This window comes from Triticum aestivum, chromosome 5D (assembly GCF_018294505.1).
Source record: "Triticum aestivum cultivar Chinese Spring chromosome 5D, IWGSC CS RefSeq v2.1, whole genome shotgun sequence".
NCBI classification, from domain to species: domain Eukaryota; kingdom Viridiplantae; phylum Streptophyta; class Magnoliopsida; order Poales; family Poaceae; genus Triticum; species Triticum aestivum.
Genome location: NC_057808.1, coordinates 138,449,856 through 138,521,944, shown reverse-complemented (window position 1 = coordinate 138,521,944; position 72,089 = coordinate 138,449,856). Strand labels below are relative to the sequence as shown.

Sequence of the window (72,089 nt, the reverse complement as noted above, 5' to 3'; positions counted from 1 at the left end):
AACCCAGGCCCACCTCTACCGGGATGGAGCCACCTGTCCTTTCAGCCCCCTCATCAGAATCACTTGCGGGTATTCCTCGAGCCGACCCGACTTTAGTCACCACATGTGTCATGTATATAATATATATAGTATATACCCGTGATCACCTCCCAAAGTGATCACGGCCCAGTAGTATAGCATGGCAGATGGACAAGAGTGTAGGGCCACTGATGGAACACTAGCATCCTATACTAAGCAGTAGGATAGCAGGTAAGGGTATCAACTGTAGCAACAATGACAGGCTATGCATCAGGATAGGATTAACGGAAAGCAGTAACATGCTACACTACTCTAATGCAAGCAGTATAGAGAAGAATAGGCGATATCTGGTGATCAAGGGGGGGCTTGCCTAGTTGCTCTGGCAAGTAGGAGGGGTCGTCAACACTGTAGTCGAACTGGGCCGGGGGTCGCCGGCAGTCTCAGGGTCTACCGGAAAGAAGTAACGGAGGGGGAACACAATAAATAACAGAGCAATCAAATGTAACACAAAGCAAGACGCAGCAATACGTTGTGCTAGGGGTGGCCTAACACATGGATAGGTGATACCGGCGAAGGGGGGGGACTTCCGGGAAAGTATCCCCGGCGTTTCGCGTTTTCGGACAGATGAACCAGAGGTGAAATGTTGCAGGTTCACTATGCTAAGGACGCGTGGCAGACGAACGGGCTACGTATCCGGATTCGTCTCGTCGTTCTGAGCAACTTTCATATATAAAGTTTTTGGATCCGAGCTACGTTTAATTTTATATGAATTTTCAGAAGTTTAAAATAAATTCTGAAATTATTTTAATTATTTAATTTCGAATTAAATTGAACAAATGATAATTGTACACGGGAATTCCTACCCAGTGTGTAAGACAAGTGGGGCAGTGTACAAAGTTGACCCGGTCAACATTGACTAGTCAAAGTTAATAGTATGGGGTCCCACATGTTAGTGTCTTAATAATTTCTAAAGGATTTATCTAATCTAATTAGGTGGGACCCATTTGCCATATGCTAATAGGCTTAATTAGCATTAAATTAATACTACTAAACTAAACCTACTACTAGTAGTAAACAAGGGCTGGCCGTTCGTGCGAGAGACACAGCCAGCGCTGTGCTCACACACGCACACAACCACGGCGGCTAGAGTCGGCCGGCGCTAGGAGGCAGGAGGCTGGGAGCAACGACCGGCGGCTAGCGCAGGGAGCGGCGGCCGACGGCGAGCGGCACGCGGACACCGGCGGCAATGGCGCAGCAGGCGGGAGCAGCATCAGTAAGTAGCAGAGCAAGCAGCAGTAGTAAGCAGTCAAACGCAGCAGAGCTTCAGCGGCAGCAGCGGCAAGAGTTCGACGAAGGCGAGGCTGCGGCTCGAGTACGAGCACCGCGGGAGGTTCGAGCTGCGGTTTGGTCCTACGGCGAGCTGACGCTCGCGCGGATGCGCTGGAGGTGTCGGGAGAGCGCGTGGTGCTATGTAGCGACGACGGCGATGGGCGAGGCGGTGGCCGGAGCACGGTTCGGAAGCAATCGCCGTTTTGAGAGGCAAGAGGCCAAAGCAACGGCATGGGCGGCCTCACGGGGATGTCCCAAGCACGTGGATGTGCTCTTCTGGCCCTGGATACGAACGACTGCGACGGGGCGAGCTCCACGACGGAGAAAAGCTACGGAGATGGCGGCGCTACTACTAGCGGGCGAGTCCAAGGGGGATGGGTGAGGGGGAAAGCAGAGCGGCGGCTCACCGAGTGGCACACGGCGGCCGGCGGGGGCTTAGGAGCTGCCGGGGCGACGAATTCGATGGAGCTTGCCGGCGGTGGTCCGAGGAAGAGGAAGAAGCGAGCGGCGTCGAGGCGGCTCGTCAGCTTCAATCCAGGGGCGCAGGTGACGGAGGAGAGGGCGGCGATCCTCCTGGACCGGTCGAGGGCGGCGAGAAGGCCACGGTGGCCACGCCGGCGTCGGGGCAATGGCGACGATGGCTCCCTGTTGCGGTGGAAGGAGAGAGGGAGAGGTGGATCTGGGCGAGGGAAAGTGGATAGAGTTGCCAGGGGTGTCGAGGGCGAGGCCCTTATCCATCCATGGGCTCCTGTAGCGGCGCGGACGGCAAGCTGGCTTGGCGGGGACGAGCGAGCGCGGGCACGGTCGGAGGAGCAGTAGGAAGGAGGGAGACAGGGGGTATTGCGGGCTGGGTCGGTGTGCTGGTCGGCTGGGCCGTTTGGCCCAGTTGGCTAGGGGGGTGTCCTCTTTTCTATTTATTTTTTTCTTTTAACTTTTCTGTTTTCTTTTTAGTCTCCGCTCGGTATTTATTTGGCCAACAAAAGAATTTAGTTGCATATGAAACCTATCGCACAAATACTTGGTAATATTTTGCTACTGTTACCCAAGTTTGAGATTATTTTGAAATGTTTAAAATTTGGTTTGAATGTAAATGGTCCACTTAAGTGTTGTTGGTCTAATTTAAAAATAGGTTAATGGCATTTTATTAACTCATTAATGTTGGTCCCTGCATGACAATTTAGTAGTGATTATTTGCAACCAAAATAACATTTTAGTTTTAATGTTTGAAGGCTTTTGATGTTTGCCTTTATTTTGAATCGGTTTCGAATTAATGCGAGATTATCAACAGTAACCGAGGTGACGTGGCATCATTAGCGGAGGTTCACTGTAGCTTAATTATCCGGGCGTCACAATTCTCCTCCACTACAAGAAATCTCGTCCCGAGATTTAAGAGGTAGAGTAAGGGGAAAAGTTCTGGTTACGGAATTCTAACGAATCTCCTCGGTCTTGGTTTCTCTTCTCGAAGAAGTTGATCCGTTACGTTGATGTCTTCATTTTTTCTGCTTAAGGTAATCATGATGAAGATGGCATCCTTTCTTCGGGAACTCCATTGTACTTACGAAGGACAAGGGGTAACTTCGGAATAACAGACCTCTGAACGGTTGACTATCTGGTTGATAACATCGGGGAAGGTGGCGGAAAGTAACTCTCGAATGGAAATTTAAGACAATATCGAGAGCAAAGTAAGGAGGTATCGTGGGGAAGTTTCGAGCGGGCAGGCAATCGTTCGATGCCTGAAGGGTTCAGAGCAACGGGAATAAGTATTGTGTCTGATACCAAAATTGATGATCTCACGAAAGGTGGCACGTGAATTACATACGAAGCCAATCGTGAGGAATAACCTTGGGAACAGGGGGTACAGAGAGTCAGGTTTCGATCCTGTGAACTGTGGGTTGGGCCCACCCTGTGGATTAAAAGTAGGAGGAATGGTAACATCTTGCACGGTCATGGTAGCAAGGCATGTCAGAGGGTAGCCTGTCAGTTTTGTTGGCAACAACGTTGGTACCAAGGGCGAGGGACGAAGAGAACCATTTTCCTGCTCGTTGGAACGAGGCGGACCAATAGGCAAGGTTCTCGTCCATCGGTGATTACCGGAATGTCATCAACAATAGTAACAGGGCCTTACTGACAGAGTGGTGCAACAAGGTGCTTCCCTAAGCAGGGAACTATCACTGCTCAGCTAAGTCAGATTACAAGAAACGTTAATCCAAACAATGGAAAGGAAAATGTGATTATCAGATTAAACAGAACAATGGAAAGGAAAATGTGTTAAAACACATATTTCAGGGGTATAACCTTCCCAAAGGCAAGCAGAGCATGATATCCATGAGAGGATATAATGTAGAAAACCCTTTAGGAAAGTGGAGAGAAATTTCATGACATTACCCGTACAACGGTGTTTGGATAATTGAGCAAGAAACATTTAACATTGGGCTTCAAATGTTCTTGTTGAAAATCGAAGTACCATAGACATGCTTCGAGATAGCATTGACATGGTCAACAGGTGAAGATCAGACTTTGGAAACAAAAAGGATCCATCAGGAACAACTTACAGAATAAGTCTTACAATTTCCTCATGGAAGAATGGGTAACCTTGCTGAAAGGAAAGCTTATAACAATAGGTCCTCCGGCCAGGTGTGTTTGGCATGTCATCACCTTACCGGGTCATAAATAGGCCAATGTTATAACTCTTGGAAATATGTTCCAACCATCATATCTGACCGAGATTCAGATCTGATTGGTGTCAGGATAACTCAGACTCAGGATGCCTGAGAAGAAAGGTGCAACACAAATTGTCGAAACGACATCGAAGATTCTCGGGAGATGAACTATGGAAGCGAGTTCCGAACAAGGGTTCATCATTACATCAAGGAGAGGTGAGGAGGTGACTGATTGACTCAGCGACAATCCATTGAGATTTCCAAAAGATGGATTTCCCCCACTATGTGAACAAGGAGATAACATTAGCTAGATCGAATGACTTAATGATGTATGCTCGAGGAAAACATACACAGTTAAACATTGGTTGAAATGTGCACCCGAAATATGGGCTAGGTAGCACAATCAATGTTCGAATGATGATTCATTAAGCCATAGACGTAGAATGAAACTATAGACCAATAACTTCAAAGCAATAGGGTTGCTAGAAGTTTAGAATTTACACATCACAGACCATTTGTCGGTATTCCTTTTAGAAACAACACGGGGACCAAGAAAGAATGGTGATGGGGAGAAGTATCACTGTACCAAGATGTCATACGAGGTGGTGAAATTCTTACGACATACTTGACATAAAAGATGGTAATACTCCAAGGTAGAACATATCATAAGCTAGATAGCAAGGAAATCAAGGTACAACACAAAACACGAACAAGTTTGTGTTGAATGGAAGGCAATAAAATGGTCGATGATAAAACAAATCATCGAGGGCAAGGATGGTATTTCTCATCCAGAATTCGATAGATATCTTGGAAGAGCTCAGAATGTTGATGATGTTCACGACACATTTGTAGCGAGAATTTATGAAGAGGTAATCGATCGGCGATGACATCAAGTCAAAGGAATGATGAAGCGAAAAGTTATTGGAACCAGGGGTACGACACAAACTCGAAATCAAGCTTGCTGTTCAAGGCGAAATGATATGACGAGGAAAATCGACGTAAGCTTAGCTCATCGTCGAAAGTGGTGCTCCGGGAATAAAGACCAGGTAGCACAGTTAAAATCGGCACGATAATGATGTAGCCAATCAGGCTAGGAATGACGTGATCGGGTACAAACTCATAAGTAAAGAAGATTACTAAGAGTTGTTTAATCGCAGTGCGGACTCGATTCAGTTATCGGTGGTTTTGAGTGTTTAAAAACTCGAAGCCCGTGAAAATTTGGAATCAATGAGAATGTAGCACTTGATGGAGAACTCATAATAAGTTATGCAGTTCCGTGATAATCTCGAGATACCAGGGGGGTAATACTCGACGACAAACCAAAGTAGAGGTTGGACTGGGGTATTGCTCTGCAGAAGACAAGTGCCTAACTTGTACGAGAAATGGTGTTTAAAGGAGAACATGGTCGGAACCACGATTGCAAAAGGCCAGATCCCAGATATAAGATGAAATTATACCAAGGGAATAATTAATTTAAGAAAAGCTTTAATGATAAGATCTACATCGTGTCCATGGGCATGAACGCAAAGTTCAAGGTCGACTCCCACTTCTTCAATGCATAACCTTTCATTCACTTCTCGCGTTTGATGAAGTTGCAGTGTTGAAAATTTTTATCTGGTAAAATACCAGAAGAGTATGACTCATGAAAACTTTTGAGTTCACACATATTAAGGAAGGCATAGGTTCAAGCCATCGGGGCTTCTTAGAACATATACCACGAACTTCGGAGTAAATAATACAAGCTCGAATGTAGAGTATGGTTCACAAAGCAGAGGATACAATTTACCAAAGGCATCATGTATCCGAGGAAAAGCTCACCAGCTTATTTAATATGGAGGACATTGTCGGATAAAATCCGACAAAAGGGTCTGGTGGTCCACAAGGGATCTGATGTGAGCATCAGTACTCAACCAGAGGAAGAAAGAATGCAAGGAGATCAGACTATAGAAACAACTGACTAAATCAAAAGCTCAAATGCAAAGGAATTATGAATTCCAAGACAAGGGATCAGAAGCAATGCTCTGATTAGGGATGGATAAGTTTAATAGCCTTAGGGGTACAATCGATGACGATTTGATTGGTCGAGATCCAGCTCATGTTAAAGATGTCTGAGCCGGAAGGATGAATTCTAGGATCTGATTGAGGATTGCGAGCATTCGCAACATATTGAATCAATGGACTCAAAAAGATAATGACAAAGGGTGCCAATAAGATTTCGAGGTTTATGGGATTAATCATAATGCTAGTAAGCAAGAATTTCAAGAGCAACAGGCTCCTGAAGATTTTCGGAAGATCGAATGATATTTTGAACACTTTTGTGAAATACTTGAATCAACTGGGGATGAGCGGATACTCGGTAAGTGCGAGGATTATCCGTAGGGGTATTCAGGTGACAAAGAACAGCAAGGTAGTAAGCTCAAGGGATTCTCGGAACAACAGAGAGAATTTCGGGGTATCTTGTAATAACAAGATCATCTGGGAAACATTGTATGAATGGCGAGTATACGTGGTTATCCATAGGAGTTTATCGATGAAAGGGAATTGTAAAAGCGATGAACACAAGTTCTCGGGTTATCAGCGGAGAGTATCTTCAGGGTCTTCACGTGCAACAGACGATCATCAGTAATAAGGGGCTCTCCGGGTGAAAGTGATAACGAGATCCTAATGTTAGATTTAGTAAAATCATTTAACCCGAATAGAAGAGAGATCAGAGTCCCAGAGTATAGGCAAGGAGTAAAAGATCCTAATACCACCCAATGGCGACGTGGGCCCGTAAGACACACAGCCATGTTAGTAAAAGTTTTTGAAATGTCTAGACTCGACTTCGGCCAAGGAGTGTGGAAGGGGGATTCCTACAGGCAGTTGGCTCTGATACCAACTTGTGACGCCCCCGATTTGACCGTACACTAATCATGCACGCAAATGTGTACGATCAAGATCAGGGATTCACGGGAAGATATCACAACACAACTCTACAACATAAATAAGTCATACAAGCATCATAATACAAGCCAGGGGCCTCGAGGGCTCGAATACAAGTGCTCGATCATAGACGAGTCAGCGGAAGCAACAATATCTGAGTACAGACATAAGTTAAACAAGTTTGCCTTAAGAAGGCTAGCACAAAAGTAGCAACGATCGAAAAGGCAAGGCCTCCTGCCTGGGACCTCCTAACTACTCCTCGAAGCCGAACTCCACGTAGAATCATCCTCGGGATCTCTAGCTCCTGGACTCCAGCATCTGGTTGCGACAATCAGGTATAGAAAGGGGAAAAGAGGGAGAAAAGCAACCGTGAGTACTCATCCAAAGTACTCGCAAGCAAGGAGCTACACTACATATGCATGGGTATATGTGTAAAGGGCCATATCAGTGGACTGAACTGCAGAATGCCAGAATAAGAGGGGGATAGCTAATCCTGTCGAAGACTACGCTTCTGGCCACCTCCATCTTGCAGCATGTAGAAGAGAGTAGATTGAAGTCCTCCAAGTAGCATCGCATAGCATAATCCTACCCGGCGATCCCCTCCTCGTCGCCCTGTTAGAGAGCGATCACCGGGTTGTATCTGGCACTTGGAAGGGTGTATTTTATTCAGTATCCGGTTCTAGTTGTCATAAGGTCAAGGTACAACTCCGGGTCGTCCTTTTACCGAGGGACACGGCTATTCGAATAGATAAACTTCCCTGCAGGGGTGCACCACATAACCCAACACGCTCGATCCCATTTGGCCGGACACACTTTCCTGGGTCATGCCCGGCCTCGGAAGATCAACACGTCGCAGCCCCACCTAAGCACAACAGAGAGGTCAGCACGCCGGTCTAACCCTATGCGCGCAGGGGTCTGGGCCCATCGCCCTATGCACACCTGCACGTTGCGTACGCGGCCGGAAGCAGACCTAGCCTAGTGGCGTTCCAGTCCAATCCGGCGCGCGCCACTCAGTCGCTGACGTCACGAAGGCTTCGGCTGATACCACGACGCCGGGATACCCATAACTACTCCCGCGTAGATGGTTAGTGCGTATAGACCAAATGGCCAGACTCAGATCAAATACCCAGAACTCGTTAAGCGTGTTAAGTATCCGCGAACGCCGACCAGGGCCAGGCCCACCTCTCTCCTAGGTGGTCTCAACCTGCCCTGTCGCTCCGCCACAAAGTAACAGTCGGGGGCCGTCAGGAACCCAGGCCCACCTCTACCGGGGTGGAGCCACCTGTCCTTTCAGCCCCCTCATCAGAATCACTTGCGGGTACTCAACGAGCCGACCCGACTTTAGTCACCACATGTGTCATGTATATAATGTATATAGTATATACCCGTGATCACCTCCCAAAGTGATCACGGCCCAGTAGTATAGCATGGCAGACGGACAAGAGTGTAGGGCCACTGATGGAACACTAGCATCCTATACTAAGCAGTAGGATAGCAGGTAAGGGTAACAACTGTAGCAACAATGACAGGCTATGCATCAGGATAGGATTAACGGAAAGCAGTAACATGCTACACTACTCTAATGCAAGCAGTATAGAGAAGAATAGGCGATATCTGGTGATCAAGGGGGGGGCTTGCCTGGTTGCTCTGGCAAGTAGGGGGGGTCGTCAACACTGTAGTCGAACTGGGGGTCGCCGGCAGTCTCAGGGTCTACCGGAAAGAAGTAACGGAGGGGGAACACAATAAATAACAGAGCAATCAAATGTAACACAAAGCAAGACGCAGCAATACGTTGTGCTAGGGGTGGCCTAACACATGGATAGGTGATACCGGCGAAGGGGGGGGGACTTCCGGGAAAGTATCCCCGGCGTTTTGCGTTTTCGGACAAATGAACCGGAGGTGAAATGTTGCAGGTTCACTATGCTAAGGACGCATGGCAGACGAACGGGCTGCGTATCTGGATTCGTCTCGTCGTTCTGAGCAACTTTCATATATAAAGTTTTTGGATCCGAGCTACGTTTAATTTTATATGAATTTTCAAAAGTTTAAAATAAATTCTAAAATTATTTTAATTATTTAATTTCGAATTAAATTGAACAAATGATAATTGTACACGGGAATTCCTACCCAGTGTGTAAGACAAGTGGGGCAGTGTACAAAGTTGACCCGGTCAACATTGACTAGTCAAAGTTAATAGTACGGGGTCCCACATGTTAGTGTCTTAATAATTTCTAAAGGATTTATCTAATCTAATTAGGTGGGACCCATTTGCCATATGCTAATAGGCTTAATTAGCATTAAATTAATACTACTAAACTAAACCTACTACTAGTAGTAAACAAGGGCTGGCCGTTCGTGCGAGAGACACAGCCAGCGCTGTGCTCACACACGCACACAACCACGGCGGCCAGAGTCGGCCGGCGCTAGGAGGCAGGAGGCTGGGAGCAACGACCGGCGGCTAGCGCAGGGAGCGGCGGCCGACGGCGAGCGGCACGCGGACACCGGCGGCAGTGGCGCAGCAGGCGGGAGCAGCATCAGTAAGTAGCAGAGCAAGCAGCAGTAGTAAGCAGTCAAACGCAGCAGAGCTTCAGCGGCAGCAGCGGCAAGAGTTCGACGAAGGCGAGGCTGCGGCTCGAGTACGAGCACCGCGGGAGGTTCGAGCTGCGGTTTGGTCCTACGGCGAGCTGACGCTCGCGCGGATGCGCTGGAGGTGTCGGGAGAGCGCGTGGTGCTATGTAGCGACGACGGCGATGGGCGAGGCGGCGGCCGGAGCACGGTTCGGAAGCAATCGCCGTTTTGCGAGGCAAGAGGCCAAAGCAACGGCACGGGCGGCCTCACGGGGATGTCCCAAGCACGTGGATGTGCTCTTCTGGCCCTGGATACGAACGACTGCGACGGGGCGAGCTCCACGACGGAGAAAAGCTACGGAGATGGCGGCGCTACTACTAGCGGGCGAGTCCAAGGGGGATGGGTGAGGGGGAAAGCAGAGCGGCGGCTCACCGAGTGGCACACGGCGGCCGGCGGGGGCTTAGGAGCTGCCGGGGCGACGAATTCGATGGAGCTCGCCGGCGGTGGTCCGAGGAAGAGGAAGAAGCGGGCGGCGTCGAGGCGGCTCGTCAGCTTCAATCCAGGGGCGCAGGTGACGGAGGAGAGGGCGGCGATCCTCCTGGACCGGTCGAGGGCGGCGAGAAGGCCACGGTGGCCACGCCGGCATCGAGGCAATGGCGACGATGGCTCCCTGTTGCGGTGGAAGGAGAGAGGGAGAGGTGGATCTGGGCGAGGGGAAGTGGATAGAGTTGCCAGGGGTGTCGAGGGCGAGGCCCTTATCCATCCATGGGCTCCTGTAGCGGCGCGGACGGCAAGCTGGCTTGGCGGGGACGAGCGAGCGCGGGCACGGTCGGAGGAGCAGTAGGAAGGAGGGAGACAGGGGGTATTGCGGGCTGGGCCGGTGTGCTGGTCGGCTGGGCCGTTTGGCCCAGTTGGCTATGGGGGTGTCCTCTTTTCTATTTATTTTTTTCTTTTGACTTTTCTGTTTTCTTTTTAGTCTCCGCTCGGTATTTATTTGGCCAACAAAAGAATTTAGTTGCATATGAAACCTGTCGCACAAATACTTGGTAATATTTTGCTGCTGTTCCCCAAGTTTGAGATTATTTTGAAATGTTTAAAATTTGGTTTGAATGTAAATGGTCCACTTAAGTGTTGTTGGTCTAATTTAAAAATAGGTTAATGGCATTTTATTAACTCATTAATGTTGGTCCCTGCATGACAATTTAGTAGTGATTATTTGCAACCAAAATAACATTTTAGTTTTAATATTTGAAGGCTTTTGATGTTTGCCTTTATTTTGAATTTGAATTTTGAATCGGTTTCGAATTAATGCGAGATTATCAACAGTAACCGAGGTGACGTGGCATCATTAGCGGAGGTTCACTGTAGCTTAATTATCCGGGCGTCACAATTCTCCTCCACTACAAGAAATCTCGTCCCGAGATTTAAGAGGTAGAGTAAGGGGAAAAGTTCTGGTTACAGAATTCTAACGAATCTCCTCGGTCTTGGTTTCTCTTCTCGAAGAAGTTGATCCGTTACGTTGATGTCTTCATTTTTTCTGCTTAAGGTAATCATGATGAAGATGGCATCCTTTCTTCGGGAACTCCATTGTACTTATGAAGGACAAGGGGTAACTTCGGAATAACAGACCTCTGAACGGTTGACTATCTGGTTGATAACATCGGGGAAGGTGGCGGAAAGTAACTCTCGAATGGAAATTTAAGACAATATCGAGAGCAAAGTAAGGAGGTATCGTGGGGAAGTTTCGAGCGGACAGGCAATCGTTCGATGCCTGAAGGGTTCAGAGCAACGGGAATAAGTATTGTGTCTGATACCAAAATTGATGATCTCACGAAAGGTGGCACGTGAATTACATACGAAGCCAATCGTGAGGAATAACCTTGGGAACAGGGATATGGGCCCACCCTGTGGATTAAAAGTAGGAGGAATGGTAACATCTTGCACGGTCATGGTAGCAAGGCATGTCAGAGGGTAGCCTGTCAGTTTTGTTGGCAACAACGTTGGTACCAAGGGCGAGGGACGAAGAGAACCATTTTCCTGCTCGTTGGAACGAGGCGGACCAATAGGCAAGGTTCTCGTCCATCGGTGATTACCGGAATGTCATCAACAATAGTAACAGGGCCTTACTGACAGAGTGGTGCAACAAGGTGCTTCCCTAAGCAGGGAACTATCACTGCTCAGCTAAGTCAGATTACAAGAAACGTTAATCCAAACAATGGAAAGGAAAATGTGATTATCAGATTAAACAGAACAATGGAAAGGAAAATGTGTTAAAACACATATTTCAGGGGTATAACCTTCCCAAAGGCAAGCAGAGCATGATATCCATGAGAGGATATAATGTAGAAAACCCTTTAGGAAAGGGGAGAGAAATTTCATGACATTACCCGTACAACGGTGTTTGGATAATTGAGCAAGAAACATTTAGCATTGGGCTTCAAATGTTCTTGTTGAAAATCGAAGTACCATAGACATGCTTCGAGATAGCATTGACATGGTCAACAGGTGAAGATCAGACTTTGGAAACAAAAAGGATCCATCAGGAACAACTTATAGAATAAGTCTTACAATTTCCTCATGGAAGAATGGGTAACCTTGCTGAAAGGAAAGCTTATAACAATAGGTCCTCCGGCCAGGTGTGTTTGGCATGTCATCACCTTACCGGGTCATAAATAGGCCAATGTTATAACTCTTGGAAATATGTTCCAACCATCATATCTGACCGAGATTCAGATCTGATTGGTGTCAGGATAACTCAGACTCAGGATGCCTGAGAAGAAAGGTGCAACACAAATTGTCGAAACGACATCGAAGATTCTCGGGAGATGAACTATGGAAGCGAGTTCCGAACAAGGGTTCATCATTACATCAAGGAGAGGTGAGGAGGTGACTGATTGACTCAGCGACAATCCATTGAGATTTCCAAAAGATGGATTTCCCCCACTATGTGAACAAGGAGATAACATTAGCTAGATCGAATGACTTAATGATGTATGCTCGAGGAAAACATACACAGTTAAACATTAGTTGAAATGTGCACCCGAAATATGGGCTAGGTAGCACAATCAATGTTCGAAAGATGATTCATTAAGCCATAGACGTAGAATGAAACTATAGACCAATAACTTCAAAGCAATAGGGTTGCTAGAAGTTTAGAATTTACACATCACAGACCATTTGTCGGTATTCCTTTTAGAAACAACACGGGGACCAAGAAAGAATGGTGATGGGGGGAAGTATCACTGTACCAAGATGTCATACGAGGTGGTGAAATTCTTACGACATTCTTGACATAAAAGATGGTAATACTCCAAGGTAGAACATATCATAAGCTAGATAGCAAGGAAATCAAGGTACAACACAAAACACGAACAAGTTTGTGTTGAATGGAAGGCAATAAAATGGTCGATGATAAAACAAATCATCGAGGGCAAGGATGGTATTTCTCATCCAGAATTCGATAGATATCTTGGAAGAGCTCAGAATGTTGATGATGTTCACGACACATTTGTAGCGAGAATTTATGAAGAGGTAATCGATCGGCGATGACATCAAGTCAAAGGAATGATGAAGCGAAAAGTTATTGGAACCAGGGGTACGACACAAACTCGAAATCAAGCTTGCTGTTCAAGGCGAAATGATATGACGAGGAAAATCGACGTAAGCTTAGCTCATCGTCGAAAGTGGTGCTCCGGGAATAAAGACCAGGTAGCACAGTTAAAATCGGCACGATAATGATGTAGCCAATCAGGCTAGGAATGACGTGATCGGGTACAAACTCATAAGTAAAGAAGATTACTAAGAGTTGTTTAATCGCAGTGCGGACTCGATTCAGTTATCGGTGGTTTTGAGTGTTTAAAAACTCGAAGCCCGTGAAAATTTGGAATCAATGAGAATGTAGCACTTGATGGAGAACTCATAATAAGTTATGCAGTTCCGTGATAATCTCGAGATACCAGGGGGGTAATACTCGACGACAAACCAAAGTAGAGGTTGGACTGGGGTATTGCTCTGCAGAAGACAAGTGCCTAACTTGTACGAGAAATGGTGTTTAAAGGAGAACATGGTCGGAACCACGATTGCAAAAGGCCAGATCCCAGATATAAGATGAAATTATACCAAGGGAATAATTAATTTAAGAAAAGCTTTAATGATAAGATCTACATCGTGTCCATGGGCATGAACGCAAAGTTCAAGGTCGACTCCCACTTCTTCAATGCATAACCTTTCATTCACTTCTCGCGTTTGATGAAGTTGCAGTGTTGAAATTTTTATCTGGTAAAATACCAGAAGAGTATGACTCATGAAAACTTTCGAGTTCACACATATTAAGGAAGGCATAGGTTCAAGCCATCGGGGCTTCTTAGAACATATACCACGAACTTCGGAGTAAATAATACAAGCTCAAAAGTAGAGTATGGTTCACAAAGCAGAGGATACAATTTACCAAAGGCATCATGTATCCAGGAAAAGCTCACCAGCTTATTTAATATGGAGGACATTGTCGGATAAAATCCGACAAAAGGGTCTGGTGGTCCACAAGGGATCTGATGTGAGCATCGGTACTCAACCAGAGGAAGAAAGAATGCAAGGAGATCAGACTATAGAAACAACTGACTAACCAAAAGCTCAAATGCAAAGGAATTATGAATTCCAAGACAAGCGATCAGAAGCAATGCTCTGATTAGGGATGGATAAGTTGAATAGCCTTAGGGGTACAATCGATGACGATTTGATTGGTCGAGATCCAGCTCATGTTAAAGATGTCTGAGCCGGAAGGATGAATTCTAGGATCTGATTGAGGATTGCGAGCATTCGCAACATATTGAATCAATGGACTCAAAAAGATAATGACAAAGGGTGCCAATAAGATTTCGAGGTTTATGGGATTAATCATAATGCTAGTAAGCAAGAATTTCAAGAGCAACAGGCTCCTGAAGATTTTCGGAAGATCGAATGATATTTTGAACACTTTTGTGAAATACTTGAATCAACTGGGGATGAGCGGATACTCGGTAAGTGCGAGGATTATCCGTAGGGGTATTCAGGTGACAAAGAACAGCAAGGTAGTAAGCTCAAGGATTCTCGGAACAACAGAGAGAATTTCGGGGTATCTTGTAATAACAAGATCATCTGGGAAACATTGTATGAATGGCGAGTATACGTGGTTATCCATAGGAGTTTATCGATGAAAGGGAATTGTAAAAGCGATGAACACAAGTTCTCGGGTTATCAGCGGAGAGTATCTTCAGGGTCTTCACGTGCAACAGACGATCATCAGTAATAAGGGGCTCTCCGGGTGAAAGTGATAACGAGATCCTAATGTTAGATTTAGTAAAATCATTTAACCCGAATAGAAGAGAGATCAGAGTCCCAGAGTATAGGCAAGGAGTAAAAGATCCTAATACCACCCAATGGCGACGTGGGCCCGTAAGACACACAGCCATGTTAGTAAAAGTTTTGAAATGTCTAGACTCGACTTCGGCCAAGGAGTGTGGAAGGGGGATTCCTACAGGCAGTTGGCTCTGATACCAACTTGTGACGCCCCCGATTTGACCGTACACTAATCATGCACGCAAATGTGTACGATCAAGATCAGGGACTCACGGGAAGATATCACAACACAACTCTACAACATAAATAAGTCATACAAGCATCATAATACAAGCCAGGGGCCTCGAGGGCTCGAATACAAGTGCTCGATCATAGACGAGTCAGCGGAAGCAACAATATCTGAGTACAGACATAAGTTAAACAAGTTTGCCTTAAGAAGGCTAGCACAAAAGTAGCAACGATCGAAAAGGCAAGGCCTCCTGCCTGGGACCTCCTAACTACTCCTCGAAGCCGAACTCCACGTAGAATCATCCTCGGGATCTCTAGCTCCTGGACTCCAGCATCTGGTTGCGACAATCAGGTATAGAAAGGGGAAAAGAGGGAGAAAAGCAACCGTGAGTACTCATCCAAAGTACTCGCAAGCAAGGAGCTACACTACATATGCATGGGTATATGTGTAAAGGGCCATATCAGTGGACTGAACTGCAGAATGCCAGAATAAGAGGGGGATAGCTAATCCTGTCGAAGACTACGCTTCTGGCCACCTCCATCTTGCAGCATGTAGAAGAGAGTAGATTGAAGTCCTCCAAGTAGCATCGCATAGCATAATCCTACCCGGCGATCCCCTCCTCGTCGCCCTGTTAGAGAGCGATCACCGGGTTGTATCTGGCACTTGGAAGGGTGTGTTTTATTCAGTATCCGGTTCTAGTTGTCATAAGGTCAAGGTACAACTCCGGGTCGTCCTTTTACCGAGGGACACGGCTATTCGAATAGATAAACTTCCCTGCAGGGGTGCACCACATAACCCAACACGCTCGATCCCATTTGGCCGGACACACTTTCCTGGGTCATGCCCGGCCTCGGAAGATCAACACGTCGCAGCCCCACCTAAGCACAACAGAGAGGTCAGCACGCCGGTCTAACCCTATGCGCGCAGGGGTCTGGGCCCATCGCCCTATGCACACCTGCACGTTGCGTACGCGGCCGGAAGCAGACCTAGCCTAGTGGCGTTCCAGTCCAATCCGGCGCGCGCCACTCAGTCGCTGACGTCACGAAGGCTTCGGCTGATACCACGACGCCGGGATACCCATAACTACTCCCGCGTAGATGGTTAGTGCGTATAGACCAAATGGCCAGACTCAGATCAAATACCCAGAACTCGTTAAGCGTGTTAAGTATCCGCGAACGCCGACCAGGGCCAGGCCCACCTCTCTCCTGGGTGGTCTCAACCTCCCCTGTCGCTCCGCCACAAAGCAACAGTCAGGGGCCGTCAGGAACCCAGGCCCACCTCTACCGGGGTGGAGCCACCTGTCCTTTCAGCCCCCTCATCAGAATCACTTGCGGGTACTCAACGAGCCGACCCGACTTTAGTCACCACATGTGTCATGTATATAATGCATATAGTATATACCCGTGATCACCTCCCAAAGTGATCACGGCCCAGTAGTATAGCATGGCAGACGGACAAGAGTGTAGGGCCACTGATGGAACACTAGCATCCTATACTAAGCAGTAGGATAGCAGGTAAGGGTAACAACTGTAGCAACAATGACAGGCTATGCATCAGGATAGGATTAACGGAAAGCAGTAACATGCTACACTACTCTAATGCAAGCAGTATAGAGAAGAATAGGCGATATCTGGTGATCAAGGAGGGGGCTTGCCTGGTTGCTCTGGCAAGTAGGGGGGGTCGTCAACACTGTAGTCGAACTGGGGGGTCGCCGGCAGTCTCAGGGTCTACCGGAAAGAAGTAACGGAGGGGGAACACAATAAATAACAGAGCAATCAAATGTAACACAAAGCAAGACGCAGCAATACGTTGTGCTAGGGGTGGCCTAACACATGGATAGGTGATACCGGCGAAGGGGGGGGGACTTCCGGGAAAGTATCCCCGGCGTTTCGCGTTTTCGGACAGATGAACCGGAGGTGAAATGTTGCAGGTTCACTATGCTAAGGACGCGTGGCAGACGAACGGGCTGCGTATCCGGATTCGTCTCGTCGTTCTGAGCAACTTTCATATATAAAGTTTTTGGATCCGAGCTACGTTTAATTTTATATGAATTTTCAAAAGTTTAAAATAAATTCTGAAATTATTTTAATTATTTAATTTCGAATTAAATTGAACAAATGATAATTGTACACGGGAATTCCTACCCAGTGTGTAAGACAAGTGGGGCAGTGTACAAAGTTGACCCGGTCAACATTGACTAGTCAAAGTTAATAGTACGGGGTCCCACATGTTAGTGTCTTAATAATTTCTAAAGGATTTATCTAATCTAATTAGGTGGGACCCATTTGCCATATGCTAATAGGCTTAATTAGCATTAAATTAATACTACTAAACTAAACCTACTACTAGTAGTAAACAAGGGCTGGCCGTTCGTGCGAGAGACACAGCCAGCGCTGTGCTCACACACGCACACAACCACGGCGGCCAGAGTCGGCCGGCGCTAGGAGGCAGGAGGCTGGGAGCAACGACCGGCGGCTAGCGCAGGGAGCGGCGGCCGACGGCGAGCGGCACGCGGACACCGGCGGCAGTGGCGCAGCAGGCGGGAGCAGCATCAGTAAGTAGCAGAGCAAGCAGCAGTAGTAAGCAGTCAAACGCAGCAGAGCTTCAGCGGCAGCAGCGGCAAGAGTTCGACGAAGGCGAGGCTGCGGCTCGAGTACGAGCACCGCGGGAGGTTCGAGCTGCGGTTTGGTCCTACGGCGAGCTGACGCTCGCGCGGATGCGCTGGAGGTGTCGGGAGAGCGCGTGGTGCTATGTAGCGACGACGGCGATGGGCGAGGCGGCGGCCGGAGCACGGTTCGGAAGCAATCGCCGTTTTGCGAGGCAAGAGGCCAAAGCAACGGCACGGGCGGCCTCACGGGGATGTCCCAAGCACGTGGATGTGCTCTTCTGGCCCTGGATACGAACGACTGCGACGGGGCGAGCTCCACGACGGAGAAAAGCTACGGAGATGGCGGCGCTACTACTAGCGGGCGAGTCCAAGGGGGATGGGTGAGGGGGAAAGCAGAGCGGCGGCTCACCGAGTGGCACACGGCGGCCGGCGGGGGCTTAGGAGCTGTCGGGGCGACGAATTCGATGGAGCTCGCCGGCGGTGGTCCGAGGAAGAGGAAGAAGCGAGCGGCGTCGAGGCGGCTCGTCAGCTTCAATCCAGGGGCGCAGGTGACGGAGGAGAGGGCGGCGATCCTCCTGGACCGGTCGAGGGCGGCGAGAAGGCCACGGTGGCCACGCCGGCGTCGAGGCAATGGCGACGATGGCTCCCTGTTGCGGTGGAAGGAGAGAGGGAGAGGTGGATCTGTGCGAGGGGAAGTGGATAGAGTTGCCAGGGGTGTCGAGGGCGAGGCCCTTATCCATCCATGGGCTCCTGTAGCGGCGCGGACGGCAAGCTGGCTTGGCGGGGACGAGCGAGCGCGGGCACGGTCGGAGGAGCAGTAGGAAGGAGGGAGACAGGGGGTATTGCGGGCTGGGTCGGTGTGCTGGTCGGCTGGGCCGTTTGGCCCAGTGGCTAGGGGGGTGTCCTCTTTTCTATTATTTTTTCTTTTAACTTTTCTGTTTTCTTTTTAGTCTCCGCTCGGTATTTATTTGGCCAACAAAAGAATTTAGTTGCATATGAAACCTGTCACACAAATACTTGGTAATATTTTGCTGCTGTTCCCCAAGTTTGAGATTATTTTGAAATGTTTAAAATTTGGTTTGAATGTAAATGGTCCACTTAAGTGTTGTTGGTCTAATTTAAAAATAGGTTAATGGCATTTTATTAACTCATTAATGTTGGTCCCTGCATGACAATTTAGTAGTGATTATTTGCAACCAAAATAACATTTTAGTTTTAATGTTTGAAGGCTTTTGATGTTTGCCTTTATTTTGAATTTGAATTTTGAATCGGTTTCGAATTAATGCGAGATTATCAACAGTAACCGAGGTGACGTGGCATCATTAGCGGAGGTTCACTGTAGCTTAATTATCCGGGCGTCACAAAGTTGATATGAACTCAAAAAAATGCAAATAAGATATCAGGATGTTTAGCAAACGTCACCTACGTTTGCCTGTAATTTTTATCCCTGAAAAAGGTATTGTTTATACCTTTTTATTTTTAATAATGTCAATAACATTAATAACCTTAGGTTGTTTTAACGGTACTTTTGTCCTAAATGCAAATGACATACACATAAAGGTAATGTTTATTTGAATATTTTGATATCTTATTTGCATTTTTCTGAGTTCATATCAATTTGTTACTAATTTTCAAAGTATTGGTCAAACGGTCAAAGGGCATTCGGGTGACCTAGGAGGAAAATTTAAGGGCAAAACTGAGCAGGGTCAGAAAGTAAGGGCAAAACCCATCGGTAGGTTCCAACTAGGGGCAAAAATGCATTTGTCCCGAAGAATAAATACTTGCACCCAACGCAATCAAGGGGGTTTTCAATCGCCTCAGTGTTTAGGGCGTGTTCGGTAGCCCTCTGGCTTCTCAACTCCTCGACTCCAGCCTTGGAGTCGCGCCGAACGGTTCCACTCCTGGTTATTTGACCGAGAAGCTGGCTCGACGCTACGTGCAAAATCGACGGAGTCGTGGAGCTGGAAATACCTGGCTCCGTGGAAACTGGGAAGCTGGATTCAGCAACAATTACGGGCGTATGCCACCGCCAAGTGATCGATGGACTGCACCAACCGTTCCCTCGAGGCCACTCCACCACACCTGCGGCTCCTTTTCCCCTTCCCCTAACCCTAGCCGCCGCTCTGCACCAGCAGCGCTGGCGCCTGCGCTCTCCGCCACCGCTCCGCACCTTCAGCGCCGGCGGCCGCGCTCTCCACCGCCGGTCTTCCGCCGTCGTCGCGGACAGTCTCCTTCGTCCCCGACCACCCATCCCCGCCCTGCTCGCCCTCATCCGCTGCTCTGCACCGACAGCGCCAACGGCCGCGCTCTCCACCGTCAGTCTGCACCTTCAGCGCCGGCAGCCGTGCTCTCCACCGCCGGTCGTTCGCCGTCGTCGCGGACTGTCCCCTCCGTCCCCGACCACCCATCCCGAGCAGGCACTTTCTGGCCTTTTTACCTAGTCAATCGCTCGCAACGAGAAGCTGCAGCACCGAACGGTTCGCTCACTCCTGGAGTTTAGGTGGGAAGCTGGCTGCTGGATCTGGGCGACGAAGTTCAGGATTTTGCAGATGTGGTGAACTACCGAACACGCCCTTAGTTGCAACGATCAAGTCTGATAATGGTAGATAGATAAAAAAACACAAAATAAAAGAACGGTAAATAAATTGCAGCAAGATATTTTTGGATTTTAATATATGATAAAGGTAGACCCGGGGGCCATAGTTTTCACTAGAGGCGTCTCTCTCAAACAAAAAGCATACGGTGGGCGAACAAATTATTGTTGGGCAATTGATAGAAAAACGCATAGTTGTAATGATATTCAAGGGAATGATCTTGTATATAAGCATCACATCCGAGACAAGTAGATCGACTTCTGCTTGCATCTACTACGTACTATTACTCCAGACATCGACCGCTATCTAGCATGCATCTAGAGTATTAAGTTCATAAAGAACGGAGTAACGCTTTAAATAAGATGACATGATGTAGACAAAGTAAATTCAATCAATATGAATAAACCCCGTCGGTTTCCCTTAATGGCAACAATACAAATACGTGTCTTGTACCTTTCTGTCACTGGGATATAGATCACCGCAAGATTGAACCCATTACAAAGCACTTGTCCCTTGCAAGATAAATCAATCTAGTTGGCCAAACTAAATGGATAGATCGGAGAGAAATACAAAGCTATAACAATCATGCATATAAGAATCCAGAAAAGACTCAAATAATATTCATGAATAGTCTGGTCATAAACCCACAATTCATCGGATCCCAATAAACACACCACAAAAAGAAGATTATTTTGAATAGACCTTCAAGAACGTCGAGGAGAATATTTTATTGAAGATCAAAGAGAGAGAAGAAACCATCTAGCTACTAGCTATAACCCCTAGGTATGTGGTAAACTACTCACTCATCATCGGAAGGGCAACAAGATTGATGTAGAAGGCCTCCGTGATCCATTACCCCTCCGACAGAGCACCGGATAAGGCCTCCAGATGGGATCGAGGAAAAACACAAACTTTTGACGGCGAAAAAAGCATTTTGGATGGCTTTCTGTTGGTTTCTCTATTTTAAGAATTTATAGAGTTAGAATTAGGTTAGACGAAGCCCCAAAGAACCCACAAGGTACTAGGGCGTGACCTGCCAGGGCGCGCCCTAATGACTTGCCGTCTAGTCTTCTGGTCTTCTCTTTCCCTGTGTTGGAGACTTGGAGTTTCATGATGCGTGGATTTCTCCGTTCCCCTACGGACCGGGACGTCTAGACAGCGAAGAGAAGAACAAAAAGAGAAGGGCCATAATAAAGAAGAAACAAAGGACTGAAAAGCAAAACCCTAGCTCTTCGGGCATCTATGGTGATGGCGACAGCGACGGCGATCTCCGGCCGCGTATCCGGCGAGGCCAGCGCAATCCTCGCTCCTTCCGCTTCGTCCCTCCCCGCGCCGGTCCGACGCGCCGCCAACTCCAAGGTCATCCTCCCCATCCCCATTTCCCTCAAAACCCTAATCTCTATGCTAAGTGCCTGTCGATTGCTACACACCACAAAATCAGAGCTAAGCGCTTCTCTCTGCTTCCGCATCGATTGCTTTCATTGCCCTTGGGAGTCTGTTTGAATTTATGACTGGCTCCATGGAAGATCAGTTGTAGGCGCGGCCGCGAAACCTAGTGGGCTTGACATCTGCAATGTTGTGTCGATTCGGTTGGTGATGCAAGTAAGCTGCTGGGCATGTTAGAAGTGGCTAGGAGCTTCAACCATGGTTACAAAATCTGTTCATCCAAAATTTTGTGCTTTCCATCTCTTGTCTGATTTGCATTTCTCGCCCTTTTCAACTTTGTACTTCTTGTCTGTAGTGTGTTGCTTATTTCATCTTGTATAAGCACTATTATAATGCCTTCTGGACATCACATTTAGTATACTGAAATATGTTCAGATCTACTCTCTCGGGTTGGAAATGTAGGGACTAGTTTGACTGCCCAAGTGTGAGCTTTGACCATAAATTTCGTGAACAATGTTTTGTTAACAGTTACAAAATTACAATCATAAGAAAGTGATATAGAGTACAAATGCAACAGTATCAATTTTGTATAACATCATGTGATGTACAGAACCCTCTGCAGCTCTGCTCACGATCTATTGAACGAATTCAAGGATACATAGTACTTTCGTAGAGATTGGAATGGGGATTGGGAGAAGAGAGGTACAGCTTGGGGAAGAAGGAAGAAGGGAGAGTCTGAGAGGGGATCGAGATCCAATTACAATTCGCTGCCTTCTCCGGTTCAGCTACTGGGTATTTAACGCACTCTATTACATGGGTCCTCTTGCCCTACGAGATGGGCCAACGGCCCATACATTTGAGTCAACTTCCGGCCTGCCACTTAGTATCTGTCCCCTTCTTCTCCTGTCTGCTCCCTGATGCGCCGTTCGTCAGCAACAGAGCTCTAGTGCTGACAGTGCCGCCCTCTTGAGATTCAGCCTGACCCCAGGCTGGAGCAGTAGGGTAGCGAAGCTTGATTGTATCGTAATCCTCCCAGGTGGCTGCCTCGGCTGGAAGTCCTGTCCAAGATCATACCTGGCTGCACGTCCATACTGGAAAAATCAACTGGGGCAGGCACAGTGGAGAAGACTGGTGTATGATCTGGCACAAATTCTTTGAGTTGAGAGACGTGAAACACGGGGTGGATCTGGGCTGCTGCAGGTAGCTGAAGTTTGTAAGCAGCCGGTCCGATCTGTTCCAAAACTTCAAAAGGCCCATAAAACTTGTATGCTAATTTTGCACATGGTCGGTTGACTACAGTGTGTTGAGCATATGGCTGGAGCTTCAAATACACCGAGTCTCCCACCGAAAACATCCTGGGTGATCTGTTCTGATCTGCATAGTGTTTCATCTTCGTCTGGGCTTTAAGTAAGTGCGCCTTCAGCAGAGATGTATGTGCCTGGTGTTCCTTAAGCCACTGTTCCACTTCAACATTATCAGAGGTAAGCAAAGAGGGAAACACCCCATAAGTAGGTTCATATCCATAGAGAGCTTTGAAAGGGGAGCACTCCAAAGCAGAATGAAAATTAGTATTGTACCAGAATTCTGCTAAGGGTAACCAGGAATGCCATTTTGTTGGAGTATCATGTACTGCACATCTGAGAAACATCTCCAAACACTGATTCACTCTTTCACTCTGCCCATCTGTTTGAGGATGATAGGCAGTACTCATGAGCAATTTAGTATCCCAAAGCTTGAACAAATCCTTCCAAAAGTGACTGGTAAAGATCTTGTCCCTATCTGAAACTATAGTATGGGGTGGTCCATGCAATTTGACCACAGTATGTAGGAATGCTTTCGCTACCACTGGAGCAGAGAAAGGATGTTTCAAGGGGATAAAGTGAGCATACTTGGTCAGTCTATCAACCACCACTAAGATCACTGTATAGCCCTCAGATTTTGGTAGAGCTTCGATGAAGTCCATGGTGATCTCCTGCCAAGGTCCGTCAGGTACAGGAAGTGGTTGAAGTAATCCGGGAGATTTCACATGTTCATGCTTTGCTTGTTGACACACAGCACATTGATGAACAAAATCAATGATATCTTGTTTCAGCCCAGTCCACACAAACAGTTTCCTAACTCTTTGATATGTAGCCTGGATGCCAGAGTGTCCCCCCACAGCACTTGCATGAAAGGCAGAAATGAGTTTTGTTCTCAATGCTTGATTTGCTCCAATCCATATTCTGCCTTGATGCTTGATCACACCTTTCTCCAGAGAGTACTCTGATGTATCAGCAGCAGAAATAGCTAGTTTCTGAAGCAGTGTTTGAGCATCTGGGTCCACCTCATATGAATTAAGTACTTCCTGTAGCCACACAGGTCTACTGGTGGAAGTAGTGGTCACTGCCAGTAAGTGCCCTACTCTGGATAAGGCATCAGCTGCTAAGTTCTCACTGCCTTTTTTGTATTGAAACTGAAATTGCAGCCCCACTAACTTGGTCATGGCTTTTTTCTGAACATCAGTTGTAAGGACTTGGTCTTCCAACTGACACAGACTTTGATGATCCGTTTTGATAATAAAAGGCCCTCGCTGTAGATATGCTCTCCATTTTTCTACAGCCATCATAATTGCCAAAAACTCCTTTTCATAGATGGACAGAGATTGATTTTTGATGCCCAAAGCTTTGCTATAAAAGGCAACAGGGTGTCCTCCTTGAGTGAGCACAGCACCAATTCCTGTAGCACATGCATCTGTTTCAATGCAGAACGGCTGGTCAAAGTCAGGCAACACTAATACAGGAGTAGTCATCATCGCTGCCTTGAGTTTCTCAAAGGCTTCCTGGGCCTCTGAGGACCAAGCAAATGCTTGTTTCTTCAGTAGTTGAGTGAGTGGTTTAGCAATTATACCATATCCTTGCACAAACTTCCTGTAATATCCCGTGAGCCCCAAAACCCTCTTAATTCAGTCACGTTCTGAGGAGTAGGCCACCTGGCCATAGCCAAAGTTTTCTCAGGATCTGTCTGAACCCCTTTGTCAGAAATGATGTGTCCTAGATATTCCAACTGTTGTTGTGCAAAAGTGCATTTGGTACTCTTAACAAAGAACTGATGCTCTCTTAAGGTTTGAAACACTATTCTGAGATGTTCCAAATGTTCTTACAGGGTCTCACTAAAGATTAAGATATCATCCATGAAGACAAGAACAAATTTTCTGTTGTAAGCAGCAAAAATCCAATTCATGATGCATTGAAAAGTGGAGGGGGAATTAGTAAGACCAAAAGGCATCACCCTAAATTGATACTGTCCACTGTGAGTTTTGAAAGTTGTTTTGTGTTCATCCTCCGGTAACATTCTGATTTGATGATATCCTGACCTGAGATCTAACTTGGAGAACCACTTAGTGCCACTAAGCTCATCCAAAAGCTCATCTACCACTGGCATTGGGAACTTGCTCTTCACAGTGATGGAATTTAGCTTCCTATAATCTACACAAAATCTCCAAGATCCATCTTTCTTTTTTACCAATAGGACAGGAGAAGCAAAAGAGCTGAGACTGGGAGTGATAGTACCAGCTTTAAGCATTTCTGCAACTTGCCTTTCAATCTCATCTTTTTGCAGTGGTGAGTATCTGTAAGGTTTGGAGTTGACAGGAGCGGCCCCTGGTAACAAGTGTATTGCATGGTTCAAAGTTCGAGAGGGTGGTAGCTCCGTAGGTTCTTTGAAGACATCTGCAAACTCCTGTAACAAGGGTTGTACTGGATCAGGAACAGGGTCAGGCTTTTTGTCCCATACTGGTTGTATCAGTGCCACTGCCCAAATATCATTGCCTTTGTGCCATTTCATAGTTTGTTCTAGAGTGACCTCCTTGATGTCCTCTGTAGACTGTGGAAGAATTCCTTGCAGCTTAACCAGACTATCCTTGTGATTGAACTGGATCCATTTGTTTCTCCAGTGACATGTCATTTCCCCTTGAGCTTCCAACCAGTCCATGCCCAAAATGAGATCATAACCTCCCAAATCAAGAACTTTAAAATCATACTCAAATGTGTGTCCCTGGATCCACCAGTTGAGCTGGGGCACTTCAGAATTACACAACAGTTTCTCTCCATTGGCCACTGTTACAGAGATTTCTTTGGACAGTTGTTGTGGTGTCACTTGAATTCTGGGCAGCAACGCTGAATCCATGAAACTGTGAGTACTACCTGAGTCTAGGAGAATAAGTACCACTTGATTGCCAATAAGAGCTCGCAAGCGAATGGTTCTAGGGTGATCAGCTCCAGACAAGGCATTGACAGACAAGTGCATTTCTTGCAAAGTAGTTTCTTGTTCTTCTACTGCATCAAGTATATCATCCGACAAAATGGCTTCAGCTGCACTAGTCATGGCCATGACTGCAGTAGGAGTGGGTGGTTTCACACAAGTATGACCAGGTGTGTATTTGTCACCGCAACTGAAACACAGGCCATTAGTGCGCCTATACTCCTTCAACTGCCTTGCTTTCCATAGCTCTCCAGCTGGTGGAGTGCTTGGGCGTGTGTCCGGCTTGAAGAAGGCAGTTCTGGTAGTAAAACTTCTGTTAGAGCGAGCACGCTGTACAATCTCTTCCTGGATCAATGCATATGAAGCTGCTTCACTAACAGTAGTGGGTAGCTGCATATCAACAGCAGCCCGGAGTTCTTCCTTGAGGCCCAGAGTGAACCTCGTCACCAAAAATGTCGGTTCATACAACAAAAGTTGATACACTAGTTGGGTGAACTCCCGTTTGTACTCAGCCACTGATCCGGTCTGTTTAAGTATCAACAGAGCTCTCATCTTTGTGCGATGAACATTCACATCAAACTCCTGCATAACTGCCATCCTAAACTCATTCCAGCACGGCCACTGATGCAGAGCCTTGTATGCATGGAACCAATTTGCTGCATCGCCAGACAGGTGCAGCGTAGCTGACGTGACCTTGAATTCTTCAGGGATAGCATACAGTGAGAAGTAGGCCTCACATCCATCTAGCCAGATACGAACATCCTCTCAAACGGGGAATGCCCAGCCTGAGTCACAAAATGGGGAACATCCTCTCAAACGTGACCTCAAAACGGGGAAAATCCATTTTGGGCATCCACGGTTTCTTCAACTGAACTTCTGTCCCAAAATGCTCTGTTGCAGAATGCCCAGCCTGAGTCACAAACACAGGTGGTGGAACAGCCGGTTGCCTATGCTGCGGTGGCGTACCCAAAATGCCATCGTTGGTGGACGCCCTCCGCCGCCGCAGACCCAGCCAACGGACGGGGATTTTACGAGAGAACCCAACCCGACCGCCGCCGAGCCCGACCCCGCCGCCGATCGACCCAAATCTGATACCAATTGTGATGTACAGAACCCTGTGCTCACGATCTATTGAACGAATTCAAGGATACATAGTACTTTCGTAGAGATTGGAATGGGGATTGGGAGAAGAGAGGTACAGCTTGGGGAAGAAGGAAGAAGGGAGAATCTGAGAGGGGATCGAGATCCAATTACAATTCGCTGCCTTCTCCGGCTCAGCTACTGGGTATTTAACGCACTCTATTACATGGGTCCTCTTGCCCTACGAGATGGGCGAACGGCCCATACATTTGAGTCAACTTCCGGCCTGCCACTTAGTATCTGTCCCCTTCTTCTCCTGTCTGCTCCTTGATGCGCCGTTCGTCAGCAACAGAGCTCTAGTGCTGACACATCACTCACATTTATTGGATTAATTATTTGAAAAACCTTGAACTTGGACAGTCAAATTACGCCCTATGATTTCCAAAATAGTTGGACTGTCAAATAATGTACTCCCTCCTATCCATATTAATTGCCGCTGCTTTGGTATAACTTTATACTAAAGTTGCTAAAGCAGCAACAATTAATTTTGATCGGAGGGAGTACTATATTTCCCAAGGAGGACTCCGTCAGTACTTGGTAGACAATCTAGAGAGCATGTGTCTAGCCACCCGGCACCTTCCTCCTAGCTGAGTATGGATGCTGAAGCGCTCGCAAGGAACATAAAATGAAGAACTTAATGATTTAGGGAATTTGGTTTATTAACTTTATGGCACTCATGAGAAACAGCACACAGTAGAATGTTCTTGTCTACAGAAGTAGAATGAACAATCCTGAGGTTTACGGATCTCCAGATATGATTTATTTACTCGGTTATGATTCTTCCTGTACCAGTATTGCCATTGCTTTGCTCAATTGGGCCTTTTCCTTTTAGAGATGCACATCCTTCATTTTTGTTGTTGCAGAAATGCAAATGTGTGTTTACATGCCTGTCTGTTATATCTACCCTTATGTGCTGCTTTATACCTGTTTACAGATATTGGCCATGTTATGCACCCTGGTAATCCTGTTGTTGCATAATTTTGTTGAAAAAAAAATCAATATGACATAAGGTATTGGCTGTGGATCCTACTAGGGGTGATTATGTGTGTGCTGCAGAGATGCAGTGATAGGATCTTGATGCTGAATATACTAGGATCCTTACAAAAGCACAGTTAACCAAACACTCGTTTGTGTTTGGTCTTGCTCACCCATGCATGGTGTTTCTTCCTACCATAGTTCTTTCTGTTCACTGAAATTTTAAAATTGATTATTTTGCGAAGTTCTGTTTTCTTCTGCCTTGCATTGCATGTATGACCGTGCGGTGCAACAGGATATAAATATTCTAGTACGTTAGCCCATGATTTACCTGCCCATATTAATGTCATCGTGTAAATGTTTATAAATCATGCCCGTGATTTACCTACCTAAATAAATATCACTTATTTGTTAAGAACTTATTAGCTTAGCAAAGAAAACGTAATTTTATCTGGTAAGTCAATAAAAGGTGGGACAGTTAAGACGGTTTTCAAGGAAAATCGGTGAAAAAACCAGAGATAGGAGGAAAAAAAAAATGCAGAGAGGGAAGGGAGGAACATATGTAAGGTTGGATGAAGCACTCTGCTTGGCAGGAAAAGGGACGCTATTCTTTTTTTAAGTAGTAGAGATAGAGACTGACCTATTTATATAATTCCGCAGGGATGCTTTCGTGCTTTTCCTCGTGTTGCATCTAGCAAGCTCATGCTTACACCAGGACGACTATGCATTGAGCGCCAAAGCTGTCCACGGATATCTAGTGCCTGCTCTGCTCTTTCAAGGCGGGACTTCTCTCCTGTTACTCAAGACATGGAAGGCTTCCTTCACAGTATTGTTAATATGGGATTTCTTGACCGTCTGAAACTGGCTTGGAAGATAATCTTCCCAGCACCAACCATACATGAGAACACAAATGCAAGTATTGCAAAGCAGAGGCTGAAGATGATTCTATTCTCCGACAGGTGTGAGGTCAGTGACGAAGCAAAGAAAAAGATAGTGGAAAACGTTGTTGAAGCACTATCTGAATTTGTCGAGATTGAATCACGTGATAATGTACAAGTGGATATCTCAACTGACGCTGGCCTTGGCACAGTGTATTCTGTGGCTGTTCCAGTGCGCCGTGTAAAGCCTGAGTACCAGGAATCTGAAGAGCAGCACAGAGGAAAAATCGTTGGTGTTGACTTCAAGGACACTGGAGAATCATCTGGTAATGTTGATGTCACCTTCGATTTCTATGTTCCGAATGTGAACCACTGATTCCTTGACCTAGCGCGCTCTGTTGTGTTCCTTTATCGCCTCTTGAGACTCCTCGGGTAGGATGCTAGAATTTCACTTCTGATGTAAATATCTAGGCTTTTCTTTCATTTGGTGTTTCATGTAATTCGATTTTAGAATTTTGTTCATGAGGTGGCAGACATGTGTTGCCAGATTCTTGAAATCATATTTTTCCACTTGTGTTGTGTTATTTGGTGAAGTTACATTGTGCCAAGGATTTTCTCAGTTATATCCAGCTGCCCCTTTCTAGTGTGTAATGTCTTTCGAGGGTAGCATGCGACCAGGATACAGAGCCTTTTTTTTTAAACGAAGGCAAAAGATTTGCCTCATCTAGTAAATAAGCAGGAGAGAGTTGCGGTGGAAAACCATGATAAACCGTTGAGAGGGACACACAAGATACCCACACATGTCACTCCAAAGAGAGAGACGTCGAGACACTACAACGACGTTCGTCATCACTTCTCCCTAGAGGTGTCATTGCCATCCCACACTGTGAGAAACGACTCCGATTTTACCAAAGACGATCGTTGAACCAACCCACATTGAAAATGACGTGTGGAGTGACATGAAGATCCATGCCAAACCTCAGCCACCACAACGAGACAGCGCAGCTCCGACACCAACAGAAAGCTACGAAGGAGAACCAGGCAAGGCTGGCGTCATGGAAGATCACCGAACAGACCATCTGCTACCCGTCATCGTAAACCACAGGGCCCCGCCACCGCAGCTTCGACGTCAAAGCAACAAACCAGCCGAGGCCATCCCACATCAGCCAAAGTTGCGTCTCCTACATCGTTCCTCGTAACACCATTGCCACAGAAGTCTCAGTGACAACTTCATCACCTCCCACTGGTCCCGCTTGCTGATGCCCAGTTACAAAGATGAAGCCCTCGAGAGGGGATACGATGCCACAACGCCACCATCATCCGATCGCTCAGGATCTAGGGTTTCCCTCGGAGCTGCAGCGACGGCCGGATCCAACACGAGGGTGCAAGAGCAATGCAACGATGCCTACAAGAAGGTCTACGACGCCCAAGGCCGACGTCATCACTGGTCAAAGGCCCACGGAGGAGACAGGGTTTTCACCCAAGCTACTAGCACCCGCAACCGTACGCCAATCCGGCGCCGGCAAGACCACCAGCCACAACCTCCCACGGACAAGCAAGTCGACGAAGGAGGACCGAGCAGCCACTGTAGCCAACCGCACCTCGTGGAGACCATCTCGGAGCCGCCAGCCAGATCAGTCCACGGCCGGCCAGAACCAGTGCCACCGGACGCAGCACGAGCCACCGCGCCCCGCATAGCACACCATGCCAGCAAGGAACGAGGAGCGCCGCCCGAGGCCGAGAACCACCGCGGTTCCCGGCCGCAGCCCTGGACCAGACACACCGACGCGTAGCACCACGTGCACGCCGGGAATCGGAGACGTCAGATCCTTTGCATCCGCAGCCCCTGCTTCGAAGACGACCGATTCGCCGGGCATACCACCCCGCACCTCTGCACCGACCAGGCCACTGAGAGCCCCTGCACGCGGGCGGCCCGGCCGAAGGGGCCTCGCCGCCACACCACGGACGCGAGCATCCTCGCCAGCGCAGCACATGAACCCCTGTCGATTCGGGCAGCCCGCGCCAGCCAAATCCGAGCGAGAGGAGGGAAGGGCCTCGGCGACGCCCTCCGGTGGCGGCAAGGGGAGGAGGAACGGGGGCTGTGGCGCTGGCGCTGGCGTTGGCGGCTTGGTTCACTCCCAGGCCACCCGCGGGAGCGACCAAAGGAGTTGTTTTTTTTAAACGCGGTCCCTTGGGGCCTGATTCACTAAAAAATAGTTATTGAAAAATCAGACAAAAACCGTCACATCACGCTCACAAAACAAGGCATACAGGGCGACCAGACAACCCACCACATGATGTCGAGGTTGCATCATGGCGTCATCGTCATCACGCCTTCGCGAGGTTGACTCTAACTCCACCATCGACAACCATCGAAGAAGCCTTCATCGCAAACAAGCATCGAGGCCTGCGCCAGCTGATGCCAAACGGTTGGCCACACATGTCGACGACCAGGCATCTCCTACCCTATCGACGAGCATTGTAGGAGAAAAGCTTTGGACTTGTGTCGAGCCAGCGCTGAAACCAACCACGTGCCTCGTGTCATCGTCACCACCAGATCCTCCTCGATAGCTCCGACTTCATAGAAACAAAGTGATGAATGGCAACCCCTCAAACACGCCGAAAGAGACCGACTAGCAGGGCACAACAACACCCCTGACTCCGCCCAAAGCCGCCATCGTTGCCACATACAGGAAGCCGCGCAAACATCCGCATTGCCGAACGGGCACCTGCCAGCCGCAATGCCGCGAGCGCCCAACCCATGGAGCGCGCAAACGGAATCTGAAGCACTTCAAGGCGACGCCCCAAAGAGGGAAGCAACGATGTCGACGCCCTCGCCCGACCCAGCCAGGCCTTATGCTTCCACCCGAACAAGAGGGTGTAGGAGGATGCGGGACTCCACGACGACACCTCCAAGGAGGTTAAACGACGCCCACAGACGCTGACGCCGCCGGCCGGCAAGACCGGGCAAGCTTTTGCCCGGAGCAATCCAACACCACCAGCACCCTCACGCACATCACCCTTGCTGGCACACCCACCTCTCGCAGAGCCACCGCGCCGGAAGCATCGGAGAACTACCAAGCAGCACAACTCCTCGTCAGCCAGACGCCGACGAGCCAGATCTGGCATCCCACCACTGCAAGCGCCCACAGAGCAGGAAGGGGGGCTGCACCCGCCCCTACTTGCCGGAGAAGAGCATTCACCCGAAGATCTATAGCCCACCGACGAAACTGCCAAGGCTGCCACCCGCGAGAGCCACTGCTCGCAAGCCGCCACACCGGAGAAGAGTTGCTGGGAAGAAGCCCAGGGACTCGCCGGCGATGCAGTCGATCCGCCCGGATCCGATGAACCACACAGAAGGGGGTAGGTTTCCGCTCGTGTCGCCTCGGATGAGACGACACGGGGGCAGGTTTTTTCAACCGTTACAATGGTTGGTTGACCAGGATACAATTGTTAGACACTCCCGTTCATAGATCTTACCAAAAATGCCGTGGAATTTACATTGGTCTTGTGTAGAAGAGAAATATGCTTATGACTGTCACTTACATTGGTCTTGTGTGGGAGAGAAATGCTTACGACTGGTACCTGTCGGTACTAAATGAGCCATCCCCAAACTTAACTCGTGCACCGACACTGAAAATTTTATTTCAGAATCTGGCCTCTCCCTTTTGTGCCTAATGACAGGCGTGTAGGGTAAACGTGAAGGCGCCTTGTCACTAGAAGGGTTTGAGCATGGTCGATGATCACCCTAACAGCATGGGACCCATGAATCATACCTGAGCTAAAGGCGAAATCTACTTTTCCAAGAAGTTGCCATTGAAGCAAGAAGCGGCGAATGATTAAGTGTTTTTGGCCCTTTTTGGAGAGCGCCGACATGTTGAAATATATTGTCCACCTCCATCAGTTCGGACTTTTGGATGAGTTGGCTGGTGCATGAATTCAATATGGTATCCGAGCCAAGAGGTCTTGAGTTCAAGACCCTGCCAACGCTGTATTATAAAAAATGATTCTGTGGCCTACATCAAACCCACGTCTAAGAACTAAAATAGCCTAGACATGAGGAGGAGTGTTGAAATATATTGCCCACCTCCATCAGTTCAGACTTTTAGATGAGTTGGCTGGTGCATGAATTCAATACGACATACTATCCGTGACTGATGGACATCAAAATTCATCAAGATGTTAGTTGTGGTGAGCCTTGTCCGAACATGGCCAGTGCGGCTTATGTCGTTTATGGAAAGGTGTGCCTCTATTATTTTCTTTGTGAAGTCAACAAGCGCTCCTCCGGTCGCTCCCGCGGGCGGTCAGGGGGGCGAAAACCTAGCCACCGCCAGCGCAGATCCACCGGCCATCTTCCCCTCGCCGCCGCCGGCAGACGTCGTCGGGCAAAGCCTGCGTGGCTTGGCGGCGGCGGGGCACTTCCTCCTCCCGTCTGAGCTCCAGCAGCGCGGGCTGCTCATCTCGGCGGGATCCAGGGCGCTGCTCCCGCGCCGGTGCGCGCACGGGCTGGGCGGCCGCGTTCGAGCGTGGGGAGGCGCGCGTAAGGGGGCGCAACTTGGTTGTGTCGGAGAGGCTGCGGATTTGGCGACCCCGAGGAGGGCGCGGATCTGGCGAGTTGGGCGCGATGGTGGAGCTCCTCTGTTGAGCGGCGCGGGCGGCGAGGCAGGGATGGCTGCGGCCTGGGGCATGCGGTGGCCGCGCGGGTTGCGGGCGCGCCGCACCAGGGCGAGCCCCTGCTGGATCTGAAGAGGGCCGCCGTCGGACGGGCTCTTGCTCGGTGCTGCGGCAGAGGAGATGGGTCAGGCGGGAGTCAGCTTCTCGGCGGCGCGTGGGCTGTAGACGGCTCTGTGCACCGGTGGCCGGTGGCTAGTTGGGCTCCAGGGGCGGTGTGAAGCAGATCGGGCCCCGGCGTCCTGTTCTGCGAGGAGGCCGTGACGACCGTCGAGCGCATGGGGCCGGCGGCTCTATCCGGCGTGGACCGGCGGCAACGATGGAGATCTGGGCCCCGGCGTCCCGTTCTAAAGGTGGTTGCGGCGGACGTTGGGCGCGTGGGGCCGGCGGCCGCCGACCGTGTGTTTGCGGCGGTGGTCTGGCTTGGGTTTGGTGGTCGGAGGTGCAGCGCCGGGTGAAGACTCTGCTGCCGGTTCTTGGGCTGGGGTAGGCGACGGCAATGCATGTGGGCGCCGCTTCCTTCTTGAAGGCGCCGTTGAAGCGTTCCTGCTCGCTCCACTACGCAAGGATGCTCGGGGGAAACCCTTGATCCCCTAGGATCGGACGATGATGGCGACGTGCGTCGCACCTCTTGGGGCATCGTTCTAGGAGCTCCTTACCGGCCAGAGGGACCAGTGATAGGTGGGGGAGGTTGTTTGTGCTGCTCGGTCGTGTCCGTCCGGCAATGGGGCGGTTTGGCTTCTGTGGCAACGATAACATGGTGAGCATTTTTGGAGGTGTGGCATTGGTCGTGGTAGTCGGCTCTTCTCTGGCGTGTCCGTGAGACTACCTCGGCTGCTTGTTGCTATGAAATCGAAGCTACGGTGCGGGGCACCGGTGGTGTACGATGACGGGCGACAAGTGGTCCGTTCGGTGATCTTCCTTAACGCCAGCATTGCTTTGCTCTCTGTAGATCTCCGCCGGAGTCGGAGCTGCGTTGTCGTGCTGTGGGTGGATGGCGTTCCGCCGTGTAAGTGTAGTGTTGTTGGGCAGCCAATAGGGTTGCCTTTTTTCTTTTCTCTTTGATCTTCGAATCCACCCCATGTTGTTCTTCCGCTGCTTTCTGCTTAATCTAATTGAAGCCAGCAATTTGTTGGATTTTTCAAAAAAAAGGTGTGCCTCTCACACCGCTGCTTACCAGGTTATGCCTTCCAATCCAGCTCGGTTGGAGCCTGGAGGTGCCATGCGACCTGCGTTGATGACACCCAGGGTGGTCATTGTTGACGTATAATGTGTTGCCTAGTCTCTTCCATCAGATCGGTCTTTTGATTGCATTGGCTAGAGCATGCACTTCTATATGGTATCAGAGCCAAGAGGTCTCGAGTTCAAGACCCGGCTGGCGCAATTAAATTGCAGCCCATTTTCGGTCCACGTTCAGGCCCGAGGGAGCCACACGTGAGGGGAGTGTTGATGTACAATGTGCTGCCTAATCTCTTTCATCAGATCGGTCTTTTGGTTGCATTGGCTAGAGGATGCACTTCTACAGTCATGTCTAAGTTAGTCGCCTTTTTGTTAGGCGCATTCAAAATCTCATAGCGGGATCGTGTCTCTAGTACTGCATCCTTCTCCCTCCCTCCCAAACCATTCTCTCCTCTCGTCCAACCTCTTTCGCATCTTCAAAAGGTCGCTCACTTACTGAATTCTCACCTCGGTTGGATGTCGTGGCTCTATGTTCGCTGGCTCAGCTTTGTTTCCACTGCCGACAGTGGCGGGAGCGGCCAGGCGAACGTCGGCGCCACCTTATCGAGTCGGAGATGAAGAACTAGATGGAGTGTTGCGTGGAGGTGACCGGATCTGCCAGGGTGTTTTCTTGTTATCCTCCGGACTGTACTCCAGAGCTCGTCTCCCAAAATGAAGAGGTCCTTTAATATGTGCAGCTGAAGGAAGAGAAGAGTAGACACAGGCTTGTGATGCAAATCGTGGTGTTTGCACATAAGACGGAATTAGATGAGATAGATTTTGTAAGTCCTGGACAGATCATCACCTGGGCAATAAAGGAAGCAGATTCGTCAAAATCTGCCCAAGCTGCTCGTTGGGATTTCCTGATTGGAAGAACGGACGCCCTCATTTTGTGGTCGGGATCCTCTGATATTCAGCTGGAGCTGTTATCGTTGCCATAGCTGTAGATGGAGCAGTTAATAAGAGCAACTTCAATGGGCCGATCCAAACGGACAGCGCATTTGTCCGTCTTTTGTCTGTTTGGATCGGCCGCCCGTCCGGCATCCGTCCAGCTTTGCATTTGGGTCGGCAGTGCGCCCAACGCGCCGACTCATATGTGCCGGCGTGGCCGGCTGGCCGCCCAATTGTATATTGATTTGCATTCAACATATTATCAAATGAAAATGGTTAGTCTGGCTGCCCAAATAAATAGTATAGTTTTACAAGCCAAATACAAATAAAAATGTTTCACATAGTTTTGCAAACGAATAAAAGAAAATACATCTATTGGTTGCCAACATGAGCCCACATATACTCAACCAAATCATTTTGCAGTTGCACGTGAGTTTCCCAATCACGCATGTCTTCATGAAATTGAGTGAACTGCTCAAATGTTGCCGCTACTCCATGCTCAGGCACAACATTCTTACCCTGAAACTAAAAGCCCTGATCGTACAGACGTTCCGGGCACTCGTCTTCTACGATCATATTGTGCATGATCACACAGACAGTCATCACCTCCCACAGTTTCTGCGTGCTCCAAATATTAACAGGATACCGAACGATGCCCCATCGAGATTGCAAAACACCAAAGGCACACTCGACATCCTTTCTAGCACTCTCTTGCTCTTGGGCAAATCTTTTCCTTTTCTCTCCGACAGGGTTGGGTATTGTCTTGACAATAGTGGTCCACTGAGGATATATACCGTCACCCAGATAGTACCCTTTGTAGTAGTTGTGGCCGTTGACAGTAAAGTTCACCGGTGGGCTGTTGCCTTCGGCAAGCCTAGCAAACACCGGCGAGCGCTGAAGCACGTTGATATCATTGTGTGATCCAGCCATGCCAAAGAAAGAGTGCCAGATCCAGAGATCTTGAGACGCCACGGCCTCTAGTATGACAGTGCAAGCCCTGACATGTCCCTTATACTGCCCTTGTCAAGCAGAAGGGCAGTTTTTCCACCCCCAGTGCATGCAGTCTATACTGCCAAGCATCCCCGGGAAGCCCCTGCTGGCATTCATCGCCAACAAACGGGCTGTATCTTCAGCTGTTGGCTCTCTCAAGTACTCAGGGCCAAACACAACAATAACGGCCTTGCAGAACTTATACAGGGACTCTAGGCATGTAGACTCGCTCATACGGACGTACTCGTCAATGAGATCACCGGGCACTCCGTATGCAAGCATCCGGATGGCGGCAGTGCATTTCTGATAAGAGAAGAAACCAATCTTGTTGACGGCATCCTCTTTGCACTCGAAGTAGTCATCATAGCCGACCACTCCCTCTCTAATACGGTTGAAAACATGCCTACTCATACGGAACAGGCGGCGGAATTTGTGATGTTTGAACAACGGGTTTGTTGTATCAAAGTAGTCCTTCCAGAGAAGGAAATGCCAGCTCTCTCGGTTGCGATTCAACGCCGGAAGGTGGCCCGGAATGGAGCCACGGAACAACGGCCGCTGGCTGTTGAGGTGGTGATGGACCAACACAGCAGCCAATATCTCCTCCTCGTCGTCGGACGACGAATCGTCGGAGTTGCAAAGGAAATTGTGGAAAAAGAACTCGTCGGTGGAGTCCATCTCGTACCTTGGCAAACTGTCGATGCGGGCGTCGACGAAGGAGACGGCCGGCGAGGGGTGTCGCAGCGCCCACAGACCAGCTAGCTGCCCTGCCGGCGTCCGACAAGAGTGACGGCGTCCGACGAGCGTGCCGGTCGGATGTGGCAGGGGCGGCGAGGCGGCTTCTTGGTCGCGGGCGGCTGTGCGGTGGAGGAAGCGGCGATGGGAAGCAGTTTGCTCCCCGGCGGCAAAACGGCGGCGGAGGGCAACGCGGGGGAGGGGCGGCGTTGCTGGGCGGATGTGGAGGCGGCGGCAGCTGGAAGAGTCGCCGGAAAAATGGGCAGCGGCGTCGGCGATGGAGGAGGCGGGTGTGGGTTGCCTGTTGGCCGGGGGTGAGACGGGAGGCCAATGTGCCACAGACCAGCGGGCCCGGGGACAGGAGTAGGCGAGCGCGCGCGCGTCCGTCGCGTGTCCGCGCCGACACAAATTCGGCTAAGAAATGGGTCGGGAATAGGTCGCCTGCGGACGAAAAAGGATGCGCGTCTGGGTCGGCGCGTTGGGCCGCCTTTTGTGTCCACGCCGATCCAAACGGACGGCCACGGATGAAATGGGTTGCCCCATTGTAGTTGCTCTAACGTGTCGTTCTTAGGCTGCGATGTGATCTTCTGTTTATTTCTGGTAAAGCAGTAGCTAATGTGAACGAGACACCAAACATCTCAAGGTGGCCACAAGTCAGAAACCGCACCATAAACCGATATGCTCACCGACCAGTTTTTTGACTATATTCGACCACCTTGTTCCTTCATAAAAAAGAACGCGTAGCATTCTCCAACCTCTCTCTCCTTCTCCTTGCATCTGATTGATCGCTTTCCTCTGATCTTTTGTATCTCACTCAATCGTTGAACCCTCGGCCTTGCTCTTATCTGTTTTCATTCAAATGAATCGCGTGGTTCTATGTTGACTTGTTTTGCATTCGCATGAAATCCAATCCCTTTTACCGATTATAAAACCCCGTACAAATTTTCCTTAGTGTTGGCTTACCTTAAAATTTGAAGACCCCACACAAAATATCTTAATCGGAGTTTCATACACATATTTCACACTTCAAGCATACTGATCTGAGGTTGAATAACACATGCGTACTAAGGATTTCAATACCCCCAAATTTGCCATTTACCAATTAATAAACCCTATTATGTGAATAGGTCGACTGGGGATTACTTAGAGGAGCGCCCAGATTGATGTTTCCTTCCTCCATGGGCCTAGGTCGAACATCTCCCTCGGCAACATAGGCAACCACTTTCCGTCCGACATTCTTGCTCCAGTTGATCCATGTACTGATCAATCAATTATTCCTAGGCTTCAACTTATTGTCCATCGACTCCACTTGATCCGAACTTAAGGAGGTCCAGACACACGGTGTGAACGCTAGAGAATGCCATTTTGGTGCTTCAACCAGGTTAAGAAGCAGGCGGCTAGATTTTTTATGGAAAAAGACCAAGGCCATAGATTAAGTAGCACAAACTCCTACAAAAACACTTATAAAAAATGAAAATACATCCAAATCTTTGAGGGGTCAAAGTTTCTTCCTCCTGCATCCACTAGCGACGCGCCATAAGAAAAGCTCGTTGCTGCCTTCTGGCCTTTGTCACAACGGAGCAAACCTGTTTAAACCCAAGAGCTTGTAGAAGCACAGGTCAGAAAGTCATCGATGCAGACTAGAAAATGTCGGCGACTATGATTTACGTAGCGAATTGCCGCCTCAAAAGAAAAGAAAAATGTCCAAGATGGCATGTAAAATGCCCTGGTTTCGGCCAAATACAGTTGGGGAAGACAACTCTCACACGCTCTCCATTGAGGCTGAGAATGACCAGTCTTCATCCGTCAAAGCTGGAGCCAAAGAACACAGGACATCGCGACCAAGATAAACCCGTAGAAAAGACACCTGACTTGGAGAGCCAGATCTAAGGACGCACCATCTTCTACACACCAGATCTAAGGACACACCATCTTCTACACACCTTCTGACGATACGAAGAAGCATCACCGGAATAAGGACGCGGGGGGAGGGGGGGTATCTTATTCGATGCCAACGGCCCCGTCATCATCTCACCACCGCTGAACTAAAGCTAACACTAAATTCATGTCTAACCCTACCACCACCGGACCAAAGCCCTAGGGTCCTCAGCCCCTCCCACCCGGAACGACAGAGAAGGGGGGAGAGGGTCCCCCAGGCTCGCTGTGCGTTTTGTTGGTTACAGAACTTGAATTGGAACTGAAAATGCTCAGGTAACAGGAGGCGATGACCAAATTTGCTTATGCTGATGTTATAATCACTCAACCAGCCTATCACAGGCATCATTATGCTGATGTTACAATCACTCAACCCACCTATCACAGGCACCAATCAAGTCACCTGTTGGGTCTACACAGTCCGCCACCTGTTGGGTTTCCCAGGATACAAGACACACAAACACGCTCAAGGTACAAGAAGAGACACACTTTGGCACCCTTTCTCTTGTACTCCCTCCGTCCCATAATACAAGACGTTTTCACAAGCTATGTTAGCTTGCAAAAACGTCCTATATTATGGGACAGGGAGTACTTATTTCTTCTCAACGCAAATGAAGTGGGTACATAGCATTGTTATGCCCTCTCAGTAAATTCCAAAGATGATTACCAGAGTCAAGAAACATGGAAATTTGTCGAAAATGCATCATTTCATGGACATACATGAAAAATAGCACAAGGTTCCTACAGAAAGCTGTAGATGAGCATTTTCTAAACTAACTATAGCATGGTAGATAACACTATCACACAAAATATTTACAGGGAACTACATTTTCTCATACTGCCCCCCAGGAATTACATTCTACTGCAGAGGTAGCCAAACCCGGAGATGATACAGAATGCAGCACTGAGTGCATCCAATCTTCTCATCACATCAAAAAGTGACATGTATATATATACCACCTAACTGGACCATACATGCACCAGCCCCTGACTGTTGCCAGTGTAGATCTCGTTCCTGTCCTCATCATAGAACAGTGCTGTGACATCCTCCAGAGCTTCTGGGATACTACTCCAGATTGAAGGGCTACCATTCTTGCGAGGGGCGATACTAAGGGCAGGATCATTCGCTGCAATCTTGGCAATGCACTTGCCAGTCATAATGTCGCTCATGTTGATGGATCCAATTGAAGAAGCTGCATGTGCATCACTTGAGTTAAGATAATTTTCCATAACTAGTTGTACAAAACCAAATGAATTTAATCACATTTATCTGGTCATATACCATATCTTATCTTTGTATAACTGCCCAATATATTGATATTAGCAATCCGTAGATGACAGAGCATACATGCAAGTACAACTTGCCACTGTGGGCAGACTATCCAAATGACAGGAAGTAGTTGGACACAAATAATGCAATTTAATTGTTGAAGAAGAAACTAGGGTGCACCTGTACCGTCATCAGCCGCTGCATTGGATTTACAGTAGGATATAATCAGATCCTGGTCAGTTGTAATGTAAATATTGTTGGTACTACAATCTTGATGCCATAGCAAATGGTCCTCAAATGATGTAACAAGCTCTCCTCGGAAATTCCATACAGCAACTGTTCTGTTTCGGAATGTCAAGAAGAGATTGTTCTCATACAGAAAAATGAATGCTGATGGGGTCATAAACTTCTCAATACTGATTTCAATTAGCTCAGAACTTCGTACCTTCATGAAGAAGAAGCTATTAGGCTTGCAAAACAGTAAAAGTTACAAGATAAGTATAATAAACTGATGTATCGTGCCATACATCAAGTATCTGAAGGTTCTCGTCTTCTTGCTTCACAAGGAGCTTCTCATTGAATTGCTCAATAAAATCAATTTTCTTGCCGCGGTGCAACAAGTGCTTGAATAATTTGAGTGGCTTTCCATCTTCAATAGATAATATCTTCAAAGGAACATAACTTGGCGTTCGATCATATATTAAGAGCATAATTCCTGGACTGAAAGGAGAAATCAAAGGAGTAACTTGACATGGTTCGAATATGAAAACGAAAAATATAATAAACAAGGAAAAGGGTGCAGACCTAATCTTGATCTCCTGCACATTAGTATCAGGTATTGAATATAGAAAGGAATAGTTCTTCAAATCAAAAACCTTGTAGATACTGCCAGAAAAAGTATGACCATTACAACAGTAAACATTGTTTAGTGCACATTATAATGTGACGAATGTTTAAGAAGGCGTACCCATCCTGGGCCGAGTAAGTGAGTACTTTTCCATTTACATCATCAAACTCAACAAAGCCAGGCCACTTCAGAGATTCCGATTCAAAAAGAGGAAACCCAGCATCTAATTGGTCCCTCCTTATATACCTGAAAGAACGCATATATATTGAACATATAAGAACTTTAGTAAGTTAACTGTATTCAATGAAAATAGCGACATTATCATGAAAAAGAAAAAAAAAAACTAAAAATGCAATTGCATAACTTGTACATATAGAAAATCACAGGTAACAGTAAAATATATATAAGAGTGTTTCTTGACAAGTTACAGATTAAGGCATTAGCATATGCTCTTACTCGATTGGGGTTGTTCTGCACTTCAATGTGCTAAAATGGTCTGATGCATAAACTGAGACAGTAATAAGTGAATCGTTGTTCTTGTTGTAGAACAAACTCCGGATCACTTCGTCCGGGCTTAAATTCAAGAAGGATAACCGCTTATTTGTTACTGCAGAAACAAAAACACAATGCAAGAGGTCAAATAACATCACTGGTCTTCATCACTGCCTGTCAAATACAGACACGTTTTACAGGAGGTGCAAATACCTACCTCGACTAAAAGCAGCACAAAGCCCAGAGTGAGCAAGAGCAAATATAATATCTTTTGCTGCGACGATCTCAATAATTTTGGATCTTTTTTTGAGAAACTGTAGCTTCACAAATAGGTGAGCATCATGATCATATGTGTCAAACTCTTCCTGCACCAAATATATATTAATAATGTCAATCTACTCATATTTAGATGATTCATATTAAGAGGAACATGTAATGTAGTTTTTTCTCAATTAAGAACCCCATACAGGATGAGCAATTATACATACTGGAAGCTATTTATGATGTCGCTTTACTCTTATTTAGATGATTCATATTAAGAGGAAAATATAATGTAATTTTTCCCAAATAAGAATAACATAAAAGGTGAGCAATTGTACATAGTGGAAGTCTTAGTTAGTACTCCCTCCGTTCATAAATATAAGATGTTTTGGATATTTGAATATGGACTACATACTGACTGAAATGAGTGAACAAACACATTAAAACATATATGTGTGTGTGTATATATATATATATCCGATTCAGAAAAAAGTTCAGAACATCTTATATTTGTGAAGGGAGTACCAGATTACATATAGACACAAGTTCTACACCTTAGCTGAAATTTCACTAGCTAAATATGTAACGATATGCCCATTTTGGGCCTTCTACTACAAAAACCGAAGTTGAGGAAAAAACAATAGAACCACTAATTCAGCAAATAAGGAATCAGGATCCAGCAGGTCAGCACTGAGTTATCTTGAGCATTATAACTATCACATGGAAGTGACACAGTTTAAGCTTATCTAACGTACTCCCTCTGTCCCATAATGTAAGACATTTCTTGACACTACTGTAGTGTCAAAAAACTTATTACATTATGGGACGGAGGGAGTGGAAAATAGCCACGTCGAGAAGTATAATCACAAATGCTTCCAGGCTCAAATCCAGTCTTCTGCAAGTAACAAGCTATTTAAGCTAGCTTATTAAGGCTGCAAAATACCCCCAAAACATATGCTTTTCAACAAGCAACAGAAAATTGTATGAGCATCTCCAAACAGACTTGCCTAATCTGAGCCCCTATATGTCCGCGTACACACCCGGTCAGTGTCCGGGTGTGTCCGTTTCGAACACTGATTTGTCCATGCATGCAGCGGTGTCCCCCCAAATTGTCAGGGCACATGCATATGATTGGTGGGGATGGAGAAAGAGAAAAGAAAGAAAAAAGTGGTCCAGGGTGGTCCGGGTTCGACATGGCGGGCTGTCCTGGCACGCCCAGACGCCCTCATTTCCTCCCCACATATGGACTGGATTTGAGGTTCGCGGACAGCTCAGACATATGAGGATGATTTATGAGGTCTGGTTGGGTAGCCTTTTTCCTTCTTTCTCTTGTCCGAGCACTATCCAGGCTGTCCACCCGGACATATGAGGAGGATTTGAGGTCACCGGTTGGAGATGCTCTAACCAGGTCAACGAAGGTGGCAAACTGAGTCAGCTCGAGTGACTTGAAGCAGTCTCCAGACTCCAGCTATCCAAAATTTTGTGTGGTGTGTTATTGTGCATAGTTGCACTGGCAGATGCAAGTTCAACCAGTAATGGCTACATAGGATAAGGTGCCCTGTTCAATTCTTCTCTAGTATAACCCATATACATAGGCGTGACCCGGACATGTACTTCAGCGGTGTACGACCCCTCTTTTTTAGGCCATTTTTCCTTTCCTCAAATATAGTATAATTAGAGGTACTTCTTATTTTGGAAAGAAAGTAAACACTCTAAATGCATATGGTTAAAATGATATAATATAATTAGTGGTACTCCCTCCGATCCAAATTAATTGACGCACACTTAGTACAACTTTTGTACTAAGTGTGCGTCAATTAATTTGGATAAGAGGGGGTACTTCTTTTTTGGCAGTTCAATTAAAACTGCCAAAACATCTTATATCTAGAAACAGGGGTAGTAGTTCGCGTCGGAATATTGGTTCCGAAATTACAGACATCACTACTTAGTAAAAAAGTTGCTTCGGTATTATATGTGCAGTTAGATAGGATGGCCCTGGTGAACACCATTGTTTCCATTCAGGACCCTCATCACTTTGGTGCTGTGGGAGGTATAGAAGCATAGGAATGCCATCATCTTTGACGGTGCCCTGCCGTCATTCCAGGAGGTCATACGTCGGATTGATTTGGAGGGGCGTGTTTGGCAGTCGGCCGGGATCCTTAAGGGTGATCGCGCGAATTTCCTCGCGGCCATAGCGGTGGGTGTATCCAGAGTAGTTGGATGTAGGACGTGTGTGGAATGGTAGCCGGTGGGCTACCGTGTAACAATCCCACTCTGGCAGCAGGGTTTCTGTAACCCTTTCCTACCCCTTTAATATATGATACGTGCGTATTGAGATAGTTGGAACTTGCAAGGTCCTTTTAAAACCATTTCATGAAATGTCATTTTAAACCATCTGGTTCACTTATTGAATAACCCGTAGCATAATACCAAAGATCCAATCCTAACAGGGGACGCCACAACTCAATTCAGTAGCCATAACCCAGATCCTGGCAATTCAATTATCTGAAATGGAACTCCGCATGCCAGAAGTAACAGTCTCAACGCTACCTACACAATACAGAACCCTCAGAACAACCCTCAAGATCTGACATTTTTCCGTATGAACTCAACGAACTTAGGTCCCGAAAACCAAAACTTCTGCCGGATCACAACCTTAAAAGTTAACGCAAAAGAAAGTCACCCTCAAGCAAAACTCCCCATCAATTTTGCCTCCCAAACCATTCACGGCGCCACAAAACGATGGCTTCACCTCCTCAATTACGACCAACGAGAAGCCAAACCATAGAGATCCGGAGACCACCGGCCACACCATCCGCAAAAATGCGCAGGGGGACGCCGCGGTCGGTAGCTTACCTGGAGCTGCATGTTCCGGAACCGCTCAGGCACGGCGGCCGCGGCGCCGCCGCCGCGCGCGGCGAGCTGCCGCCCCCCGATCTCGCGGCGCTGCAGTTTGGCCGCGGAGTTGATGAGTGGGGCGTCCAGGCGCCGCTTCCGCTCGCCCCCGGTGCCACCGCCCGGCCCGGCCCTGTCCGCTCCATCGCCGCCCCGCCGGCGTGCCGTCACCCGGAGCCGCACCCGCAGCTGCGACCTCTTGGGGCCGTCCATCCTCCTGCCCTCCTCGCAACTCGCGCGCGCGGGGGGCTAGGGTTTGGAGGGGACGCCGACGCGGTGCTTTGGTTAGGAGGGGTTGGGGAATTCGGCTTGTGTCGGGTCGGGAGGAGAGGGAGAGAATAGCTGGGAGGGGCGGCGTGCGCCGTGGTGCGCTGTTTACACCGGCCGATGGCCCGGCGCTACAGTGAGACAGCGGTTTGCGTCAGGATATAGTAGTATAATTTTTGTAGGTGGCATCATTTTGTCCTTTCAAATTACTATGATTCTTCAAATTCGACCTCCAAAATTTATCCTAGCTTTATTGTTTGAAAAATGATATGACGAACCAAGTACTCTGAAAATAAATATATAAGAATGTTTATATCACTAACTCCCTTTGCAAGTAGACAAATATAACACCATCACCGATAAAGTGCGCCAAAAGGCTTTTCTTAAAAATAATTATTATTTAAATTCATCACTCCTACTCAAAAAATAAGAAGTGTTCTCATTTCGCTTCGCCTTCCGTTTCGCTCCTTCGTCCGCCGGTTCACCCTCTTCTCAAACCATCTAGTTTTTTCCACCTCACACAATCAACAATTGGAAGAAAATAAAGGAATTGCATGACTCCCATGCAACGAAATCCATGAACGCACCCTCCTGTGTGATTTCTAGCCGCCCCTCTCTTCTCTATCCAAAACCCTAGAGTTTTCATGAGATGCGGCGAGATGCACTAGGCAATGGTGCAACGAGGAGGAGGAGGCAGTCATGTTTGTGTGGATCGGGGATACCGTCGTCGACCAACCACCATGGTTACAACGATGACGTTCTTCCCTGTCCTTTTTCGTTCCACCAATTTCTAATCAAGGGACTAACAGGGCTCGCAACCTTTAGTCACCGTCTTCTATGAAGACCCATCAAGGATGTCCTGTTAATCCCATGCCTATTCATCGCCAGCGGTTGCGGAAGGAGTACTAGGTTGCGGTACTGTTGTCAAAAGTTGTTTGCTCCTTGACTTAAGGAATCTCGTCATCGGGACACAATTCCACTTCCTAGATGGATCCCTTTCTCTCGTTGAATAGATGGATGATCACCATTGGCAGCAAGCCCATCAAGCTTCAGTATACGATTTTGTAAACTAAGATTACAACTGGGTTTTTTATGAGTATTTCTTTATTTGGGGTTGCAAATAATATGAGAGAAAATGTCGCTCTTCTGATGTATCTCAGAGAAGTCAGAATTCACATAATATGCTTAATCATAGTATAGAGAATTGTTGTGTCCTTTCAGGATCATTTTCAGGTTGCACATAGATTTGAAAGGATGCTAAAATTGTGTACTCCCTCCGTCCGCGAATAAGTGTACATCTACATTTTGCCTTAAGTCAAAGTTTTAAAACTTTGACCAACTTTATAAGGAAAAGTAACCGTATTTATGGCACTAAATTAGCATCACCATATTCGTTTAAAAATGTAGTTTTATAATGTACCAATTTGATGTCATATATGATACTACTCTTTTTTATAAAGTTGGTCAAAATTTTAAAATTTTGACTTAAGACAAAAGCTAGATGTACACTTATTCGCGGATGAAGGAAGTATGTTTATGTGCAGGAACGCCAATACATCCGAGTAGGATGTAGTATTGGAAGGAAGCAAAAAAATTGGTATATAATATGTTTCCATGTTTACTCTTTTGTTATGTTTGGCATTTGGGTCAACCCGTACTTCATCTTTGATTGTAATTAGCATAGACTTACATGGCCAAACTACCGGCTTCCCATTGATTATACGGTTTATGGTTATCCTATGTAAGTAAGTTCTTATCTAATCATGCAATTGTATTTTTATGTTTCTTCCAGTTGATGACAGAGCTTTGTGGTGAATGTATTTGTGGGAAGAGAAACGTAACAAACAATTCATCAATTTTCATTGATGGAGCAAAATTAATTATCTGACCTCCAATGACTTTCTCTCATAGATATGCATGCTCTCTATGTTTCCAAAATCCTATTAGGTTTTGTAGTTGTGATGATAGGTTTGAATATGTAATTTTGCTTATGATTTCTTAACACATAAGCATATGAAATTCATAATTATTTGAATTTGTTTGCCTCCTTAATTTCAGCTTCGCAATATATCACTCCGTCCTAAAAAAATGTCGTTGACTTAGTACAACTTTAGATAATAAGTGTCGCTGACTTAGTATAACATTGTACTGAAGTTGTACTAAATCAACGACACTTATTTTGGAACGAAGGGAGTATATTACAACGTTGATCTTTAATTATTTGTTCATATAATTATCCTAATGCTCTACAAATTTAGCATGTTGTTATGATTGTGGAAATTGTGTATTTCATTGTTACTCTTCTTCATAACTGCAATAATGAAGTTAATATGCTATTTTTAGAGAAAAATAGGGTAGACGGGCGTTTGGGAGCATCTGTGTGCCAAGGCTCTTGTCTTTCCTCCATTTGATTGCATTCAGATGTGTGTCGCCGTAATGGTATCCTCTATCCCTAAATAGTCACCTCCCGCTACCAAAAATTATTATCATTTGGTCAAGCCACTTCATCTGCTTAAATGATCATTTTGTTTTATTTTTCCAAAAACTCTGTCCCAAGCAGTTAGCATCTCCATGCCAGCAATGCCTCTCCATAGGCCACGGTCATCTCCCACGTATTTATTCTCCTGTCCATCTTCACCTTCACAATTAAAATGTATTGATGACGCGTTGATTTTCTCTCCCTCTCCACCTTCTCAACTAAATCTCATTCTCCTAATGCCCACTAGTAGTTTCAAGAAGAGACAAGTTGATTTCCATCTACCTCATGCAAGAGTAACCGGTGTGCTTGATCTCCTCTTTAGGTAGTAGAGTTGACCTTTCCATCGTCTCCACAACTATCCATCGGTGCCCGTGATCAAGAATGCCCAAGTTTCATCCTTGGAATAATTCGAAGTCGTTGTGAAACCCATCACCTACTGGTGCCTTGCGTGATGGCTGGCACAATCTCCAGCCCTCGCTATTGCCCGCGACCCAATTCAACCCACCCCCTCCGTAGCAGGTTCATCCTGATTGATATTCTATTTCCCTTTTTCGCGCTTTTGCTTCTCTATTATCACTTGGCATGTTGATTTTTCTACTAGGCCTTTCTTGAGTATGTTGGGAGATGAGCCAATGTTCGCATTATGAGTCGTACATGTGTGAAAACATTTCCCCCTAGCTTAATGCATAGGCATGTTGAGTAGTACGCAAAACACAAGAAAAGGGACCATTATTCATTTTTATGTCAAACTCTCTTTCACATTAATAATGATCGTCTACATCTCACTATGTCATTTTGATGGTTTTATTTTGCAAAAAATGGGGTCTATAGTTGAACATGTGAGTTTGACTGATTACTTTCTAGATCGGCGAGCATTGAGCATTGCTTTCACCGAGAACAAACAACTTTCATTTTTGCTACCCTACATGTATTCTTTTAAGTGTTTTATTTATTATCTTTTGTTATCGGTTCAAGTAATAACTTCTCTTCATTTGAGGTCTTAAACTCATCGTCTGATAATGAAACTGCACACGTTCTGATGCATGTTTATTATATTTTAGTTTTTGTTTAATTATCCTTTAGCCAGGTTATGCAGTGTAAGACATGTTGTCTTCATACCTTTCCTCGGGAATATGTCAGTTCATATTCAGTGATTTGATTGGGTAAGTCCTGCATAGTTTACCCTAATCTGATGTGTGCATACATACGCAAATAAATACGATAAATTATACTGCGCATGCAGATGAAGGTGGTTATATTGTAATCTCCAACTTAAAGTTGGTGCCCCTCGGTCGTAGCTACATTATATTAACCCACAGAAAATATATGCTATTGTTTGTTACACTTGGAAACATATACATATGGAATGGCCAAGTATGATATTTCATCATCCTTCATTTTCTTATAATTCACAAACTATTAACCTCGTGTTTGTTTGTTAACATGTACCATATAATCCATCCTTTAAGTTTGCATAGTAATTTTGAGCTTCTGATTACAATGCTATTCCTTGAGGGTCTAGGAATCATCATCTTTGCATCCATTGAAGGTGCATATTGTCTGTTGAAATGCTAGATATAATTAAGTATCTTTTATACTTTGCTTACATTCCCTTGGTTACACATTAGTACAACAAAATTGAATAAGAATCATTTTAGATTTATACTTGCATCTTGTCCGAATAAGATAATGGGACCTTGCATACCTTATTTTATTTCACATTGTGGTGTGCTCCTGACTAAATGCCCTATTGGTATTCATAGGGTTTGTTTGAGGATATTGCACAGAAGCAAACAAGGGTTACTTTGTGCTAGATCCCCTTTCCTCTTTATTATGTTGAGTCCATCAATGTGAATCAACACAAATACCTGAAACTCTTCTAATATCCCGCAACAACGTACGGGGCATCATCTAGTATATGGTAACATGACAATCCATAAGAAATTGCCGATTTGGAAATAATCACATACTTTGGAAACAGTTATGACACTAATTACAAATGTATGCCATTAAGCATGGCCCCTCATGTCACCACAAAAAAAGACATATCCGTGACATTATGGCCCGAACAAAAACATTTTGAAGATAGTTGTGACCAATACACGTATCATCATGGCTGTGGTGGGCTCTTAATTCTATGAAAACAATTATGACAGAAAATGGGCATTTCATCCTGGGCGGGACGGAAGCGGGCCTACATGACATTCTTTGGGCCGTCCATGACGTAAAAATCGTGGTAGAAGTGAGAGCGAGAATTCTTGGGGATTTCCCGATATACAGTGGGTGGCCGGCCCGAGCGTTGAAGTGGTGGTTTGCGCATTTCCCTCATACGCGTGTGTGTGCAAGCCCTTCGTTAACTGAACCCAAGCAAGTGTGTTGCTTACTGAACCCGATCGTCCGATCCCCCTCCTTATTGAACCCGAGCAACCCTTCTCTTACTGAACCTGAGCGATCGATCCCTCGCACTACTGAACCGAGGGATCCCTCGCACTACGTATTGAACCAGAGTGACCGAGCTCGCTGTTTACTTAACCGAGCAACCCCTTCGCTGCTTACTGAACCCGAGCGATCCTTCACTACTTACTAAACCCGAATGATCGATGCGAGACTCGTACACGTATGTTGCTGGCCCAATCGTTCAATTCATTGCATGCAACCCCCAGGCGAGACATAGGTTGACCTAACCGATCAGTTGCCTGTCGATGAACAGTCCCCATACATGTTGCGCATGCGATACGTAGATCGCGACTCGAGACTCGGTCGGTTGCATCGAGCCCCTTGCGTGAGATGTGATGAGTTGACCTAGCCGGTTGGTGTTGGCTGTGGATGAAAAGTCCCCGTTCCAGTGGGGGTTGGATGAGCAGGCCCCGTTGATACATCTCCAATGTAGCTATAATTTTTTGTTGCTCCATGCTATTATATTATCAATCTTGGATGTTTTATATGGTATTTTATATAACTTGTGGGGACTAACCTATTAACCCAGTTGAAAGTGTATGTAGTCCCCATGTGTGGTTTTGGCAATTAATGACAATCCTAATGGACTAATGTTTGCACCAAGTTATACATTTGAAGGAAAGTCCCATTGGCAATGCATGAAGAATATTAGATGAATTGAAGGATGTAATCCATCAATACAAACATATGCATTGAGACTTGATAATGAATGACAATTCCTATGAAGAAACAAAGGCATAAAGTGACATATGAAAGTTTGTTCCATGGGTAACGCAATAAGAAGATTGAATGAATTCGAAATGAATGCCATCTATCATCGAGATTGAGATCAATGAATTTATCATGATGGATCAAGTTCTCGAGGGAATGATTAAAGAGCAGAATTCCCATATGGCTTGAGCATTAAAAGCATGATGCTCTCATATGTTGAGTCGTGTATGATTATGTCTTGAAGCAAGTAATTCAAGTGAAGAATTCATTGTACCTCTCAAGAGTTCAATATGGCCTTCAAGACATCAAGATTAGTCATGGAGCAAAGATAAATGTGACCTAGATGAAGATCGAAGATTGAATTCAAATATGGTCAACACACAAGCACAAATAATGTACCACATGGGTTTTTGTGGTATGGTACGTAATGGTCAATTACATTATGTGTACTAACCCATACTATGTGTTTTCTATATCTATGTGGGTTAGGTGGCTCCCATGAGCTTGCATCAAGATGAAGATCCTTATTATCCATGAGAGGATGACATCAAGTAATGGTGATCATGCTTAACAAGGGCAAGTTCAAGATAAGCATCCTGAAGTATTACATGCTTGAAGCTTGTGGATGATCACATGGTGGACATATGAAGATGGGATACAATGAAGTTCATGGCTTATGGGGGAGCTATTTGAAGTCTTCATAAAATGATCTGATCAAGGTTATGCTTCCATCTTGAGCCAAGAATAAACATCAACATTAAGCTCAAGTGGAATGCTCTAGTCAAAGGTATTAATTCCTTTGGTTGTAGTTGCATGGATCAACGACCATCACAAAAGGTATATGACCAAGAATGGATTTCTAGGAGCTATCTAGTGTAGCCCTTTTATGTTTCTTGAGTTATAGGGATCTCGTACTATTAAGAGGGGATCAAAGGGGTTCATGATGGATTTGCTCAAGTCAACATCTTCTATACACAATTCCACTCCTACCATATATTCCAAAGTAAAATACCAAGCCAAAAAGGGTTCCACAAATTCTGTTGTAACACCCCGGATGTAACTTTCCATATTTGTAACTCCAACTCTTGCTATGTGCTATGATATTCCCTCCGTGGTTGGGTTTTGTCTTTCGTTTTGCATTTTGTTCATGTCATGCATCTCATACCATGTCATCATGTGCATTGCATTTGCATACGTGTTCGTCTCATGCATCCGAGCATTTTCCCCGTTGTCCGTTTTGCAATCCGGCGCTCCCACCTCCTCCGGTGCACCCCTCTTGTTTTCTTTCGTGAGCGGGTGTCAAACATTCTCGGAATGGACCGAGGCTTGCCAAGTGGCCCTAGTATACTACCGGGAGACCACCGGTCAAGTTTCGTTCCATTTGGAGGTCGTTTGGTACTCCAACGGTTAACCGGGTAACCGCAATGTCCGTCTGTGTGTTGCAGCAAAACCCCCTCTCTAAATAGCCCAAAACCCACCAAACTCTCTTCCATGCTGTAGGTCATTCGATCATGATCGTGTGGGCGAAAACCGCACCTCATTTGGACTCTCCTAGCTCCCACTAGCTATATATATGCATCCCCTCCCGAAAACAATCGCAGATGAAACCCTAACCCTATCCCTCCGCGCCGCCGGACACGTCCGCCGCCGGCCGGACGCTCCCGCCGCCGCCCGCGACCAACCACGGGCTGCCATGTGGCCAGCCTCACCGCGTCCCGCCGCCGGCCCGCCGCAGCCCGGGCTGGGCCCTCCCGGCCCACGACGCCCCGCCGCCCGCGCGCCTCCTCCAGCGCCCCGCCGCCTTCGCCTTCCGTCAACGCCGCCGTGCCCGGCACCGGCCGCCGCCGCCGCCGCCGCCATCGCCGGCCCCGCCTCCGCGCGCTGCTCCGCCGCCGCGCCCGCCGCCGCCGCCGCCGTCGCCTCCTCTCGCCGCGGCCCCGCCCTCCACCGCCGGCAGCAGCCCCCAACTCCGGCCGTCCCCGAGCTCCAGCCGATCTGGATCGCCGTGCGTTGACTTTCCCCTCCCCCGTTTTTTTCTCTCAAGTCCTGAAAGTTTGACATTATGTGCACCTGTTCATAGCATCATAACTCTCTGCATATAGCTCTGTTTCGCGCGTGTAATATATCAGAATGTTCGTCTCGTGATGTTCTACATTTTGTTCAATTGCACCATGTTCATTTGAGTCCATCTTGATGCCTAAATCTCTGGTGCAAGAGTGCTAGTTGCTGTTATCTGCTGTTACTTAGCAGAACTTGGAGATTTGTTATTTTTGTTGCATTTAATCTGTGCATCTTATGGGCATGAGCTCTACATGTGTTTTGTTGCATGCCATGCCATGTTTCCAGTGGTGTATGCCATGTATTTTTGTGATCTCTGTGGTGACTAGCACAAGCATGCAAACTAGGCCCCGTAATGTTTCTGATTTCAGGGACTTAGTGATTTCTCTAAGTCTGTCTGCTGTTATTTTGTTGCCATGTAAACTTGATGCTACAGAGAGATACATGCATATTTTGGAGATGTTCAGTAAGGATGTTTTGTAGCTATTATTGTAATTGATCCATTCCTGCCCTTGTTTGCAATGATGGAGTGCCATAGCATGACTCAATCTTGCTCTACTTTTGCTATAAAATATTTCTGGCAGATTGTTGTAGTTGTTCCATACATGCTATGTACTTGCTCTTGCCATGGATAGCTTCATAAACTTGCCGTCTTGCTGTAGGTATGGTTGTTTTGTCATGAATTGCTTTTTGGTGAGTTTATCAAGCTCACCAAGATGCTTTCATATTATTGTTTCTGCCATGCTCTGGTTTTTTGCTAAGTCTGAAACCTGTTAACGAAACTTGCTACGTTTACATGGTTGGCATGATATCTTCTGGTCCTTTTTGGCTTATGGTCAGTAAGGGACTTTTGTCATATGCATTTAGTAGAATACTGCCATGCCTTGTTTTGCCATATTAAGTTGCTGTAGCATGTTGATTTCATGCTCTGAACATTGCTACCTGATGCTGTTTCAGGCATGTCCAGTAATTTCACCAAGTCTGTGAACCTGATTTCTTTTGCTCTTTTGCCATGCTTGTTTGAGCTTGTTATATTGTGATCTAGCCGTAGCTCAGTGTTCATCTTTTGTCAAGCATCTCCTGTAGATTACTGCCATATGCTTTGTTGCTATGTTGGAGTGCTGTAGCATTGTTACTTGTTGCATTCTAAGTGCTATCATGCTGTTAATCGTAGATTCGTGTCATTCTTGTTTTGCTTGCCATTTGCAAACCGTGCATCCGTTTCCGGTGATCTTTATATCGATTTCGACCGAAATCATCTCATCTTTCTAGTGGCATGCTTGGTTTGCCAAGTTACTGCCTTGTTCATCATTTTTCTTCCGAAGCACGCATATGCATCGCATATCATATCTTGCATATCATTCATGTATTGCATCATGTTGCTTGTGCATTCCCCGTGATTGATTGTGGTTCCGTTGCTTGTGTTCTTGTCTTGGGTAGAGCCGGGAGACGAGTTCGTGAATGAGGAACCTGTTGAGTACGCTTACGAGGATCAAGCTTTCGACAACTCTGAGAACCTTGCAAGCAAGATGACCACCCCTCGAAATCACTTCTATCTTTGCTTTGCTAGTTGTTCGCTCTTTTGCCATGCTGCGCTACCTACCACTTGCTATATCATGCCTCCCATATTGCCATGTCAGCCTCTAACCATCCTTTCCTAGCAAACCGTTGTTTGGCTAAGTTACCGCTTTTGCTCAGCCCTTCTTATAGCGTTGCTAGTTGCAGGTGAAGTTGAAGTTTGTTCCATGTTGGAACATGTATATGTTGGGATATCACAATATCTCTTATTATATTAATGCATCTATATATTTGGTAAAGGGTGGAAGGCTCGGCCTTATTCCTGGTGTTTTGTTCCACTCTTGCCGCCCTAGTTTCTGTCATACCGGTATTATGTTCCTTGAGTTTGCGTTCCTTACGCGGTTGGGTGATTTATGGGACCCCCTTGATAGTTCGTCTTGAATAAAACTTCTCCAGCAAGGCCCAACCTTGGTTTTACCATTTGCCACCTAAGCCTTTTCCCCCGGGTTTTCGCGAGCCCGAGGGTCATCTTTATTTAAACCCCCGGGCCAGTGTTCCTCTGAGTGCTGGTCCAAACTAGAGCCACTTGCAGCGCCACCTTGGGGAAACTCGAGGATTGGTTTTAGTTGTACGTAGTGTTCATCGGTGTGCCCTGAGAACGAGATATGTGCAGCTCCTATCGGGATTTGTCGGCACATTCGGGCGGCTTTGCTGGTCTTGTTTTACCATTGTAGAAATGTCTTGTAAACCGGGATTCCGAGACTGATCGGGTCTTTCCGGGAGAAGGTTTATCCTTCGTTGACCATGAGAGCTTATGATGGGCTAAGTTGGGACACCCCTGTAGGGTATTATCTTTCGAAAGCCGTGCCCGCGGTTATGAGGCAGATGGGAATTTGTTAATGTCCGGTTGTAGAGAACCTGTCACTTGACCCAATTAAAATACATCAACTGTGTGTGTAGCCGTGATGGTCTCTTCTCGGCGGAGTCCGGGAAGTGAACACGGTTTGAGTTATGAATGACGTAAGTAGGAGTTCAGGATCACTTCTTGGTCATTACTAGATCACGACCGTTCCGTTGCTTCTCTTCTCGCTCTCATTTGCGTATGTTAGCCACCATATATGCTTAGTGCCTGCTGCAGCTCCACCTCATTTCACCATCCTTTCCGATAAGCTTAAATAGTCTTGATCTCGCGGGTGTGAGATTGCTGAGTCCTCGTGACTCACAGATTCTACCAACACAGTTGCAGGTGCCGACGATGCCAGTGCAGATGATGGGATCGACCTCAAGTGGGAGTTCGATGAGGAACGTGGTCGTTACTATGTGTCTTTTCCTGATGATCAGTAGTGGAGCCCAGTTGGGACGATCGGGGATCTAGCATTTGGGGTTATCTTATTTTCATTTGGATCTTGACCGTAGTCAGTCTATGTGTGGATTTTGGATGATGTATGATATATTTATGTATTGTGTGAAGTGGCGATTGTAAGCCAACTCTTTATCCCATTCTTGTTCATTACATGGGATTGTGTGAAGATGACCCTTCTTGCGACAAAACCACAATGCGGTTATGCCTCTAAGTCGTGCCTCGACACGTGGGAGATATAGCCGCATCGTGGGCGTTACATCTATGCTCAAACCTTTTGGTACGTCTCCATCGTGTCTATAATTTTTGATTGTTTCATGCCAATATTATACAACTTTCACATACTTTTGGCAACATTTTATATGATTTATTGGACTAACCGATTGATCTAGTGCCGAGTGCCAGTTCTTGTTTCTTGCATGTTTTTTGTTTCGCAGAAAATCCATATAAACAAAGTCCAAACGCGATAAAAATTTATGGAGAATTATTTTGGAATATTTATGATTTTTGGGAGGTGGAATCAACGCTAACGGAGGCCCACGGCCTCCACAACCCACCAGGGTGCACCGGGCACCCCCTGGCACGCCCAGGTGTCTTGTGCCCTCCCCGTAAGTCGGTTGGGGCCCTTCTTCGGGCACAAGAAAGATAATTTATGGAAAAAATCATGTAAAACTTTTAGCACAGTCGGAATTACGGATCTTCGGGAATTTAAGAAACGGTGAAGGGCGAAAAAAACAGGAACGCGAAACAGAGGAGAACAGAGAGGGAGATCCAATCTCGGAGGGGCTACTGCCCCTCCTACCCCATGGAGGACATGGACCATAGGGGGGACTCTCCCCCATCTAGGGGGGGGGGTGTCGGTGTCAAAACCTGCGGATCTCGGGTAGGGGGTCCCGAACTGTGCGTCTGAGGATCGAAGGTAACATGAGACAGGGACACGATGTTTACCCAGGTTCGGGCCCTCTTGATGGAGGTAATACCCTACTTCCTGCTTGATTATCTTGGATGAATATGGGGTTAGAAGAGTCGATCTACCTCGAGATCATAATGGCTAAACCCTAGTTGTCTAGCCTGTATGATTATGATTGCCCCTATGGCCTAAACCCTCCGGTTTATATAGATACCAGAGGGACCTAGGGTTACACAGAGTCGGTTTACAGAGAAAGGAATCTTCATCTGAATGCCAAGCTTGCCTTCCACGCAAAGGAGAGTCCCATCCAGACACGGGAAGAAGTCTTCTGTCTTGTATCTTCATGACCCACTAGTCCGACCCATGTCACACAGCCCGGACGCCCGAGGACCCCTTAATCCAGGACTCCCTCAGTAGCCCCTGAACCAGGCTTCAATGACGACGTGTCCGGCGTGCAGATTGTCTTCGGCATTGCAAGGCGGGTTCCTCTTCCGAACACTTCAAAGTAGTCCTCGAACACAGAAAACGTGTCCGGCTCTGCAAAACAGACACCACACACAGCCGCAAAGAGTATAATATTTCATAAGTCCCATCTACTGACAACTTTTGTAGCGAGATGTTACATCCCTGCCCGGTCATTATTTCGAACCATTTTTTAGCCTCCCGCCCCACGTCTCAAGATGCTGTTTTCATTGGCATGTCTTATCGAAGTAGAGATCGTGTCCCCTTATCGCGAGATTCTCATTAATGCGGGCGTGGGTAATCCAACCGTGCCGTCAGCACGACCCTTGGGGAATAGGCGAGCTTTAAGGCGAGCGGGGAGGCGCTTGATATTCGCTGTCTTTATAAGAGGATAAAGATCCACTCTTTCACCCATGCCATCTTCTTCTCTGCCCATCCATTCTCGAGCTCCAGCACCCAAGCTTCCATCCTTTCCGCCCCCAAAAAACCACTCCGACCATGTCCGGATCTGGAGCGCAGGGCAAGTGGATGGCCTCCTCCGTCACAGAGGAGAACATTGCGGAGCTCCGAGAAGCGGGGTACTTAGCCCAGGAAATCGCCCACCGGCTTTCGGCCAAGGGGCAGATCGTCCCCACCTCGGAGCCCAACGAGAGGGTGGTATTCATCCCCCACTTCATCCGCGGGTTAGGGTTTCCCCTCCATCCCTTCGTCCGTGGACTCATGTTCTACTACAGGCTAGATTTCCATGATCATGCGAACGGGCCTGTAGCCTAGTGGTTGCAGTGACCTTAGTAGCACCCAGGTCCTGGGTTCGACTCCCGGTGGGAGCGGATTTAAACAGGCCTGGGCAAAAAATTCTGGAATAAAAGGACTGTGGGGCTATTGCTCTACAGTAAATAGTCAAAAAAACATCTCATCATTCATTGTCGTGTGTGAGGCCTTCCTCCGCACCCCCACTTCGGATTATGGCTAAAGATCTTCAATGTGAAGCCGAAAGTGGTGGATGGTCAACATGCAGAGTGCGGAGGTGCCATGGTGAGCAAACTATCCAACGTCACATGGCCCACATGCACCTTTGTGGAGACCGTCAAAGGGTGGCAGCAGCAGTGGTTCTACGTCATAGAGCCCCGCGACACCACCTGAGCCGCGGCACCCGAATTCAAGTCCGGGCCCCCAATGCGGCTTACCTCCTGGCTGAAAAAGAGCCTGGACTGGGCGTCGTCGGACGAAGTGTCAGCGCTGCAAACGCGCATTAATAGCATGGTGGACAAGAACATCAAGCTCGTCAATGTGATCCAGGTGATACTTTTTCGCCGGATCCTTCCTTGCCAAAGCCGGACTTGCCATCTGTGGGAGTTCGATCCGCCCAAGCACCAGACCTTGCAACGATTCTTCGGCTCCATGCACAAAGGTATCTGGAAGGTGCTTTTCAAGGCCAATCAGACATGGCCGAAGACGACCGAGGACTGCGGGTATAACCTGACTCAACCAGCCAGTTCGGTAAGTTTTTCATACTTCAGGATGTATCTCTACCTGTGCATTCAAGGAAGATGTCTAAGCTTCTCCATTTGTCTTTTCAGGGCTGGATAAAGAAGGCGGAGCGGACTCAGTGTCCGGCTCCGTTGCCTGAAAACCCAGCTATCCCTCTTCTGACGAAGATGCTGGTTCCGACCCCATACCAGGCGCCGGAGAAGAAGGGCCAGGAGGCAAGAAGCGGCCTCCGCAGTAAAGGCACTTCGGATGCAACGTCCAAAGACGCCGAAACCCACTCCTCTCCCATCGAGAACGACGAGGAGGAGGAGGAAAGCAATTCTCCCCCCGAGGGGGGAAGGAAGAAAAGGGCGGCCTCCACGGATCTGGAGGCAGAGGCGGAGGCGTCCAAGAAAGGGAGGGTCTCTCGCGCAGACAATCCCGAATCGGACTCCGATAGCAGCTCTGAGTGGCGCCCCGGGGAGAAGCCCCCGGCCGAATCGTAAGTACTCAAAGGCACTTACGCACACATATATCCAGCTCCTTTACTTCGTGGTTTTAACATGATGAATCATGCGTTGCAGTCCGGCTCATTCCCACCTCCAGCGATCCTCATCTTCGGTGAATTCACTGGATCCAAAGGTGATGGACAGCGGGTCGCCTCCTCCGGCCTCCTCCCCCAAGGCTACGTACGACGCCGAGGTGTTGTCCCGAAGGACCCTCCCAGGCCAGGGAGAGGTACATGAGGCCATCCAGGTGGCGCCAGAGGGTGATGCCTCAACCGCCGGACACACGGGGGAGCAGATCCCCATGGAAACTAGCGATGGGGGCCATACCCAATTCGGCCCCCAGCCGAATACTATTCCGGAGGCCCATACGGCTCCAGAATCAGGTGAGCAGCCACCTTCGAAAGAAGGAGCTGCACCTATTCCGCCGGTGACCTCTGTCCATCTAGAGGCATCAGATACTCTACTGGAAGCGCTTCAAGGTGCTTCCATTGTAGAAGAACACCGTATCCTTATGGGTATGGTGGTTGGGAGGGTTCAGTCTGCTAAGAGCGGACTGACCGAAGCATGCACCAGCCTTCTAACAGGCTTTGAGGTATGTGACGTAATTATGCAAGAAGAATGTCGTAGTACAAACAGTAGCCCCTGAGACTCTGTCCGGTGTTCGAAAAGAAAGGCCGGATAGAGGATTAAATAAATTTCGCAGGAGACTAATCATATATGTCTATATGAATAAGCAGGCGTCGATGCTGGCTGCGACCTCCCATTCTGCCAAAGTCTCCAAACTGAAGTAGAGTCTGGAGCAGGCCAGCGAAGAGCTCAGCCGCGTCAAGAAACAACTAGAGGACAAGCAAGGTATGCAATGGCCTGTTCAGATCTAAAATGATATGAATTGTTTGTGTTGATCCTGTCATTATGATATTTCATAGGAGCTGCGGTCGAGGTGGAGTCCCTCAAGAACGCTCTGGCCGAGGCCCAGAAGAAAGCGAACAAGGAACAAGCCGCCCGCAAAAAACACGAGTAAGGGTCGGGGAGGTTCAGCAGGAGCTCAAGGACGCCATAAAGAAATGTGAGTCCTTGGAGCACAAGATTGCAAACCAAGAGTCCGAACTTGCTAAGGCCCGCCAAAGTGCACAAGATGCCCGGGTTGAAGCCCAGGGCGCCCTCCGGGAAATCCAGGAGGCCAAGCAGATTGTGGCGGGTAAGGCCTTTATTATGCAGAGCAAATTTGTTAAGAAAAGGTACCTCTTACTGACCCGGATTTGGAGTTCTCCAGGACCGTTTGCGGATTTGCCTCATAGTGTTGCTGATGCTGCGGAGTTCTTCCGAGCCAAAGAGGGGAGCTCAACAGAGAAGCTGTTCTGGTCGCAATACCTTGCGCCAGAGCATCCGGTGCCCCTTAGCGATCAGCTGAAATAGCTGACCAAGCTGCATAGGATGGCCGAATTAGCCACGAGGGATTTGATAATCTGTCTATGGCCCACCGAAGCCATGCCCAGCAGCCACTTCGGGCTCGTGAAGCGGCTGGTCGATGCCTGCCCTCGGCTTGATGCCATAAAGCGGTCGGTCTGCATCGAAGGTGCGCGGATGGCCTTCGCCCGTGGCAAGGTATAGTGGGCGAAGATGAACGTCGTCAAGCTTGCGACCGAGGGACCACCTGTGGGCAAAGAGCACCGCAAGCCCGAGTTATATTTTGATGATGTCCTGGAAGGTTCCCGCATTATAGCAGGCCAGTATGCGAAGGACATTATCTTTGAATGAATGTATCTGTCCTGTATTATGGAACAAAGCCTATATGTAATATCTTGCTTGTTTTTTTTTGAAAATATTTCCTCCTATGCGGCCGTTTATTAAATCTGAGAGTTGGCCAGTCGTCGGCTTCAGCCCCCATGTAGGTAGTACGGGGGTGTTCGGGTTGGAACCTAAACACACTTGACCCAAGAGTTTGGTCCTTGAAGGAGGTGTTTAGTGCATCGAACCAGGCAATCGGACTATGTGGCTTTATCACCCTCACTTAGCCATAGGATTTTGACAATAGGAGTGTAGGCGCAACCCCTAGTTAGTATTTGTTTATTCGGACTAGAGTGCTGTAGACACCTGATCGGGCGAAGACCGATCCGTCGCATAATGCGGAAAAATCGCAAGAGATTTATGTTTAGCCACCGAATAGCTGACCAGCTCTCGCCGCATCATGACATTCAGTTTTCGGCTTTCTCTACTGAGGTGTTTATCCGGATGAACCAGAAACACAATCGCAGTAGTTCTCCCTTTACTACCCTAGCCGATAAGACGGAACGTAAGGTAGCAAGCACAGGAGCCGGGCAACCCAACTATTGACCAAAGACATGATTCGGAGCCGATGCATATAATGCTATATTCGGGGCGCCGAATTATACTGTAAAAAGTGTTCGGACTTGTTGCAAACATATGGAGCGTAATGGAGCCCCTGGCGATTTAAGTCGAACCAAGGTGTATGAGTGCAATCGAAAAAAAACAGTGAAATATAATGGAGTAAGCCAGTGCCACGTATGTTGGGACGGAGACTATTTCCATTATAGTCTGATTGATACGTCAAAGCGTATTTGTACAAATGATGCGATAAGCAACAGGGCTATTTAACATGCCGAGGCCAAAGGGAAGCTGCGCGCGGGTCCTGAAAACAGGCAAAGTGATCGTCAAAAAGATCATCTAGGTATTCCGCCACACGTCTATGCTGCTTGCCTCCTTGGAGCGTTTATCCTTCGAAAGGATCGACGATCAGGCCATCATGAGGGACCTGTGGAAAAGAAACCTGAAAAGGATAGAAAGAAAAGGGAAAGTATGAGTGCCCAGATAAGGTCGAGCCGTATTGTGGACTGTGATCGAGTTATGCCTCCGTCTTTGCCCATGGTATTTTTAATGCGTAGTTATGTACGTGCGGGACGTACGCCGCAATTTGGTCGGGACTGAGACGGAGGCCGAATTACTAGTTGAACTCCTGACGAGCTAGACTGTCATGCTGCGGAGTAGTCCAGACTCGTTTAATAGTGTCCGGGGGCTTGGCCGCCGAATTGATGTTCTGCTTGATAAGGCCGCCCTATACTTCCGCTGCCAGGGCCGTGGTGTGCTCCTTGGTACGAAGGGAGCGTTCCATGTTTCCGTTGACTGTTATGACACCGCGTGGTCCGGGCATCTTAAGTTTGAGATAGGCATAGTGTGGCACTGTGTTGAAGTGAGCGAATGCGGTTCGTCCAAGCAGTGCGTGATAGCCACTACGGAAGGGGACGATATCGAAGATCAATTCTTCGCTGCGGAAGTTGTCAGGTGATCCGAAGACGACTTCCAATGTGATTGAGCCCGTGCAACGGGCCTCTACACCTGGTATTACTCCTTTAAAGGTAGTTCTTGTGGGCTTGATCCTTGACGGATCGATGCCCATCTTGCAGACTGTGTCCTGATAGAGCAGGTTAAGGCTGCTGCCACCGTCCATGAGGACTCGCGTGAGGTGGAATCCATCGATGATTGGGTCGAGGACCAGTGCGGCTGAGCTGCCATGATAGATATTAGTCAGATGGTCCCTGCGATCGAAAGTGATCGGGCAGGATGACCATGGATTGAATTTTGGGGTGACTGGCTCGATCGCATAGACGTCCCTGAGCGCGCGTTTGCGCTCCCTCTTGGGGATATGAGTAACGTATATCATGTTCACCGTTTTGACTTGGGAAGGAAATTTCTTCTGTTCCCCTGTGTTCGGTGGACGGGGCTCCTCATCGTCGTCCTCACTTGGCGACCCCTTCTCCTTATTCTCGGTGTTTAACTTACCGGCTTGTTTAAAGACCCAACAACTTCTGTTGGTATGATTGGCGGGTTTATCAGGGGTGCCGTCGATCTGACATGGTCGATCGAGGATTCGGTCCAAGCTGGATGAGCCCGGATTACTTCTTTTAAATGGCTTCTTCCGCTGACCGGACTTGGAGCCACTGAATCCGGCGTTGACCGCCGTGTCATCGGTATTGTCACCGTTGTTTCGATGCTTGTGCCTGTTGTGTCGGGGCTTGCCGTTGCTATTTCTGGCTTCAGAAGTGCCACGTTCGCTTGCATTGTTGTTGCTACGAGCTAGTCAACTATCTTCGCCCACGCAAAAGCGGGTCATAAGTGCCGTGAGGGCTGCCATGGATTTTGGCTTTTCCTGGCCAAGGTGATGGGCGAGCCATTCGTCGCGGATGCTATGCTTAAAGGCCACTAGGGCTTCGGCATCCGGGCAGTCGATGATCTGGTTCTTTTTAGTTAGGAACCTAGTCCAGAATTTCCTGGCCGACTCGCCGGGCTATTGAACAATGTGACTCAAGTCATCGGCATCCGGAGGTCAGCCGTATGTACCCTGGAAGTTGTCGCGGAAGGCGTCTTCCAAGTCCTCCCAGATGCCAATGGAGTTTTCTAGAAGGTTGTTTAACCAATGCCGAGTTGGTCCCTTGAGCTTTAGCGCAAGGCATTTGATGGCATGAAGATCATCACTGCGGGCCATATGAATATGGAGGAGGAAGTCCTCAATCCATGCTGCGGGATATGTTGTTCCATCATATGATTCTATATTCACGGGTTTAAACCCTTCTGGGAACTCATGTTCCATTACTTCGTCAGTGAAGCAGAGGGGGTGTGCGGCGCCTCTATATCGGGCCAAGTCGCGACGCAGTTCGTATGGAGTCCGTTTGCGGCTTTAGGCCCAAACGTGGTGATGCTTGTCGCGCCCGGCTAGATAGCCGTCCTCGCGCATCGGGGCATGCCCCCGTGATCCATAGATCGATCTGGTCTGACCTTCTCGATTCTCCAAGTCCTGTTGTAGGTCGTACGTATATCCCCGAGCTATTGTGTCTCTGCTTTTACTGCGAGGTAGTATGGGCTGGTGTTCGGCTTGGTTTCCCGTTTTGTCACGGCCACGTGGTGGCCGGTTGGCCACGTTATGTGCTGATGGTATGGGCTCCAGCGCCTCGTCGTCGAATTGAGGTAGCAGCTTATGCTTCGGGTAACTCTTGGTTGGGCGCCTGAGGCCGTATCCCTCGGCTGCCAGGACATTAGTCCACCTGTCATTGAGCAGATCTTGGTCAGCTTGAAGCTGCTGCTGTTTCTTATTCAGGCTCCTTGCAGTGGTTATTAGCCCGCGCTTAAAGCGCTCCTGCTCAAGGGGTTCCTCAGGCACGATAAAGTCTTCATCGCCTAGGCTCACCTCATCCTCGGAGAGTGGAAGATAGTTACTATCCTCCGAGTCTTCGTTTGCATCCTGTTCATCAGGGCCAATTTGGCCATCTTCCCGATCGTCCTGTTCGGAGGTTGGCTTGATGGGGTCTTCTTGGTCTTCGGCATCATCCGGAGTATTGTTATCTCCGGTGCCGGTATTGTTGTCTCTTCCACAGCATGATTTAGAGCGGCACCGCTGACTTCGGCGCTTTGTTTGTATCTTAGGAGGTTTATCCTCAATTGGATCTTTCTTGTTATCACCGTTACCCTCTTTGGGTGTATCCACCATGTACACATCATATGAAGAGGTGTCCATCCATCGTCTGGTAAATGGCGGGTCTTCGGCCTGCTCTTCTCCGGCATCGTCGTCCATACCGTCGATGTCTTCGGAGCCGTAATCGAGCATGTCGGTTAAGTCTTCGACAGTGGCTATGAAGTGGGTGGTGGGTGGGATGTAAAATTCCCCGCTCTCAGCCCCTAGTCCGGGCCAGGCGTAGTTCGGACGTTGCCCCTCTGTAATAACGAGGGATCGCATTAAGTCCAGAGCCTCGCTTAAAGGAGAGGTTTGGCCAGGGAGAAAAGAGTCTATGGAGTACGGCAGGAAGAAAACTCCTCGACTGAGCTCACACGATGCTGACTCCGAGGGTTCAGAGCCAGTGTTTGGAGAAGAGTCCGGCTTCATGATGATTGCCGATGGCGCTGCTTCCTCCGGCTCTCCCGTACTAGGCTCAATAGCCGCAGAGAGTCCGGCGGGCCTAAAAATCCCGTCTTCAGACCCGGTGATGCGTTCCGGCTCTAAGGCCAGAGCGGAGGTTGGGGTCGCGAACCCTTGGAAGATCAAGTCTCCTCGGATATCGGTGACATAATCCAGATTTCCAAAACTAATCTGGTGACCTGGGGCGTAGCTGTCGATCTGCTCTAGATGGCCAAGCGAGTTGGCTTGCAGTGCGAAGCCGCCGAACACAAAGATCTGGCCGGGGAGAAAGATCTCCCTCAGGGCAGAATTGTTGTAGATGACAAACAGAGCCATCAAACCTTCTGGCGACGACACAGCGGAACCCTCAATGAAAGCACCAATGTCGGTGTCAAAACCGGCGGATCTCGGGTAGGGGGTCCCGAACTGTGCGTCTGAGGATCGAAGGTAACAGGAGACACGGACACGATGTTACCCAGGTTCGGGCCCTCTTAATGGAGGTAATACCCTACTTCCTGCTTGATTATCTTGGATCAATATGGGGTACAAGAGTCGATCTACCTCTAGATCGTAATGGCTAAACCCTAGCTGTCTAGCCTGTATGATTATGATTGCCGCTACGGCCTAAACCCTCTGGTTTATGTAGATACCCGAGGGACCTAGGGCTACACAGAGTCGGTTTACAGAGAAAGGAATCTTCATATCCGAACACCAAGCTTGCCTTCCACGCAAAGGAGAGTCCCATCTGGACACGGGAAGAAGTCTTCTGTCTTGTATCTTCATGACCCACTAGTCCGGCCCATGTCACACAGCCCGGACGCCCAAGGACCCCTTAATCCAGGACTCCCTCAGGGGGCAAGGAAGAAGAAGAAGAAGGAGGGGCCTCTCCCCCCTCTCTCCCGGTGGCGCCGGAGCGCCGCTGGGGCAAGGATCGTGACTGCGATCTACATCAACAATCTTGCTACCGTCAACACGAACTCTCTCCCCTTCTATGCAGCGGTGTAACATCCCTTCTCCGCGCTGTAATCTCTACTTAAACATGGTGCTCAACTCCATATACTATTTCCCAATGATATGTGGTTATCCTATGATGTTTGCGTAGATTCGTTTTGTCCTGTGAGCTAATCGTGATCTTGGTTGGTATGAGTGTATATTTTATTTATGGTGCTGCCCTACGGTGCCCTCCGTCTCGCGCAAACCTTAGGGTCCTCACTATAGGGTGTTGCAATATGTTCATGATTCGCTTCTTGTCGGTTGCGGGGGTGACAACAGCCTAAACACGGATAAGTGGGTTGTTGCATATGGGAGTAAGGAGGACTTGATACTTAATGCTATGATTGGGTTTCACGACCTTAATGATCTTTAGTAGTTGTGGATGCTTGCTAGAGTTCCAATCATAAGTGCATATGATCCAAGTAGAGAAAGTATGTTAGCTCATGCCTCTCCCTCATATAAAATTGCATGAATGATTACCGGTCTAGTTATCGATTGCCTAGGGACAAATAATTTTCTTGTTGACAAAAGCTATCCACTTTTATTTCCTTGCAATTTATTCGTAGTTTTATTCTCGCAAAGTACTCGTATTTTTTATTCTTGCAAAATAGTTTCATACTTGTTCTAGGTAAAGCAAATGTCAAGTGTGCGTATAGTTGTATCGGTGGTCGATAGAACTTGAGGGAATATTTGTTCTACCTTTAGCTCCTCGTTGGGTTCGACACTCTTATTTATCGAAGAAGGCTACAAACGATCCCCTACACTTGTAGGTTATCAAGACCTTTTTCTGGCGCTGTTGCCGGGGAGCAATAGCGTGGGGGTGAATATTCTCGTGTGTGCTTGTTTGCTTTATCACTAAGTATATTTTATTTCTTGTTCTAAGTTGTTCTCTATCTTTAGTTATGGATACGAACACAAAATACCAAAAAAATTAGTTGTACTTGCTACTCATGGAGATGGGAACCTCCTTAAACCCTCGATGCTCGTTATGTGAAAAATGTTAATCACTACTTTGATAATCCCAAGAAAACCCCATTCAACTTGATAATGGGAGATACGCTGGATCAACGTGAATATTTTACGGATCATCGCTTGACACAAAAAGGGAAATTATTTTGGGATCAAATTAATATGTTGCATTGGTATGCTCGGGATCTATGCTTGAGATATGACTATACTTGTTGCTCTAGGATGAAGTCTCCACACCTTCCCTTTTCTTGCAAATTTAATGACTATTAAACCTTGGCTTCTTATGCTAATGGTAGATATGATTATTATGATGTTGAACGAATAGAAGAAATTGTTGCTTTTAAGGGTGCTTAGGAAATTGAATCTTTGTTTGAAAAGTCTGAAAATTTTGATGATTCAGTTTGTAGACCTGAAAATTTTGTTATCCTTAAATATTGCTATGATAATTACAAATACAATTCTGATATTGATAAAATTTATTGAGAAAGTCTCCGCTGTCCAAGAAGAGATTAATATTTTGCAGGAGTACATGGAAGAAGAAATTGATGAAACTATGAGCTCATTGGATGAAAAAGATGATGAGGAGAGCAAAGAACAAGCGGAGGAAGAGCGGATTGATCACCCGTTCCCACCTTCTAATGAGAGTAACTCTTCAACTCATACATTGTTTAATTTCCCTTCGTTCTTATCGAAGGATGAATGCTATGATAATTGCTATGATCCCGTTGATTCATTTGAAATATCCCTTTTTGATGAACTTGATGCCTGCTATGCTTGTGGCCATGATGCCAATATGAATTATGCTTATGGAGATGAACTTGATATTGTTCCTTATGTTAAACATGAAATTGTTGCTATTGCACCCACACATGATAGTCCTATTATCTTTTTGAATTCTTCAAACTACACCATATTGGAGAAGTTTGCACTTATTAAGGATTATATTGATGGGTTGCGTTCTACCATTACACATGATGATTTTGATGAATATAATATGCATGTGCTTGCTGCTCCTACTTGCAATTATTATGAGAGAGGAACTACATCTTCGCCTCTCTATGTTTCCAACACGATAGAATTGCAGGAAATTGCTTATACTATGCATTGGCCTTTACTTGATGTGCATGAATTATTCTTGTATGACATGCCAATGCATAGGAAGAGAGTTAGACTTCATTATTGCATGATATATGTTGCTTTGTGCCCACTACTAAATGCCAAATCATTGCTATTTAAAATTGGCTTTGATATACCTTGGGATCCGGGTGGATCCATCACTTGAGCACTTTATGCCTAGCTTAATGGCTTTAAAGAAAGCGCTACCAGGGAGACAACCGGAAGTTTTAGAGAGTCATTTATTTCTGTTGAGTGCTTTTATAAAATTTAAAAACAAAAAAATATAGAGGGGAACCTAAATACTTTTTCAAAAAGAGAAGCGATTGAAAGGTGATGCATTGGAGAAGTGAGGGTCGACCTTGAACACTTGTGTTCATGCTTATGGAAACAATGTAATTTTTTCATGAAGATTCTCACAAAAATAATTATCCCCTTGTACAAATCCATTTTATTATAAAAATAATGTGCCAAGATTTGCCTTTAGGATGATTAGATTGCTTGTTGGTATGTGCGGTGTAAAAACAGAAACTTTGGCGATAGCGCATGAATTTTAGTTTTTACTGGAAGGTCAAAATCTTCTGAAACTTTTTGCACAATATTGCTATACGAATTGTTTATTTCGTCCTAATTTTTCATAATTTTTATAGTGACAGAAGTTTGGTGAATGTTCAGATCTTTACAAACTGTCTTGTTTTCACAGATTGCTATTGTAGCTTCATTATTTGCGTATGTTTGAAATCTTGTTGAGCCTCCTTTGACTTGGGGCCATAGAATTGTGATAGCATTCAGTGGGTAATGTTTGATTATAATTATACAATAATGTTATAGCAGTACATTATGGGATTTGACTGCCATATTAACTAACCCTGCCACTAAAAGTTCGGTTAAGTTTTGTGTGGATGAAGTGATCAAAGATCGAGGAGGTCTCGATATGAGGATAAGGAGGAGAGGCAAGAGCTCAAGCTTGAGGATGCCCAAGGCACCCCAAGTAAATATCCAAGGATACTCAAGCGTCTAAGCTTGGGGATGCCCCAGAAGGCATCCCATCTTTCTTCAACAAGTATCAGTATGTTTTCGTCTTTGTTTCGTTCATGTGATATGTGTAAATCTTGGAGCGTATTTTGTGTTTAGTTTTGATTTTTCTTTTATGCACCATGCTGGTATGAGATATTCCATGGTTGATTTATAGAATGCTCATTGCACTTCACTTATATCTTTTGAGTATGGCTTTATAGAATGCTTCATGTGCTTCACTTATATCATTTGAAGTTCGGATTGCTTGTTTCTCTTCACTTAGAAAACCGTTATTTGTAGACTACTATTTTGCTTCACCTATATTTATTAGAGCATGGTCTTTTGTAGAAAGAATTAAAACTCTCATGCTTCACTTATACCTATTTAGAGAGTCAACTGGAATTGGTCAATTGCATGGTTAGTCATAAAATCCTACATAAAACTTGTGGATCACTGAATATGATATGTTTGATTCCTTGCAATAGTTTTGCGATATAGAGATGGAATACGTGGGAGGTACTAGCAAATGGTTGTGGTTAGTAAGAATATTGGTGTTAAAGTTTGTGGTTCCCGAAGCATGCACATATAGTCTCTCGTTATGCTATGAAGTACACGTCGTGCATGACGGGAGGAGGCACGGAGAGCATTAATGAAATTTATTGGCTGAGATTTAATTAATGTTGATGATATATTAGATTCAACGGCTAGATCTTTCTAATTTTTGTGGTAATTTCTATTTATTTATCTATTTTTTGGTTAGCCCGTATATTACCTTTTATATATAAATAGATTCTCTCATGCTTCACTTAGATTTATTTGAGAGTTAGTAAATTTTTTAAGAAATTCTCTCTTGCTTCACTTATATTATTTTAAGAGAAGAAATTTTTTATGCTCATGTTATTCACTTAGATTTGTTTGAGCTATCAAAATAAACATATAAAATTAGTCCCAAAGTGATAGATATTCAAGAGGGATATAATAAAAACTTTCGTGAAGATCATTGGACAAAATAAACTTGGTTCTTTGTAATAGTTTTGCGGTATGATGATATAATATGTGAGTCATGTTGATGAGTAATTATGCTTTAGTAAGAATATTGGTGTTAAGGTTTGTGATTCCCTATGCAAACATGAAAGTCAATAGTTATGCAATGAAATTACATCCTACTTATGGTGCATTATTCGGTGTTAGTTATGCTTAATGCTCGCTTATGAGATTTTTTGTTTCTTGGTTGGATGCTTCTCAATCTTTTGCTAGCCTTCACTTGTACTAAGTATGATTACTCCTTGTGCATCCAAAATCCTTAAACCAGTTTTGCCATATGAGTCTACTATATCTACCTATATGCGGTATTCTTTTGCCGTTCTAAGCAAATTTGTATGTGCCACCTCTAATCTTTAAAATAAATTTCTCTTGTGTGTGCTCTTACCACTCATGAAATGGTAGGGGGTGGCCGATATTTTTCCATGCTATATGTGTTATTCTCAAGATGAGTGTTTATTCACTTGTCATTGCACGAGAGTACGGCAAAGGTATTAGGGATGCCCAGTCCCGAAATGAAAAATGAATTTACTTTATGTTGTCGAATAATAAATTGCTTGGAAAGTGTTGGTATGGATAGCACCCGTGGATTCGGTTAGCCGTGGAATGTGAAAGTATGGTGGAAAAAGGAATACACTTTATTTTCTGTTTGGGAACTGCCTATGATATATCTAGCATGGAAGGTATTGGGAAATTACTCGATCGTTTTCGTTGACAAGAAAGGCACGCCACCCAAAATGTTTTATCTTTATCTTTTTCGCTTTGATCTCTGGCACCTCTACAAATCCCTACTTCCCTCTGCGAAGGGCCTTTCTATTTACTTTATGCATTTTTATTTTTACTTGAGTCTTCATCTTCTCTTATAAAGCACCAACTAAGGGGAACTATGATCGTACTTGAGTACTAGGTGTAGCTAATATGTGAGTGTGTTTCATGAATGGATCAATGATTGAGCATAATGGGCCAGGGATAACTTGCTTTAGTGTTGATATTTTGAAACACATGGTTGCTTGTTGATATGCTTGAGTATTGAAATCTTCATGTCAAAACTAGACTATTGCTTTGAATCATATAAAAGTCCAAATGGCCATGCTACAAAACAAAAGAATATGTGATGAACATGATAGGCATCATTCCACATCAAAAATTCTATCTTTATCATTTACCTACTCGAGGACGAGCATGAATTAAGCTTGGGGATGCTGATACGTCTCCAACGTATCTATAATTTTTGATTGTTCCATGCTGTTATATTATCATTCTTGGATGTTTTACAATCATTTTATAGCAACTTTATATCATTTTTTGGGACTAACCTATTGACATAGTGCCCAGTGCTAGTTGTTGTTTATTGCTTGTTTTTTACTTCACAGAAATCAGTACCAAACGGAGTCCAAACGCACCGAAACTTTTTGGTGGTTTTTTCTGGACCAGAAGACACACGTTGGGCCAAGGAAGTACTAGAGGGGGGCTCCGAGGGGAGGTGGGTTGTGCCCACCTTGGCCGCCTCCCGCACCGCCTCTTTGCTCTATAAATACCCCAATATTCGAAAAAACCTAGGGGAGTCGATGAAACACAATTCCAGCCGCCACAAGTTCTAGAAACCATAGATCCAATCTAGACACCATCACAGAGGGGTTCATCATCCTCATTGGTGCCTCTCCGATGATGCGTGAGTAGTTCATTGTAGACCTACGGGTCCGTAGTTAGTAGCTAGATGGCTTCCTCTCTCTCTTTTGATTCTCAATACAATTGTCTCTTGGAGATC

At 46.8% G+C, this 72,089-nt stretch overlaps 2 protein-coding genes across 3 annotated transcripts; one reads left to right on the top strand and one right to left on the bottom strand.

Annotated features, from left to right (window-relative positions):
• Nucleotides 1-21,317: 21,317 nt before the first annotated feature.
• Nucleotides 21,318-29,503, top strand: LOC123119913 (cell division topological specificity factor homolog, chloroplastic). Its single transcript, XM_044539882.1, has 2 exons — nt 21,318-21,621; nt 28,663-29,503. The coding sequence occupies exons 1-2, from the start codon at nt 21,505-21,507 to the stop codon at nt 29,254-29,256; spliced, it is 711 nt and encodes a 236-aa protein (XP_044395817.1). The 5' UTR covers nt 21,318-21,504; the 3' UTR covers nt 29,257-29,503.
• A 10,431-nt stretch (nt 29,504-39,934) lies between these two features.
• Nucleotides 39,935-45,476, bottom strand: LOC123119912 (uncharacterized). 2 transcript variants are annotated; one of them, XM_044539880.1, is made up of 8 exons: nt 45,044-45,475; nt 42,144-42,291; nt 41,891-42,041; nt 41,555-41,680; nt 41,392-41,472; nt 41,115-41,307; nt 40,768-41,032; nt 39,935-40,510 (listed from the first exon to the last, which is right to left on the bottom strand). In XM_044539880.1, the coding sequence occupies exons 1-8, from the start codon at nt 45,293-45,295 to the stop codon at nt 40,278-40,280; spliced, it is 1,449 nt and encodes a 482-aa protein (XP_044395815.1). In that variant the 5' UTR covers nt 45,296-45,475; the 3' UTR covers nt 39,935-40,277. The 2 variants fall into 2 exon arrangements, with proteins under 2 accessions (XP_044395815.1, XP_044395816.1); XM_044539881.1 differs by lacking the exon at nt 41,392-41,472 and having other exon boundaries at nt 45,044-45,476.
• Nucleotides 45,477-72,089: the final 26,613 nt, after the last annotated feature.

What these genes read in the sequence shown, in the direction of transcription:
- LOC123119913 (XM_044539882.1), top strand. Translation starts at nt 21,505, where the DNA reads ATGGTGATGGCGACAGCGACGGCGATCTCCGGCCGCGTATCCGGCGAG. An exon ending in GACGCGCCGCCAACTCCAAG is followed by an intron (nt 21,622 to 28,662) that starts GTCATCCTCCCC and finishes ATAATTCCGCAG; the next exon opens with GGATGCTTTCGTGCTTTTCC.
- LOC123119912 (XM_044539880.1), bottom strand. Translation starts at nt 45,295, where the DNA reads ATGGACGGCCCCAAGAGGTCGCAGCTGCGGGTGCGGCTCCGGGTGACG. An exon ending in ACTTACTCGGCCCAGGATGG is followed by an intron (nt 41,473 to 41,554) that starts GTACGCCTTCTT and finishes TTTTTCTGGCAG; the next exon opens with TATCTACAAGGTTTTTGATT. An exon ending in AGAACCTTCAGATACTTGAT is followed by an intron (nt 41,033 to 41,114) that starts GTATGGCACGAT and finishes TTCTTCATGAAG; the next exon opens with GTACGAAGTTCTGAGCTAAT.